We start from the raw sequence: 71,563 nt of genomic DNA on the forward strand, positions 1-71,563 counted from the left end.
CTGCAAACCGAAGGTGGCCGAGATATTCGCTGTTGATATCTACGCAAGCCTCCTGTACTCCTTGATTACTTAATTCCTTTACGACTGCTGGTATTTCTACTGATTCAAATGCCTTTTTGTAATTATGAATGCCATATAGAGAGGCCGATTGTACTCTGCAGATTTCTTGATTACCTGATTGATGACATGGATGTCATCCATGAGAGTCCTTCTTCTTCTTCCTTCTTGAAGCCAGCCTGTTCTCTTGGTTGACTGAAGTGGTGCCCTTATTCTATTGGAAATTATCTCGGTGAATATTTTATACAAGATTGGAAGTAGGCTTGTTCATTTCTTTAACATCTCCCTTTTTGTGGACTATTATAATGTTGAAATTCTTGCATTTCTCTGGGATTTTTGAAGTCGCGAGACATTTCGTATAAAGGGCCACAAGCTTTTCAAGCATGATGTCCCTCCATCTTTGATTAAATCGACTGATATTCCACCTTCTGCTGCTTTTCCCAGTTTCATGTCTTGGAAGGCCCTTCCAACTTCATTGCTAGTTATAAGAGGAGCCTATGTAACCTGTTCATCACTACTTCGAATGGAGGTATCGTGTACAGGTCAGCATAGAATTCTTGTGCTGCTTTTACTATACCTTCGATATTGCTCATGTTATTACCGTGCTTGTCTTTCAATTCATACATCTTGGCTTGTCCTATGCCATGTTTTTTTCTCACTCATTTCATGCTGCGTCCATTTTTTTTACTGCTTCCTCAGTCTTTCTCATGTTAGAACTTCGAATATTCCTTATTTTCTCATTGTTGATCAGTTTTGACAGTTCCACGAATTCTATGTGATTTCTTGAGTTGGACACTTTCATTCTTTGTCGTTTCTTTATTAGGTCCTTTGTTACTTGGGAGAGCTTGACTACTGGTTGCCTTGGTGCCTTACCTCCCACTTTAATTGCTGCCTCTGAAGCCAGCCTAGTTATGGTTTCTTTCATTACCTCTGTGTCATCTTTATCCCTCTGTTCTAAGCCTAAATATTTATTTGTAAGCACCAGCCTAAATTGGTCTGCTTTTACCCTTACTGAGAAGAAACAGGCTAATTTCTTCTTGGCAAAGTTTACTCTTTCTCTCTTTAAATTGAGGTGAATCCTGGACCTCACTAACCTATGATCACTGCACTTTACCCTACCCAACACTTCATCCTTCACAATGCTGGGATTGGCAGAAAGTGTGAAATCAATTTCATTTCTTGTTTCACCATTAGAGCTTTTCCAGGTCCAATTTTCTGATGCTACGCTTCCTAAAGAAGGTGGTCATTATTCGCAGCATATTCCTTTCCACGAATTCTACCAACATCTCTCCTCTAGTGTTTCTAGAATCAATGCCGTAGTTGCCCTTTGCTTGTTCACCAGCCGGGTTTTTTCCTCACTTTTGCATTAAAGCCGCCCATTACTACAGTATACCGATTTGCACTTTTCTCATCGCTAATTCAACATCTTCATAAAGCTGATCTACTTCATCATCATTGTGACTGCATGTTGGAGTGTAGGCTTGTACTACCTTTAATCTATACCTCTTATTAAGTTTGATTACACTACAGCTACCCTCTCATTAATGCTGTAGAATTCGTCAATGTTGTCTGCTATGTCCTTATAGATTAGAAATCCTACCCCATATTGCTTCTTATCTGGAAGTTCTCTATAGCAGAGGGCATGGCCGTTAGTCAGCACTGTACAAGCCTCACCAGTTCTAACCTCATTAAGGCCAATGATATCCCAAACAACGCCCGACAGTTCCTCAAAAAGTCCTGCTAAGCTAGCCTCACTCGAGAGAGTCCGAGTGTTAAAGATTGCCAGGGGCAGTTTCCATCCAAAATGAAATTTGAACAGCGCGTGACGGTGACATTTAGAAGGCAGAGTGTTAAATTGTGGGCCCACCCTATTGCACCGTAGCCTTCGCAGTGCAAGGCATTTAATAAGGAATGGGAGAGCAGAGGAAGCAGCGTTTCATTGCCAATAACTCCACTTCTGTTCAATGCACTGAAGCACTTTTTGCAGCAAAGCATTTCTGAAAAAAAAAAAAAAAAAATTTCATTTCAAATGCCCTTCTCTACTTTGATAACAAAATGGTTCAAGACACCTTTAAGGACACATATTGACGAGCAACGAAGAATAAAGGTAGTTGAAAGTGCTTGTCCGTGTCCCTTACTACGTCCTTGCGTTGAAATTCGCGCAGTACATGTGTTTCCTCGCACAACAGCATTCATTTGGCTATTGTTGCAGACATGGCTACTTTTCGTCCATTGCAATGGTGACAGTGAAATGAAAATAGTCACGTTCAATTAGTTTCAAGCAAAAAAAATTTATTTTTTCACTCGGAATTCAACATTCATGCATACGAAAAATGTCTTCAGGACATGGCGAGAACCTTTTCAAAGAATCCCAAGAGCAATTCGTATCATTTAAAAAAACAAAGTGCCCACTGGAGTGAGAAGGATAAGGGGATCCGAGGGGCTCGATATTAGTTGACACCTAAAAAAAAAAAGAAGAAAGAAAGCCAAAACATACTTGCAAACCATGGATCTCCTCTAAGCTAATCAAAATAAATGAAAAGAATAGGCTGTACCATGTTTTTTTTTAATAGTCATGACCCAGACACGTTGAAGGAGTTTAATAAATACCAAAATAACCTGACTAAATTGCAAAAACAAGCTAAACATTACTATTGCTACTCCATGTTTGGTGGTATTGTTGGTGCAAAAGACGTCGAATAAGCTCAATTTTGTTATATCATTAAGGTGATCCGTCAGTACTATTAAAGAGCTCAAGGTGGGTAATGAGGTTCTTAAATATGAAGCACTAGCCAACAAATTTAACGATTATTTTGTATCTATAGTAGAAAGAGCTTATGATCGGGATGCCTTGATGTATTTGCCGTCCCCTTACACATTCTTTGTATCTTCATGGGATTGATGACATTGAAGTTTTCAATGTGTTCAAAAACTTTAGGCAAACCAAAAGTGAGGATGTGCATGGATTAAAAATACAACCAATTCTTTTTTGTTATTGACCTGCTCACCCTTTGCCTAACTCACATTTACAACACGTCTTTAACCTCTTGGTATTTTTCCTCATCATATGAAAATTGAAAGGGTAACTGTGGTGCACAAAGGTGGAGAAAGAGATAATTTAAGTAACTATAGACCAATCTCAATTCTTCCATTATTTGAAAAGGTTTTGAAAAAAGTATCCTCCTTAGGATGAGTGCTTTCCTTGATAAGTATTGTTTTAACACCATTTCAATATGGTTTCAGGTCGGGCTGCACAACTGAAACTGCTCTTCTTGAACAAAAAGAACTAATCTTGAAAAACAGAGACAAGGAAACTAACATTGAGAGTATTCCTAAATTTCTCAAAAGCTTTCAACAGAGTTAACCATGGAACACTATTAGAAAAATTGAATTGTTATGGTAGACGCAGAATAGTTTGCGACTTAAAAAGAAGTTACATAACCAACAGAAAGCAATGTGTATCAATAAATAGAAGATTATTTTCGTTCAAACTTAGTAAGCAGGGTGTGGCTCAAGGTAGCATAGTGCAACCACTTCTATTTATCATTTATATAAATGACATTGTGACTATTGATGATTCGATTAATTATATTATTTACGCAGATACCAAATTATTATTCTCAGCAATTGAGGAGGATGAAGTCATAAATTTGGCAAATTAAATACTCAGCAAAATATATAACTGGTCGGTAAAAAAACTCTCTCCAGTTAAATTGCTCCAAGAAAAAAACGGCTCAGTGCCTCACACTCAATGACACGAAAGTAGAATTCTCCACTACAGCAAAAACTTTGGGTGTTATCTTTCTGAACTGATGCTATGGGACCGCCAAACCGAATATTTACGAAATAAACTTATTAAAGCGTTAGGTATTGTAGGGGGTTTGCTCGGAATTTCACGGTAACAGAAACATTGCAAACGTGCAACAGAATCCTGCTTTTAGTCTAAATCCATACACTGAACACTGGGCAGTTCCACGCCCACATACTAATTACGGTTTTCAAGCACTCTCCTATTGTCTGCCCTCAACACTTACACAAACTAAGCGATGTAAACGTATGTCATATATCCAAGAACAGATGCTGCAAAATTTTCTGTGAATGATAACTTTTTTGTTTGCAACTTAAAAAGTATTTCTTTACAGTTTCAAAGTTGTGATTTCTGCTCTTGCTATGCACATATACATACATATATATAACTTTTTTTATCTTGCCACAAGTATCTACAACGAATATTTTGCCATGTTGCTGCCTGTTGTTCACGGGGAGGTGGGACCAGTCTTTATTTATTTCAAGTACCTGCAGCACCCGAAGGCATTACTGCAGCGGGGAAAACACAGTGTTACATAAGCTCGATAAAATACAGAACTGATCGAACAAAAGTAACACAATAGAAAGGTTGACATAACTATAAATTCAACAGAAATGCTCTGAACGATGCTTCAGTGCGACAATCAGCAATTTCCTGCGGTAGCTGATTCCACTGTGATATTGTGAGTGGAAAAAACGAGTGCTTGAAGACGTTTGTTCTACAAATAATTTTTTTATTTTTAGAGAGTGGTAACTTCTGTGAGATAAGAAATGAGGGGGTAAAAGGTAAGTTCCTTTATCTATTTTAACCATATTGAAATAAACTTAAAGAAGCATTTATACAATATAATACAATTATATATACAATATATTGCATGCAATTATATTGTTACGTGTGGAAAGACACAGACGAAACAGGCTATTTACTCTGGAGCCAGGCAGCTAGGCCGACACTCGCTTGTGCCAAGGGCACCGACCAACTTCGTCGATCTCGCGGCGGCTCGTCTCTTGAGCATCGCTCAATGATATTTTAGTAACATATACTATAATTTTGAAAGCTGTTACACAGCCTTCATCTTGCCATCCCCACCATTTGTGATAAATAAACCTCAATTCTAGTTAAAACCATTTTACTGGACCCAGACAGGCCGCCACAGGAAATTGACCATGGTGATGTACAATACACCGGCACTCTCGAGTGAAGCTAGCTTAGCAGGACTCTGAGGAAATACTTTCTGCAGATCCCAGCATAATGCAGGAGGTAGTAGCGTTAGGCAAGGTAAAATGCAGTGATCATAGGATAGTGAGGTCTAGGATTCACCTCAATTTGAAGAGAGAACTATTGGTCACGAAGAAACAGGCCAACCTAGACACAATAAGGATAAAAGCAGACCAATGAAGTCTGGCACTTCAGCGGCTGCAATATGATGGGGGCCGAATGCAACAATGGTCATGGCCAGTGACTTAGGTGCACATTCCTTGCTCTTGCTGACCTCTAGGGCCAGAAGGGCCTCCTGGACCAAGCTGGGCGGGTCGCGATGGCCACTGGAGTCTTGGAATAGGAACCCACCCTGCACCACTACCTCCCGCCATTTTTTTTTCCTCATCAATAAATTCCTTGCAAACAATATGCAGCCTTAGAACAGAGAGATGAAGATGACATAGACGTAATGAATGAAACCGTAACTAGGCTGGCTTCAGAAGCAGCAATGGGAGGTAAGGCACCAAGGCAAACAGTAGGCAAGCTCTTCCAAGTAACGAAAGACCTCATAAAGAAACGACAAAGAATGAAAGTGTCCAACTCGAGAGATTAGATAGAAGTCACAGAACTGTCAAAACTGATCAACAAGGAGAAAGCAAGAGATATTCGAAATTATAATGCGAGAAAGACTGAGGAAGCAGTAAGAAATGGACGCAACATGAAATCAGTGAGAAAAAAAAACATGGCATAGGTCAAGCCAAGATGTAATCATGCTTGAATCCCTTTATTCAAATTGTCTCGCGACTTCAAGGGTCCCAGAGAAACAGAAGAATGCCAACATTATACTAATCCACAAAAATGGAGATGTTACAGAAATGAATAATTGCAGACCCATTAGCCTACTTCCAGTGTTGTATAAAATATTCACCAAGATAATTTCCAATAGTATAAGGGCAACACTTCAGTCAACCAAGAGAACAGGCCAGTTTCAAGAAAGCATACTCTACAATGGATCACATCCATGCCATCAATCAGGTAATCAAGAAATCTGCAGAGTACAATCGGCCTTTTTATATGGCTTTCATAATTACGAATATGCATGTCATTCAGTAGAAATACCAGCAGTCATAGAGGCATTACATAATCAAGTACAGGAGGCTTACGTAAACATCTTGGAAAATATCTACAAACATTCCACAGCTACCTTGATTCTCCACAAGTAGGAAGAAAGGGGTTAGGCAAGGAGAAACAATATCTCGAATGCTGAGTCAATCAAAACTGGTACGGCTTAGAAGTGAGGGTCAATGGCAAATATCTCGGCAGCCTTTGGTTTCCAGATGATGATGTCCTGTTCAGCAACACTGGGGGCGAGTTGCAACAAACGATCGCAAATCTTAACAGAGAGAATGTGACAGTAGGGTTGATTAACATGCACAAGACAAAGATAATGATCAACAGCCTGGCAAGGGAACAAGTGTTTAGGATCACCAGACAGCCTCTAGTCTGTGAAAGCATAGGTTTACTAAGTTCAATTACTCACAGGGGACCCTGGTCACGAAAAGTAAATTTCTCCTGTAAAGATGGGCTGGAGTGCATATGGTAGACACTGTCAGATCCTGACAGGAAGCTTACCACTCTTATTGAAAAGTGTACAATCAATGAATTCTAACGCCGCTAACATATGGGGCACCAGCTTGAAGACTGACAAAGGAGCTCGAAAAGAAGTTAAGGACCGTGCGTAGTGATGGAACAAAACAGTAAGAGAATGGTGTGGATCAGAGAGAAAATGGGGATAGCCAATATTCTAATTGACAAAGAGAAAAATGGAGCTGGGCAGGCCATGTAATGCGTAGGTTAGATAACCAGTGGACAATTAGGATCACAGAATGGGTGCCAAGGGAAACACAGTCAAGGAAGGGAGAAGACTAGGTGGGGCAATGAAATATAGAAATTAGATGAAAAATTAGAAAAATGAAATTAGAAAAAGGTTCGAATCGGTTGGCGCAAGACAGATGTAATCGGACATCGCAGGGAGGCGCAGTTGTCCTGTAGTGGACATAGAATATGTTATTGATGATTTGAAGAGACAATGAAGCCAGAGAAAGCATAGGGGAAATTAAAATAAGGAACTGGGAAAGTGGAAGGACAACTTGCTGCTGGTGGGCACTGAACCCACTTTTTAAGGCTCATTCACAGCAGTCAGCAGTAACCGACAGAAGAGCTTTAGCTTTACCAACGAAGCTACCACAGTGGCCATCCTCCAACCTAATCTGTTTGCTGCCGAGGCTTACCTCAAATCACATGAATCGTTTCTAGCATTATCACGTATATGCGGAAGCATTAAATGGGCGATGGAGCTTAAAAGCCGGTAGCAACATAGCAGCACATACCACTATGGTGTCTGAAGCAACTACATCGTCACCAACAGCAACCTCGGCAGTAGCGAAACGTCCGTGGCTTCCGGCATTGGCACCACAGGCTGCTGCTGCTTACTGGCTCGGGCAGCACGTACCACTATGGAGTCTGAAGCATCTACATTGTTGACGGCTGCAACCTCGGCAGTAGCAAAATGTGGCCATCCATACTAGTACCCTGCAGACTAAGGGAGCAGAAGAACACAGCAAAACAAGCGAAATCTACTATAGCCTACATGGCGGACGGAGCGAGCATAATGCAGACATTACTCACACCACTCAATTGGACATTAATGCTTTCTTATTCGTAACTCATGAGTTCTCAGTCTTTTTTTTTTTTATGCGACCGGTAGGTAAGGTAGTTGTCATCAGTGGTCTAGCATGTATGGAATTTTTCAGATGTAGTGCCCCAGCCACATGGAAATATTCTATGATGATCACTAGATTTTCATAAAAGGCTGACATAAATGAATGTAGAGATGAGGCAAGTCAGGACCGAAAGCGTATCTTCCTTACACGAAGGAACAAGTTTATTTTACACAGGAATGTAGGCACCATTAAGCTGTCAGGACTGAATGGACTCCCATGCTGAGGTAAAACAAATCTGATCCCAGCATTGACTAAATTAGACCACTCACGACAAGCCAAACCCTTTATTAAACAATTCAGCCAGCTTATAGGGGGGTTTTTCAATTTATGTTTCCATGGCCACACTCTCCTCTGTGTGCTTTCCCTTTCCCTTGTCCTTGAGTTGGCGGCCTCGTGCACGCCTTTCGAGGATCTTCTTGCGGTCCTTGTCCATCTTCAGCTTGACAATCACCACCTTGGAGGGGTGAATGCCCACGTAGACAGATGCACCGTTGGCCTTCTCTCGTTGAATGCGCTCAATGTAGATCACATACTTCTTGCGGTACACCTGCACCACTTTGCCCACCTGCTGGCTCTTGTGGTGTCCACGTACCACCTGCAACAAGTCATCACAATTATGACATGCGAGAGACCATGCGAGGGAGAGAGAGAGAGAGAGAGAGACAAAAGGGGAGGAAAGACAGGGAGGTTAGCCAGTTTAAGTACCAGCTGCCTACCCTGTGCTGGAGAAAGGGAATAAAAAATAGAAAAAGACGATCTCACAATTTACAACGCCTTAAAATCTTCAGCAAAGCCCTTAAGGCCATGAATGCCGAAACCAGTCTGGTACACCATACAAAATGGCTGCTAAGAGAAAGCACAAAGAGCCATGCCTTCCACAAACATCCTCAAAGCAAGCTGTATTGCAAATGCAATCTCGCTATGCCAGGTGTTGAAATAGCAAACTAAATTGTTGCAGGTAGATTCACTCTTAATGTCTTACGCTTTGCACTGTCACAAAACTGACACATTATCCGAAAATGCAAGAGTGAGTGGTCTATCCTTTCAATATAAGCTTTCTCTTACACAAGTCGCAGCGCAACTTCTCTCCATTATGCCTTCTCGGTGGCAATCCACGGCTGGATTCAGGCCACATGAGCAAAATGGACACCCATTGTTCTCATGCTTCCACATATCCCTGGGTTACAAAAAGAATGCTCAATGGGCCGCTGGCATTACTTGGTCTTGTTAAATAAAGCCTTTCAATAAATTTTAATCACTAAAGTTTGTACTCGATGTATCACCACTTATATTTTCGCATACAGTACTATCGCACCTTACCATCGAATATTGCAAACTATTTAAAAATTAATGAAATTCTGGTGTTTTGTGTGCCAAAACCATGATATTATGAGGCACACCGTAGTGGGGGAGGGGGGTTTTGGGTCAATTTTGACCACCTGGGGTTCTTTAACGTGCACCCAGTGCCCGGCACACTGGCATTTTTCCATTTCTCCCCATAGGAATGCGGCTGGGATTCGATCCCGCGCCCTCAATTTAGGAGTGCAAGACCAAAGCCACTACGGCAGGTACAAACTATTTCAATATAGTATGGAATTTAAAACACAATGAAACAAGGCGGAGGGGGAACATGCTCACAGAACTGACAATTCATGAAGCTGGGAAAAATCTGGTAGCTACTGCTCTGCAATAATTCCAACACCTCCGCGAATCCATGACCATAGGGTGCCATCCCCTCTGCCAGTGCCCTACCCACTGAATCCAATGTCGATAAATAAAAAAGGTAACCTGATTCGCATGCTCCCTGCCTATGAATCACCCTGTGCTCCTACCAAAAATCATACAATACCCAAATAAAATGCTGAAGTGACTAGCGCAAGAGTGGACACGGGGCAAAAGGGACAAGTAAGCCCTTTTGTGCCCCGTGTCCACTCTTGCGTTAGTCACTTCAGCATGAAATACCAACCAGCCCTTGAGTATAGTATAGAAAGCTAAAGCACACACCGTAATTCCCTAGTAACGGCGTCTTACCTCCATTTACTATAAAACTCTGCCCCAGCTGCTGCTGCTGCATATATGTGCACACACCTATGCAGTTCTTAATATAGCCAAAAGAAATAGCACATCCACCAATGCAAAAGTGTAACGCGGAAGCTGTAAACATACTGTTGCACATGTTCACATAATGTACAAATCCCAGCCAAATTAACACCACACAGATGCGAGGTTTCCCCTGCCAACACCAATTTCATGCAGTGCATGCCATCAAGCTATTGGGCCGCATCAAGCTGCCTTCTCTCGACGATTTTATAAGAATTAGAAAGTTGGCAGTGGGTATGGGAATGTCACATTCACTCTGTATTCGCCGTCTGTTAAGGTAACAGGCTGGAACAATTGGCTGCATGAGCTTGAACATAACAATACACTGTGATGTAGTACGGCTACTCCCAACAACACCCGAGCACAGCTTAACTTTTTTTTTTTTGTGCTCTTCCTTCAAGTAACGAGTTTTTGATCACTGGATTTAAATTGAGGAGTTGAGGTCCCGAAACTGCACAGATGATTACAAGGGATGCTATAGCGGAGGGCTCTGGATTAATTTTGACCACCTGGGGTTCCTTAACAAGCACGACAATTGAAACGCATAATTTTGGATTTTGCCTCCCATCAAAATGCAGCGACTGCGAATGGGGACTGAACTTGGAAACAGAGGAGCTACAAGTTGCAAGAAGGAATATGCAGCTACAATCTCATGGTTGATGACAGAACTGTAAGCTGGCCAAGTTGGAATGAACTCATTTTGAAGAAGCTGCAATAAAAATAGCCCATAGCAAGAAAAAGCAAAGGTCACCGCATCATTGATTTCACCTCTCACTACGCTGATGTACCACACATCTTACAAGCTGTTCACTGCTGCAATAGTAATGTAAATCTGTGGGTTGCAACCACCGCTGCCCTACAATATACTATATGCAAAATGTTACTATTTCACCCTCAGCCAGATCGGTAGAAATGAAAGCGCAACATACACGCACAAAAAAGGAAGCAGACAAATTTTATCCACATGTCTCGTGTTCCTGTATATTGTACTGTACTATATATATGCAGAAAAGCTAACGTCCAGTACCTATTATCAGTAATGATGTTGCACAGTTAAGCAGAATTTAATTTATTGTTCTTGTTTTACACTAACACCTTATCTGTAGTGGTAGCCCAAGCACAAAACACGAAAGTGTAGGCACAAAGCTCTGTTAACCCCAAAAAGACAAGCAAAATTACGACTTGTTCACCTTCATTTTTGAGTATGGAAAATACTCATGGGGGGCAAAAAGAAAAAGCAGGAAATGCAATTAAATTTATTTTCAGTAAACAATTAGCATAGCACTTTGTAATTGGTTTGCTGAAGCACCCAGAACTGTAACCACTCCAGGGTTTCACTACAGATATCGAAAACCAATGTGGGCTTTGCTTTCAGTTAATCACATCTAAATATGAATTGAGGCATCAAATGAACCAAATGCAATACATTGCACTTTGTGGGACTAAAGTATGGAACTGTTGCAAACTGCACCATGCGTAAAACTTAACGAGAGCTCCTATCCTAAAGCTGTATTAATAGGGCTGACTCGACATTGTGGGTGTTTAATAATGAGAGCTTGCCGAGTGACTAATTCAGTGTAGGATTAGGACAATGCAGCTTCATATTTCTTGCTACCTGCGATATTGCTTGGCCTTTGTGGACACAGCACATTCATTTTACATTCTTGAACAGCTTTTAATTTGCAGCTGAATCTGAGGTGGCCTCATGGGTATCTGCTATGTTCATGAAATACAGATGCAATGCAGAGTACAAACAATTGGTGAAATTAAAAAGTGGGCTCTGCCATGCATCCAGAATATACTGTGACAAAAGACCCACTAGTGAAAGAACACTGATGATGCTGCACAGTCCAACAGACTGTATGGGGTAAAATAAATGCCTAAGACCATGACTATATCAATACCACAAGTGTCACATGTAGTAGTACACTTTAAGTGTAGAGCTTTGTTGACAATATATATTGGTGTTTAGACATTTGACTGAACCCACAAAAATGGTTTTGCAATGCTCTATGTTGCTAAAGCTAGCCAGGCACTTTATGAGGTGAAGCTTGGCATGCTAACACAATTTGAAACAAAGTTAACTAGCAGTGTTACATGTGCACACTGGCTACATCACTGCCATAAATTAGGATGCTATGCACACTATGGAGTGCGCCCCTGCCAGAAATGGATGGATGGATGATTGAGGCTCAACCCTTTGAATCGGGCGGTGGCGGCGCGCACCACCTAGCCTTGAATAGTACTATATGCATGCATACCTACATATTTACTCTTACTTTTGCATTGATATTATCCACCAATCAGATAGCCTCCGTTTAGTTATTTCTACCTGTTCAAAGTCTATTTTACTTTCACTGTCTTTAAAACCCAAAGTTTTGAATAGTTCCCCGTTACATTCAAATGCAGGATGAAGTTGTTTACAAGCAAGTATCAGGTGTTCAGCCGTTTCCTCCCCCTCTCCACATGCCCCGCACAACAAATCTGTCTCCTGTTATCTGGCTCGGTACGTTTTAGTCCGCAGTACACCTGTCTTGGCTTCAAACAACAATGAGCTTCATTTAGAGTTATCATAAATATTTTCTTTGGCTATTTCTCGCTTAAACGTCCTGCATGTCTATAATGCCAATTTGGTTTGCATCTCCGTTTTCCACATACCCCTCTCTGTCTTAACCTTTTGCTTGACGGATGATTCCTTACCTGTCCCCTCACTGCTGCCCAAGAATTTGCTTGTCAATTTTCTAGTTCGCTTTCTCCACCTTGTGTCAACATTCCTCGTGTATATCGGAAAACCTTCCTAGCCCACCACATTTCCCCAATTTTTCTCAATGCTACCTTGCTACTAGCCTCTCTGCCCTCGAAAGAAGACCATCCCAGATCCCCCTGCACCCAAAGATTTGGCGTCTTGCCATGTGCTCCGAGAGCGAGCCTACCCACACCACGTTGCCTAGTTTCCAACTGTTGCCGGGTCTCTGCTCTCATACATAGCACTGCATTGGCAAAAGTCAGGCCTGGAACCATTACCCCCTCCCCTATCCCTCGCACTACCTCATACCTATTGTAGTTCCACAGTGCCCTACTCTTCATAATCGCTGCACTTCTGTTACCTTTAGTCGTTACATATTTTTCGTACTCTGTCACATACTCAATGCCATTATTTATCCACACCCCAAAGTACTTGTATTTATAGTGCATGACAATTCAGCACCACCTAGGGAATGGCAATTCTTGCGTTGGTAAACATTTTTTTTAGCATGTGTTAGGATGGAGATTAAGGTTGGTGCAAGGTTAGGTTAGGTTAAAACAAGTTAGAGTTAATTTGGTTAAAAAAATATTACCTATGCTCTCAGACTGGATGTGTGAATTATAAAGGTATAAACCAGACTTGGGATTCCCGGGAAGTGTACGTTTCAATTTGCAAATTACCATATGACTGAAATGGCAAACCTTACACAGGATGTGGCAGCATTGCAGTGCAGCACCTGTGCGTCATGCACCCAGCCATTTCTGGCAGGGATGTACTCTGCAGTGCACATATCCTAAATATTATATCACTTCATAATGCACCTAGAGGGTGCTCAAAGCAACATACCTAAGGCATCTTAATGGCTTGTTTCGGTAAATAATTGGTTTTGGGTCTTGGTGAACGTCTTACAGCACAAGAAAACTAGGGACAAGAATTAGACATAACACATCAGCATGTGTGTGTCACCTTGTCCATCTTTTTCATGCTGTGAAATATTCACCATGATGCCTAAAGCAGTACTAATAAAGGTGCAGGAAATGGATCACTAAGGTATGAAAATTGGTAGACCAAGTAGGTAACGTGGCCAGACTACAGACAACCTACTTGGGCCACCAGATTAGTCATACCATGCCTTCACGAACATGCCAACGAACGTGTCACGTGTCATAATACGAATATCGCAATGAGCGTAGTTGGCCGACCGGTGGTAATATTACGCATTTCGTGGAACATTTCGTTACGTTAAAATATTCGCGAAAGCAAATACTAACGATGAAGTTTGGTTCCAGTGTTATACGCAGTTCCGAGTTCGTCCTCTGCATTGCGTACGCACAGATGAAACTCGTTTCGCATCAAATCGCGAGAAAGCGACAGGCACGCCTTCTGGGCTTTAGGTTCGCAGTCTTTGCAACTAAGGATGCTGGCGCTGAAAAGCAAGATAATCTAATGCAAAGGCCATGCTCTCGCCACTACGGTCACACACGTGAAGTCACGGCACGTGGGAGGAAATGGAGGGCAAAAAGCTGAGAACGTATTACCTGAACTTCATCGTCTTTTCTGATGGGCATGCTGCGGACGTTGTATTTCTGCCGAAGATCCTTCGACAGCGGCGAGCTCATGATCTTTCGCCGAATGTGTGATGGGGCATTGAAGTGCCTTTTCCTGTTCTTCCTCCGCGAAGAGGACACCAAACGGTTGAGCTTGGCCATGTGGTTCTTTTAAGGCCTTAAAAAAAAAAGAGCAAGCAACACATCAGTATTTAGCAATGTCGCAAACGCTGCAATACAGTGACAATTCAATCAAATAGCAATGGCGATCAACAGTGGACAGGCATGTGTAACTTCAACGTTAGAAAACATAAATAGATGATGGCAATAAAAAAAACAGTACAGCGTAACTACAGTACACCAAGTAAGTGGAAACAACTGCAAGCTATTAAAACAAATGCCAGAAAGGTCAATTACGTCAGAACACAGCGATGGAAACACACGGCGACACCGTAAGATGCGGCCTGCCTAAAATAACCAATCAATAAGGTTTTCCAGCTAAGAAACGAAAAAATACCACATCAGTGGTTAAAACATGGCACTATTACACAACAACGTTACTAAAACAATTCAATATTGGCGACAGAATTTCGAGATTCGCTAAGATTTTTACAGCAACTAGATTCAGTACTTACATACGCCTTTTAGCAACCAAAGAAGAGAGACCGGCTTACTCTCGCTTCAGGGTCTACACATACAGGTCTACAGCTCGCTCAAAGCTTCCCAAAATTCTGTCACAAAAACAAGATATGTTACAATTAAAGCAAGATTATAAAAAATTAGATAAAATAAATAATAATATTAAGACTAACTATATTATTTTAATAAATATGTCATTGGCAAAGAAGGTTTTGGGTGGTAGGGTATAGGCTCACTTCCGTCTGCTTCCGCCTTCCGCTCCAAAATAGCTCGTCGATTTGTCTCGGGCGATTTTATTCTGTGAGTAGCTGTAGGAAATTCGGCGGATAGTCTTGCGTTATAGGATACGTTATGCTTATGAACGGCCAGACTGGGTTGTTCATTGCTTAATCTTCCTATTAAATAGGTATGCAATCTGGTGACTAGCTGATGCCGTCAGTGGTGGCGATAACATACCAAATGGGAGCATCCCATAGTTGTCTTCACGTCAATTGAATCGGTGTTTCTTGTTTTCCAGACCAACACAAGACCCGGGAAGGGACGTCAGTATGGTCAAGTTATTTCACATAGCCGTGTTGTATAAGCACCCAACGAAAGGCGTCATATTAAAATGCGCGAGCGAAGTATCGTCGTTCAGCTTCTTCCAGCGATCGAGGTGCGTGCGAGCCGGTGGCAAAAAAGTTGATGTGTCAAAAGTTGGCACATACGTTTCCTCGCATTATGTAGACCCTAAGTGAATTGTTTTACATCTGTTGCTCCTGACTGCATGTAGCACTTTGCTTTCACCTATTGCAGCGTTGTGGAATTTCTGAAGTTTTCCAGTCAAATCATAGTGTCTCGAAGCTGTGTGGCGACTCGGTCTTCTGTACGGGAGCGAGGTAGGCGCGACAGTCCACGGGCGAACGGTTGTCTTATCGGCATTCCGTCTCCTACGCAGAATACATGTGCCACGTCTACGTTCGCAGTGACAGCTTAGCCGGCGTCGTCGTTTCTGACCACGAATACCCGAGCCGAGTGGCGCACACGTTACTCAACAAGGTACGTTTAATGTGTGAAACCAGTCTGAGCACCAGCCTTGCGGATTCTTGTTTGTTTACGCACAGCTCATGAGTACGTGACGTCCGTTTCGAAAATGTTACCTGTGAACAAACAGGAACGTAAGCGCTGAAGATAACTGTTTCGATGTTTGTCTTCCCTAGGTACTGGACGACTTTGCCTCGAAAATTCCGGCACATACGTGGTCTTCTCTAGTTGAAAGGTAATATAAAGTGTAAAGGACTTTCTCGCATCTTATGTCTGCCTCTGCTACCCTTGTAGCACATGCCAGTACCAGGGCTTGGAGGCGTACCTGGCAAAGTACCAGGTCAGTTTAATGCCTTTGGAGTGTACCCTTCGTTTGTGTACTTGCAAGCACCGTTTCTCGATTTTTCCAAGGTACCCACTGAAGCTGATGCAATGACCAAGATCCAAGCCGACCTAGATGAAACAAAAATTATCCTGGTACGTTTGCACCTGTGCTGTTTTGTAGCATGAAATGAGCCCACCATGTTTCATCTGTGCAGCACAATACCATTGAAGCTGTCTTGGAGCGTGGCGAGAAACTGGATGACCTTGTGGCAAAATCTGAAGACCTGAGCATGCAGTCAAAAACTTTTTACAAGACAGTGAGTGCTACTGTGGTTTACTTTATGAGTTTGTCAGAAGCAGTTCTTGCATGAAGCATTAGCCCATTATGGTGGAATTCGTACCCCACTACTATTTATAAGTAGTGCTTTCTTATTTGCTAATTTCACCTTTGACCTGCGTTTACCCCTTTGTTGTAGCATCACATTTATATAGGCTACTTTTTAGATTTCATTATTTGTATGTGTGACGCCATGCGAAGCATGCGGAGTATGGTCTTATCAAGTGCACACTTGTAAGCCGTGGCTGGTCTTTAAACTTGCCACTTAAAAGCAGCATATCAAGTTCTTCAGTACTATGCTCATTGGGATAATAAAAGGAGACTTAGAAAAGCTGTCCACTGTGAACTGTAATTTCGTAGCCTCGGGCCATTAAGTAGGCACTGACCAATCCTTGCATAATATGCCAGGCAGGCCCCCTGTTCAAAGTTTATAGCATAAAAAACAGGCATGTGCCTGTGAGTATATTTCATATTAAGTATGTAGCTTGCAGAGCACCCAAACCAGCTATGAAGCTCCTTGAACATACACCCAATGTATGAGAAATGCATCTTCTACACACCTGTGGCATGTTGTGAAGATGACAATGTTATCTATAAAATCTGGGAAGCTTCAAAGCCCAGAGTAGCTGGCTTTGTGACATTGTGACAGCTAAGTGGCAGGCAAGGAACTCCTTGGAGAAATTTTCATTAACTCTATTTTCTGTGGAAATGTGTGCACAGGGGCTTGGCTTTGCAAGCAAGTGAACTATACCACTTTGTTACCGAGTAGTTTAAAAAGAACATACACACACTCTATGAGCGTAAGCACAAATGGAAAAGAAAGGACATTAGAACATTTCGTGCACATGATAGTGACAAGTTAACTGCAAAATCATTGTGCAGACAGTTTCTAAATTACTGTGGACCCAAGGCTTTGGAATCAGGCCGGGAAAATGCAACATGCCATCTACTTGGTTTTTTGTTTTGTTTACAATTAATCCTGATGGTACTTGAAAAAGGAGACAAAGGACATGTACTTTGTACAATCTGCTTACCAAATAGTTCTTCTCCAAGATAGCTCATCACTGTGCATGTGCACAATTTTTCAGCAAAGACATGGATGCCTTAAAGGGCCCCTCACCAGGCCACATAGCAAATTTTAGTTGTACACTGAAGGTTGTTACATGCCATTTAAGGAGTGACCTACCGCAATAATTTTTCAAATTAGTTAATAGCAGAGATAGAAATATTTGAAGTGCCACGAACCCATAATTTAGGAGGCAAGTGTCACTGCCAACATACACTCTATCCACTTGCCCTGTCTAGCCTCTGCAAGCGAAATTCCTTCCCTGCGGTTTCCCATACAAGAGCCAAAGGATCACACAACGAATATGTTACGGGCCCTGCCCTCTCTCTCTCTCTATTTTTGCTGAGCAGCACACTTCCTGTTACTGTCTTGCACGCAAGCTGTTGCATTAGTTTTGTTTCGCACAGCGGATGATTTTGCACACTCTGCACAAGAACACTTGATTAGCAGGATAAGACAGTGCCACAATCACAAGCACTGAGGCAAGCGCAGGGGGATGAAAGAGCATGATCGTGGTGCTGGAACACTGTAGAAAATGAGTTTCATTCTCTGCATGCACGACTGCATGACGTGGGAACAAGCAGACCAAAAGAACATATCTCTCTTATCATGGTATGAAGTAAAACAAGCATGCAGACATTTGGTTTGTATGCTTTATTATTTCTATAAACTTTAATTCATCAATTGGAGCAACAGATTAAAGAAATAACTGAGGTTGCCTTGAATATTTCTCGAAGTCACTGAGTAATGTCACAGCACAGCTATGTACTTAGGCGTACTCGCGTCATTGACGTCAACTGTCCAACTGGGAATGCAGCACCCTCCAGAAGGGCACACGCCGTTTTATTTGAAATCTAAGCTCTTTCCGCCGCACGTAGGGATGTAATACTTCACAAACACAATCGTTAGCGCACATCCTATGCACTGTGCTTGTCAGCTCAAAATGGCCACACCTGGTCAGGGGACCATTAAAGGGACAGACAACTGTTCAGAATATGAATTGACATAGCCCAACTGATGGAAAGATTGTGCCGCGTCTAGACTGAAGCAAGCCCTGTTTTCCTCATTAAACGAGGATTTATATTTTTCATTCTTCACAAGTCTCAAAGAATGACCTTTAGCGCCATCACGCGGCAAAAGCATGACAATAGGATGCCGTATTACATGCGTATTACGTCACCTTCTATTAGTGTATGTGGCTCCTCGTTTTTTTTTTTTTAATTATTGAAATGCTATACATTTTGTTCTATTACAAGTTCTTTTATGGAATTTTCAGTATGCAGCTGAGCCTCCTATTGTTATGAGAAGTTGCCTCCGAGACCGAGTGCGCTGTAGCCCATTCTTGGAGGCCATAGCGAAGCTGTGATAACTAGCACCCATTGCCATATAAGGGCACCACAGAATTTGCAGCAGCCACAGATGTAGCAACTTATTACAGCATCATTTTATCTTTGGAAGGGGTAAAAACATCAAAGTGCGGATGTTTAATGAAAGTTGCTCTCACTCCTACGAAATCCACCCACTGTTCTGCTTTCCCAAATTGCGAGGCAGGCTATAGTTGTCACTTTCCCTTCTCAGTGTTGCTGGTGTCAGAACTGCTATTTTTTTTATTGCTCAGATCTAAAAATTCTTACGAAATTTCTATGCACTTTTGGAAGTAACCGCTGCAGGTATCAACACTACTGAAAATTAGCGTTTCATTGCTTTATAGAGAACTGGGTCCTCAAAAATTGGTTGTCAGTCCCTGTACAACGGTTTCAGAAAACATGACAGGCAGCCAGTTGTAGGCATGAAAAGTGTGTTTAGCTGTTGAGGTACCCGTTGCATTGACTGCAGAGGAGAAACAGCAGATTTGTTAACGTAGAAAAAAAAAAAGTAATCTGCATGCATTATTTTTCAGGCCCGCAAGACCAATCAATGCTGCACCATCCTCTGAAAGCAACTGGAGCTCGTTGATTTGTATGTGTAGATATATATATATATGTGTTCTGTGAAGGCTGTTGTGGGCACCTGCTGGACAGAGGGCGCTACTCATTGTGCAACATGGCTTTGTGTAAAACAGTTGTTGTAACTAAGTGGACAAATAAAACTTGACGTGGGCCAGCCAGTATATTCTAAAAGGTGCTATACAGACAACGTATGCATACTTTATTTGCCTCTGTGAACATATATACAGAGCGATAATTAACAATGCATGGCACCAGACTTGGTGTCCCATGTGCAATGTTCTTGTCTCAAGACTCTCAACACGCGGGACTGCATTTGGCAGTGCTTTAACCATTCTCTTTCCTTCGCCCCACACCTGAGGTCCATTGCACTCACAACACTGGCTGGTGAAAGCACACCTGTCCATTGAGGCAGCCAGAAGCCAGAAGGAAATGGGTTGGTGAGAATTTAGTGCTGACAACGTAGTTGGAGTGGCTCACATTTGTCAGCACGTGGACCAGGGGACGAGGTGGAGATGCAGGTACACAGTCACTGAGTTCCCGAAAGTCAGAGTCAAAGGCAAGGAGGCGCACGCCCCGTTCAAGCGGGGAACACACAAGACGACCGTCGGTGCTGAAGCAGAGTTCTTTGATCCAGCCCCTCCCACGATTGGGCTCCTGGGCATAGTGAAGCAGCCGTGGCTGGGCTGCCTTGCACCGGACATCCTTGGAAAAACCAGGCCTGCCCAATGACTGCAAGCCCACAAGAGGCGGCTGGCCAGACAGCAGTGCCATGGCCTCCTCCATGGTGCCTTCACTCACCACTGGGGAGCCATTTGGAGCACCCAGTGACACATGGAAAACGCGCGACTCTGGAACATCGTCAGACTCCTCCTCGTCAATGAAGACCGGTGGCATCCAAAGGCGTTCCCAGTCGCCGTCCCATAGTGGCTCGATTCCTGGCTGCCGCCGTCCCCAGTCGCCACCAGCCAGGCCCCCAACAAGGAGCTCGTCCTCAATGTCGGAGTCAGTGTCAGGCCAATCCCGTTCCTCACAGGAGCTACTGCCAGCTGCACTGTGGCTGCCACTACTTCCGCTCTCCGGTGGCGGCTGTTCTTGGATGTCGTGCACACAGGTCCACTGCACACACAAAGATGAAAGAATATTTGCCACAACCACCTGCTTCAGCTAGTTAAAATCGCAGGTCTCTTTTGTATGATTGGACTTCTTGCACCTGCTCATGCTTCAGTGAAAGCACGCATAGACTTCCTCTACGAAAGCAACATTAGAGAGTGATTTCGAGATGCATGAAAATAGCAGGCCATGACAGTGCACATGCGCAACCCAAGGCGGCTTTTGCGTTCTCGTCAACTCGGACCCCAAAATCGAGAAATGCCATGGGTTTTCAAGCTGCCTGGGTCACTCTTGCCAGCGATTCAAACTAGCACAGTAGCCAAAGTAGGTCTGGCCCACACTTAATGTACTGCCGTAATGCACCTGATTGATGGTGCAAACTTGGCCTGTTGCAGCTGACTTTCAGAATTATTTAGGCATGCTGGACACAGTGCTTAGCAATGCATTAAAGGGACCCTGAAATAATCGACTATTGCACAAACTTGCAAAGTTGTTAGGGTAGGTCCTTCTGCTCATTATGTGGCGCACTTACATGCATAATTTAAAGCAGGTAATTTATTACAAGGTTTTAAAAGTGTGCATTGCAACGGCGCCACCCCCATGAGATTTCGGCCTTCTGTTACAGTTGTAAGTCGTTAGAGCAATTGATGTCGGTTGGGCAAGCTTTGATTGCCTAGTCAGGTAGCGTCATCAATAATTTTCCAATTTTATGGTGAATAGCTCTTCATAATAGGTGAAATGTTGGTTAACTTGTTTCTATAAAATAAAAATAATACACACTATCACTCTAAATATTATATGGTGCTTAGTGTTGCACTGATGAACACAAGGAACAAGACACGGACGTACGTGGCGCAATACATCCACGTCTTGTTCCTTGTGTTTGTCAGTGTAACACTAAGCGCAATATAATTGTGAACGTCCACCAACTAGCCCCGATGATTGCTTTACTCAAGTACTTCAAAAACAGCAAGTGTCGTCTGCTCGTGTTTGTCTCGAGCTTTCTTTTTTGCGGGGACCATGAAGTGCCCTTGTTGTGTTGTGGGCTAAAACTTAGCCATTGGAGACATGTCAACCTGCGACATCGTGTCCCTCTACAAAGCAACAGGCAAGCTGAGTGGCTGCACTGCATCCGGTTATAGGTATCCGATCAGCGCCATGATAAAAGCGTTTGTGGCTATCGCTACATGCTGGAGGATTACTACCACAATAGAGAGCTTTAGCATATCTGGTAAACATAGGTAGACTGGTCGTTTTGCCAGATGGGTGAAGGCACAAACCTGAGTGGCCTGCAGGGTGCAGCCGCCTGGTGGCACAGAGCTAACATAGCAGTAACCAAATGCATTCTACTTTGCTGTTGGTGTAATCTTTCGGCAGCCATATAATCTCAAACACATCCTTTTTAAAGGTTTGAAATGTTTTACACTTGGTTACAGCAATATTAGCGGGTTAGGCTCTGCCACCATGCAGGCTGCTCACGTTTACTCTAAAGCCCCTTCATCACAGTGGTAGTAGTATGTAATGGCTTCAGGTTATGCCTCCGCCCACCCGTCGAAATGCCCAGCTTACCTGCATTTACCAGACACACTCAGCACTATGACAGAATGCTCTCAATGCTGCTTGGATGGCTCTCACTGGGGATCGACGACCAGGCAGAGAGGTTGGAGAGGCTTCGTTCACTGTTATTCAAAAGACTAGCGCAAAATAGCAGGGACAAAGACAGAGAAGCTATTTTGCGCTAGTCTTTTGAATAATGATGACACACCAACTAGCCCAGCTTTCCGCCTTGTTCGTTCACTGGCTCCGAGACACCGGAAGTAGACAACAAGCCGTTGCATTAGGAGGCAGAGCTTAGACCCGATCGCGTAGCAAACAAGTGGAGGAGAAAAAGCATGGCTAGGGAGGAGGTTAACCTGTAATCGTCCGTATCTCTTTTGATATGAGACGCTTCACCTAAATGGTGGTGCGGATGTTTAACTGTAGCTATATCCAACGCATCTACTAAATTTGTCCAAGTCATTTCAGGGACCCTCTAAAGAAAATATGCCGGTTACATGTGCATATGGTCTGGATTGACATTTATTTGGCTTCAAGTATCAAAATCAAGTACAACAAGCATAGTTAAATGCAAGGTTTCACAGATTCAAAGCATTCACTCACTGTACAACTGGAATGTGTGCCATTTATATTGTTTTTCTGTTGAGGTGCACTGATGCAACACTTGCTTTTGGTGCACAGATGATCTCTGGGCAAGCAAGAAACAGCCAGGCCATTGCTGCTGCAGCACACGAGTGTTAAGCCAGAACAGCAGTATACCGTGGAGGCTGGTGGAACTGCCCTCACCAGCAATCCCGTAAATCTCTCATTGTGGCAGGGCTTAGCTGAAACTTGAATAATATAAGATCGCACCTCTAAAAATAATGTTTCTAGCATTTTCCTCCACGACACATAACAAAAAAAAGAAAGTAGCCAAGACTGCAAAACCCAAGGCGCCATACTGATATCAGTGGCACTGCTACAGTTTGGGTGTGAAATTCACGATCATGTGCCAAGGGTTGTGCAACAGCTTTAAGCAGTAGACATGCAACATGTTGCACCATGACAATTGGCGATGGTGGTCTGTGTATATAAAACCACTGACGTGCGAGGAGAATATCTCCTGTGCCGGCTAATCTGCCATTCCATCCTGCATGAACAAAGGATAAGCTTGCATAAGACAGTCTTCAGCTGTTGCTTCTCTGGGAACATGGAGTATCCCACCTATGCTCCTGTCCTGTTGAGTGGGGCAGAATTGAAGGGCTGCTTTGGCATCGCACATGTCACAATGCACTTGGCTTTAAGTGACACAGTCGTGGTGTGGCCAGACAACTGATATGCACATCCCTGGTCTATGACATCACATGACTGCCACCTCTGATCATAGAAATTTCTCTAGCATGCTACTGATAATAAATCAGGGTTGCTACATGCCAACTTGGACACCCTTTGACTTACCCCATGTGCAGGGCGGTTGACTATTGGCGAAAACATGCTAACGCAGTATGAAGTTTCCGGCCGACACTTTTCACTTGTTCATGTGCTCGAATTGGGCAGTCAATTTCGAGGCTGGGCCACCCAAATTTTAAGAGTGAACCAGGTCAGTTTTGCACGTGGGTCAACTCGGTTTTCAAAGTGGGCAAAATCAATTGTGGAAGTGGGCCAGGTCGGTTTTAAATGTGGGTCAACTCGATTTTCAAATTGGGCAAAGTCAATATTTTCGTTAAAGACCACGGCATCTGTCACGACCGCAAGGCTGTTCACCGTGGCATTTTGCAGTGCAAGCCACAGCAGGTCTAGTGCCGGCAATGTCGTCCCTTGGTCAAGTGGGTTTTGGTACTATCGGATGTTAACGCCAGACAGACGCCAGATTCTCCACTTCATAGGCCTTACAATGCTTTTGCAGTAAAAAAAAAAAGGATGTCATGTTGCCATAGAGCCAAAGAAATTCACTTGTTCACATCAGTGGCTACGTGTCTCTGGCCTGTGACAGCGTGACCTTTCATCCTTGGCAAACTGTGAAGCTCCTTGGTCTGTAGCAGGCAGCACCATTTTTAAGCTCCCATAAGAGAGGCATACGCAACATTCAAAATTTTCACTCGTGCATCTACCTGCCCTTAACAGAAATTTTCAAAGCTCACTCATTGTTCCAACTTTCATTTCAGTCCACAAGTTATTTTCCCTCATGCTGCCTTCTGGTTAGCACACTTGGTAGAACAAATCCTGCGGTGAGGTCAAGCGTTCATTCTGGGTTCGATCCCCAGGCCATAACAAAATTTCCTTCAACTACAAAGTTTGCTTTTCAAGGAAGACTGCACAAACAAACTTTTTAGCATAAAGATGTAGTTGGGAAAATGACATTTTACTTCACCTTGAGAGGCCACAAATAATAAGGCCAAAACAACTGTACTGTTCCCAGTCTCTACATGGCAAGAATGACGAGCCCAAAAGGAAGCGGATTGTATCAAGAAGAGTTCAGCCTGCATAAGGGATGGTTCGATAGTTGCAATTTGCTCTGTGATTCAAGGATAAGCTTCTTTGACAACTGGCTGTCCCAACAGGCACTGATTGCACTGATGCGAATTCATCATTGTATTCTTTGTATGTCAACTGTATGCCAACTGCATTGTGTCCCAAATAAATTCTAGTCTGATGTTACCACCCAAGTCGTTGTCCATGTTCCTTGCTTCTGCATTCACCTCTCTAGTAGCAAAGTGTGTTTTTTAAAGGTACCCACCTCAGATTTTTCATTCCTGCTTGTGTTGCGAGATAGCACACACCACCCATGGGGATGAACCTGGAGGGAGGAGATGATCTCTGCATCATTGTCACTTGGGAAGTCGCAGATGAGCTCAACCCTATTGCGGCGTGCAGTGAAGTGATGCCCACTGCAGTCCCCCGTGTGGAAGGCCGCTTTCTCGGAAGCTCGCCAGCGGTACATCTTTGGAAGCTGCATGCCAGAATACAGTGGATAGTATCACGCTAACTCAATCTAAGCTAGTACAAATACAATAGCTACAGTGAACAGTGAAGTGCAACATTGATTACATTGAGAACAGTGTTTGAAAAACATGCCTTGGCTTTTGAGCTAAAGTGATCAAGCTGTGACAATCTATACATGAGCTTGTCCTTTTGTCTTCCTCTTCAAGGCTCTGCAAAATTTAATCAATGCTATTGGAGCCCTTTTGAGAGTTCATGCTGCTGAGCAGATACATTTGCTTGAACATAAATTTATCAGAACATTGCAGAGCTCAAAAGCCAAGGCATATTTTGAAATGTTCTGGTAAATTTATGCTCAAGCAAATGAACCTGTTCAGCAGCATGAGCTCCCCTTTGTAGGAATAACTCTGAAGTTCAAGATGTACTTGGTGCATTCTTCTGCACAGATTAACAGCAGACCATACTTCCTATTACGCCTATCCAGAAAGTATTTAAGTCTGCTGGGTACCTAAATAGAAGCTCCAACCACAGAGCAACTGACACAGCAGTGAGGTGCCAAGTAGGGGCTTCATGTACTGTGTAAATGTCGTTAGTAGTGCATAACTTGTGTTCCATGTTGTCTCACCAGTCTTTTTCGTTTTGTTTTAATAGAAGAGTGTCACATTGATATATGTGCCTTTTAATCAGCAAAACAAGCCTACACACTTTCAGGACAGAAATTAATGATCCCTCGGAAGCAACATATGAATTACTGTATACAGTCGATTAGGGGCCAGACTTTTTTTCACAATCCTGACAAGGTATGGCCCTTAAAAGGGTGCAGGTCGTTTCAGTTGAATTTTTTTGGCTATGTGTAATCCACACGATCCTTTTGTACCAAACAGCTAACGCTATTGCTGTCATAATGCGTTTGTTCACGCATGCATGGCAAGCAGCTGCTAGCGCCTGTCTAGTCATTACATTTGGCACTGTCGCTGCTCAGACATAGTTCGGTAGCACACTTGTGGATGGAGTCATCCTCCATGGCATTAGATATATGCCCAAGACTTTAAAGCTTTTCAGAGCAAGATCTGAAACTTCACGTCACATGCTCAGAATTTTAAAAAAGAAAGACATATTCTTCAATGTTTGTGAGAAATCAACTAATACACCACTCTCACTTCCACCTCTCTTGACAGTGATTTTTTGGCATGTGGAATTTTTTTAGGCCACTGCGGCGATCGTTGCTGTCCACGGCGAGCAACGCACCCCTGGCTGCTACCTTTTTGTTAGGTGCGAAACTCGCTAGCATAACTGCCGCCTTTGTGGAAGCAAGTTAATCAATTCTTCTCCATCTCCAATATTGCCCCTTCACAGAGTAGAAGGTCGCTTAAATAGGCGGGGCCATCAGTGCGGCAGCAAGGAGGGAGCCTTCCCTTCTTCCTCCTTTACTCAGAGGACATGTTACACGACATGCTACCTGGAGTAACATGTCAGGCGAACAGCCAGGTTAACATCTCCAGCATACCATTAAAGCTTCTCTCTCTCTCTCTCTATCTTACTCGGCACTGCTATGTTAGGAGTCGGTACTGGTACAAGTCACCTTTCGTTATCAACAGTTCTGGAAACCATTCAATATCATTCGAACTCAGGCCTTTCGTTGCACAGTGTGTGCTTTACTCATGCTACAAAAGAAGGCAGTACAAGTCATCTTCAGCAACTGATATAAAACAAATTGGCGGTGACCAACTTGCGTGGTGCATGGCGACCAAGGTGTAAGTTTTTCAAATTTTCGCAATTAATATTTGTTGTATATGGAATGCAGCGCGTAAAATTTATGGCAATGTCCTTTGTGAATCACTTTCACAAAGTTTAAATGCACTAAAACCCAAAATTCGCATTTATCTGTCGTGTTGGAAGCCCTTCCACGTTTAACGACAGAAGTCGTGAATGTAGAGCACTCGGTGCCCCATTTGTGACACAAATTGTAGGCGTGATGATCTGGTGCATCTTTTTCTGTGTTTCGCAGCACATTACCACACGGACTTTGCTTTAACCTCCCCAGATGGGTTAGTGCTTGATTTTTTTTATATACACTGGGAAAGGTACAGTCCTCTCTGATTACATGAAAGCCAGTGGCCTAGGTGGAGCAGCCTTAATACAGCCCGTGGAGACAACTGTGCAGCAGTCACATATTTTCACGACTCAATATTTTACCACACTGAAGATTTTTTTATTGCTTAGCTGAAGAGAAAAAGTTCATGCCTGGAAGAGTAAATCCAAACCGCACTAAGGCCACTGCTGTAAACCATCCCAATGACAGCAAAGTAAGCCATGGAGAATCGACAACCCTCGTGTGTCAGAACAGAAATGTGTGTGGTCAAATGGAAAGATAAAGGCGTAAATTCATTTTCCAGTGCTGTTGGCATAAACCCTATGTTTTCATGCAAGTGCTGATCAAAGGATGAAACGGAAAAAAAAATTTGTACCGCACCTGAGAAGTGTATCGAAACATAACCAATGCACTTGAGAAGAGATTGCTGTTAAGAATGAAAACATGGCAAAAAACGGGACAAGAATGAAAGACCTACAGTATGTTCATTTGTGCATAGCAAAATATATCAAGGACGAGGGTGCTGGGTCAGGGGAGCTAAGAAACTGCCACAACAAACAGGTGGGAGGGCAGGTAGGTGAATGGCTTTGAAGTCCACACAGAAACAAATATAGGAATGTTAGGGGCTGCCGTGCTGTTCAACAATGCAGTGAATGTTGAGTGCGACAGCGACTTAACAGAAAATAATTTTAAGAAGGGGAGCGGGGTGATAGATACAATGAGGGAGGGGGAACGCGCATAAAAGGTGTCAAGAACAAAGTTGGCAGATAATTGTGGACATAAGGAGAGCGTCTCGTCAGAGTGTCTCGTCACAGCCCGATCGCTCAACACCAGATGGCCATGGTCAGTCACCTAGCTGAGGCTCACCTACCCCGTCGTAAAATGCACTCTTTGTTGCGGAGAGCCCATTCTAACTAAACGTCTCGGCAACTTTAAGAATAAACGGGTGTCAGGAGACACGACACTTCCAAATCTCTCGGAGCTAGTGGCGCTTAGTTTACTGCGAACTATGGATGCCGTAATTTTCACAAAGGCTTCTAAACAGGAAGCAGCTCTGCTTTGGACTGTCTGCCTCATCCATTCCCAAGAGTGATCAAACAAGAATATGCTTCGCATGATGACTAGAATACCATGATTGCAAGTTACTTCCAAGCATCTCTCTTAAAACAAGTCAGACAGCGGATCACTGAAAGTGAGTGAAACTTGCATTGCATGATACTATCGAAGTTCCAGTGCAAAGTTTCATTCCTGTATTTTTAAATCTAGAATAATATAGCATGCCCACAACACCGCCTTCTGTCGTACCTAGCCGTGGCAGTACCACTCACTAGAAGATCTGGCTGGAAAACAATGGTTATCTACACTGTTACCTGGGCTGCAAGAAGTCTGGCCTGCAAACAAGAAGACACAGGATAGTGAACTGTCTTGTTTTTGAGTGGCCCCATTTTTAGAGCTGTTCGTTTTCCCAAGTCATGTACCAAGTAGGTCACCGACACACATTATATGAATGCACCAATTTGTAAATGAAATATTAGCTTCTTTTTTAATATCATCACTTATAAAAATAGCATAAGGATGATAGCATAACTTGATGCGAAGTGCCTGCACACCTTAGCAATGAAAAGCTTTTGTCAGAAGTTCAGCGAGGTGTTGCTTCGGCAACGCAAAAACATGCATCCTAGTTGTTAAGGGGGCCCTTACCAGGCCCCATACAAATTTTGGCTATATGCTGGAAATTGTTAGTGTCCTCCAGGGAGCGTTCTGCCACAAAAATTTTTCAAATTGGCTCATTAATAGCCAAGATAGAAATATTTCAGTGCCGCAAACCCATGATTTCAGGAGGCGAGCTCCACTGCCAAGCGAGACACTCTCCCCACTTGCTCCGCCTGGCCTCCGCAAGCGAAATTCCTTCCCTGCGTTCTCCCATACCGGACCTCGAGAATCACGTGACGCATACGTCACGGACCCACCTTCATTTTTTTTTTTTCTCCATGCTTTCTTGCGGTGCAACGCACTTCTGCTGACGGCATCACGCAAGATTTTCGCGTTGTGCACGAAGACACCTGACCAGCGGTATAAGTCAGTGCTACACGAATGCTGAGGCAGACACAAGCGGATCACAGAGTGTGATCCCATGCTGGAACATCGTGGAAAATTACATAGTTTCGGTGTCTGCGCGCACAACTGCACGACATGGGAACAAGCAGACAAACTGGAAGTACATCTCTCTTGCTACGGTGCAAAGTAAAAGAAACACATGTAGACATTCGATTCGTGTGTTTTATTATTTCTCTAAGCTTTAATTCGTCTTTTAAAGCAACCGATTACACAATTAACAGATGTTGCCTTGAATAATTCTCGAAGTCACATGTCACCACGAGCAACATCACAGTGCAAGCAGATGTACGTAGGCGCACTAGCATGTGTACGTCATCCTCCAACTTGGAGCGCGGCGGCAGTGAGGAGAAGGGAAAATGGCATTCAGTTTGAAATTTGAGGTCTTTCCACAGCACATAGCGATGTAATCGTGCAATGTATGCTCTGCGCTTGTCATCTCAAGATGGCCAGACCTGGTAAGGGGCCCTTTAAAGAGACCCTAAAGGCAAATACTTAGTTGACGTGGACTGTTTAAATACGAATTCAAAAACCTCGCAACGCTTGTATCGCGCCAAGAAATACTAAATTTTCTAGAAAATTGTATCTGAAGGGTCCAGATACTTTTTTCGAAATTAAAATCTTGCAAATAAAGTTCACGAGGATTGCAATGTGGGCTTGTTGGTAATGCATCTTCAAGGAGAGTATGGTAGCGCGATTCAAAGACGGGACAAGAGAAGACACAAAGGGACACACAGAGCGCTAACTTCCAACACAACAGAGCAAGTTAGCGCTGTGTGTGTCCCTTTGTGTCTTCTCTTGTCCCGTCTTTGAATCGTGCTACCATACTCCCCTTTAAAATCTTGCGCCACCTAACCGGGGGAGTGGTGACGTTGCATACACCATCACCGCCCTTTGCTACCACCGGTGAGTAAAACAGCACCCGACAGACGGCGGCTCCGAGCCAAGACAGAGCGGTGGATTCGCCACTGCAGCTAATTTTGGTCATGTGGCGTAGACCGTTCAGGCATCCCGCAACATCACATGGAAGTTGAATTCTCTGCTACTTGCAGTTTGTGTGAGTTTCGCGGGCCAGCAAAACCAGCACTGCACTACGCGATCAGGAAAGTACTGAAACGCGAAAGCGTGGACGGCGCAGAGTCGCGCAAAAACAAAACCTTTCAACCGCCTATGTCGTAGTGAACGGTACTTTCAATTAGTTCTTTTCTAAATACAACATGGAACTGGACAAGCAGCATTTTATTTCATCTCATAATACAATACGAGGATGTTTTTTGCAACGACTAGTGAGTATTATAGACAAAATTGTACTGAGGAGTGCTTTTGTCATCGGGCAAGTGCTTGAAAGTCCCGGGGGAGTCTTTAATCATGTCCTGCATTTACCTCGACTTCTCTATTATTAAGGCCCTGTTTGCGATAATATTGACACCTTAGATATTCTCGAGCACTAATCTATCACTTTAGTTTGACTTGGTATTCGCCTTTAGTGTCCCTTTAATGCATTCTTACGCGGAGGGTGCTAGAGTTTGCCTTTCCGTGGTGTACAACCACCACACACACACACACACACACACACACACACACACACACACACACACACACACACACACATATACAGTAAAAGCTCGTTAATTCGAACCGCAAGGAGAAGCCGCTTCAGTTCGAATTAACGAAAGTTCGAACTAACGAAAGTGAAGGAGAGCAACAGTACACTGCGATTTGGAAGCAGTAGGGCGTGTCAGAAATTTGGCGTGTTAGAAAGTGATGGCTCTGGGTCCGAAAGTCGAAGCTCTCGGTCCGACTGTGCCACACCACCGATGTCCACCGAAACGAACGTTAACCGAGGCTTAACACCATCACAATGAATCGCGACGGCCGATACCTCCTAAGCTGATAACAGAGGTGCACAACCGACGAAGTCTGCCGAGACAAACACGCTGAACATGTGAAGGTGGCGAAGGCCCTGATTCGTTGGTTCTTGATTGCAAGCGCAGCTGCGACGTACTTGATTCGCTGTGTTTTGGCGCTTGCCGTGCCATCTCCGCAAAGCACTAGCAGCTGTACAAGATTTGCAAAGCCTCCGAGATTCGCAACGGGCAAGAAGTCTCGGAGGTTACGTAGAACGGAGAGGCGGCAGCTGCCGCTGCCTTCTGGCTGACCCCGCGTCGGTTAGATTTTTTCCGATTTTGCCTTCTCTCGCCATTCTCTCCGTTTCGGAGGCAATACAGCCTTGTGTGTAGGCAGTAGGCGCGTTTCTCTGGTCATGTGCCAGGCGAGCGTAGTTCGAATTATCCGTGAGGGAACCTTCTCGCGTTCGAATTAACGGACTTCTTTATACATAGACTTCTGTGGAGCTTGGCCGGACCAAATCGTACAGTTCGAATTATCCATAAATTCGAATTATTGAAGTTCGAATTAACGAGCTTTCACTGTATATATATATATATATATATATATATATATATATATATATATATATATATATATATATATATATATATATATATATATATATAGAGAGAGAGAGAGAGAGAGAGAGAGAGAGATGGGGGGTGGTTGTCAGTGAAGACCGCCCCCCAAAAAAATATTTCTGGCTATGCCACTGATGACATGCCATTCCCACTTGCTGATCCATATGGTGCACACTGTGAAAGAGTGGGGACTATTGTGGGCATTGTGATATTACAGATATCAGTTTGCAGAGAAGTAATGTCCAGGGGACTTGATATTTCGTGGTAAACAACACAGTCACCTGCACAGAGGTGAACTGAAGATCTAACACAATTGGGTAAGTCATTATTATACATGAGGAAAAGTAAAGGGCCCAATACAGAGCCTTGGAGCATGCCAGAGGTAACAGGAGACAATGGTCAGGTAGAATTTTTGGCAACAAGTTGCCGTGAGCAATTAGTTAAAAGGAACTAAATTCAAGTAAGGATTCTGCTGTCACTGTTTAGGCTCCTAAGCTTGTAGAGTAATAGGTGGTGGTTAATCTTGACAAAAGCCTTGGAAAACTCCAAGAAGATACAATTGACCCAGGAATTACAATCTGGAAAGGCGTGTGAGAAATGGGTAAAGCAGATCAACCGTGTTTCACATGAGAACGATTTCCTAAATCCATGCTTTGACTTGCTAAAACATGAGTTAGATTCTAGGAAGGTGGCCAGATTAGAGAAGATTATATGCTCCAGAATTTTACATGGTATATAAGTGAGAGAAATAGGTCTGTAATTAACGATGGATTGTTTGCTTCCCGATTTATGTAGCGATTTATGTTCCAAAGTAGTGGAATTGAAGCACAAAAGCTGGAACGCCCATGCATTTCATCTCCCACTTCGGGAATGAATATCTCAAAAGTGGCCATCCAGAAAATTTGTTCCAAGTGAATATGCTTAGGGAACTCATCGGCTACAATTTGTAAATTGCAACAGCTGCTGCAAAATAATTAATTAAAAAGCCAGTTAGTGACTTTCTTTATAATAGTCGATTATGCATTTCAATTTCTCGTGCAAGTAATTTCCGCTTCTTTGAGTAATCTAGCTCAATGACTAGAATTACTGTACCTGTCACAGCCAATTAAAAAAAATTGTATGCTTTAAAACAAAAGTACCCTGTATGATCTCACACGAATCATCAATATAAGGTGTCTGTTCCACCTTGACATACTAACCAGCACTTCCCCTCGTTCAATCCTTCAAGAAGTAATGACTCGAACCACCTGCATGCCTCCCTCACTGTGAACATGCTTTAAGATACACTCTGAGATTATATTTTATCCTGAGAGTGTATTTTATCTTAATCTTTCTTTTTTCTATTTGTGTGTTTTTGCAGTTCCACTTCTTTTTGTAATACCCCATGTGCCCCGAAGATGTGTTCGTCCTTTTCTGCATCTCTTTTTCTTTGTGTCTGCTTCGCAAGTATGACTAAAAGAGGACACAACAACAAGCCCAAGTAGCTTGCCTTATGGTACTGAAGGTACTTAAATATTTATTCTCGCTAAAGTGCTGCAACTTCTACTGAGGTTCATAAATATAACTTTAGAGGCATCTTAAACACACTACTCACTGCATATAAAACTAGCATTTAAAAATAGTGCCTAACGCCACATTTGCATTTTTCTCATGCAATTGTGCAATGGTGACAATGACTACACTCTCAGTGCTACATTTATGGTGAATTCACTGGTCAATGTCCTGTGTTTTCACATATTTCACTGGGCATTCGGGATCTTGTTCCACAGAGAATTGCTCTGTCTTGCTGTGCCACCAAGGTATGGGGCCAGCTGGAACTTCTGTGCATTAAGCCCACTTGCATTCACAAAGCAGACAAATGAGTCCATTTTTACCATCCTGTGCAAACAATGGTGCAATACGTGCTTTTCAACATTACAGCTGCACTTGCTGCTGCTGCAGGGTTTTATTCTAGCAGCAATGATCATTTTATTAGCAATTGAAAAGATAGCTGCAGCAATATTCTTGTTCTTTAACAACTTCGTGAGTATAGAATCAGATGACACTACAGAAATTAGAGACGTTATTTCCACAAACAACTGCACGCAACAACTTACTCCGTGAACCAGCACAGAGTATTCTGTTTGCTCCTGGCAGATTTGGATTTGTGAAATCCGAACACTTGTTCCTATTCAAGTAGTGACTCCAGAATAGCCAGTGAAATTCAGATTTCTGTGGACACTTTCATGATCTGCTTTACCAATAACACATTCAATGACAATGAAGCAAAGATGATGCTCTAGTGCATACCTTGAACCCACGTAAGTCGTATGCCAGCGTGTGCAAATTGAGGTCATGAATGACTACCAAGTAGCCCCCTGTTGTACAAATGACCATCTTCTGGTTGTCTGGGGTAAGCCGCATCCTCATAAGCCCATTTGTGTAGAAGATTTTCTGGAACTCCGTCCCATTCTCTGAGAACCTGAATAAAGATGATGAGTTTCTCAATTAATGCACATACAGGGTGTTTCATGTAACCTGAGCCAAACTTTTGTAGCTGCGTGACTATCGCCTCTAAGCAGGCGAAGAAGATGGGCTCACATGCAGGTAGCGCAACAATAGAACATGCTAGTGTGCTCAACCTGAGCGCCGCGGTGTCGGCCGCTTCTGAGAACCCGCTGCACCATGACTGGCTGGCCTAAATAAACTGTGGCCACGGCGGCTACCTCTACATGCCGACTCACACAAATCGGTGACCCGGACGACCAAACCCAGCCTTCCCACAAATTATTTACACCGGACAACCGAGCCCAGTCATGCCAGCGTCAGCACACTGACTCTACCAAGGCAAGTGAAGTGGTCTCATGCGGTCCGGCAGATGCCGTGCAGTTGTAGGGTGTCCCATCTACGGTACAAAGACATGCCGGACATCTGGTTCATCCAGCTGGATAGCACTTCCTTCTGAACAAGGTTCCAGGCTCCGCTGTGTTCCAGGCTCTGGCTGTCATACCCCGGCCATGACTTCTATGCAGACTTGTGGGCAGCTGTCCTCGCTCACCACACTACCTCGAGTGCCGAGTCTCCTCCAACTGGTGCCCCGTCACAACAGCTCTCACCATCTGAACCATCGCGTCATTCCGCGTCTTGCCATCCCACAATGCCTGCGTCCACCCTTGCCTATGATCAGCACGTGCTGGCTCCAGCATCAGACCCTCTACTCGGTTCGTGAGTCTCCTCCAAAGCTCAAAGGCAGCTGCGCGACGACTCTTTTCAAGGAATTCACCAGGCCAAACGTAAGCGCTTTCGCCTATTCTACAGCCCACCGCTCTCCTTTCTTAGGCATTCCCGCAAGCTGTCCGCTTTCTGTTCGGGGCACCTCACTCATCACTGACACAGAGGCTCTCCCACCGGCTCCACTAGGTGCAAATTTCATTCCTGCAGGCACGGAGATGTCGCAAGCACAACCTTCACGATGCATTCAGTCAGTGACCACTGCAACCCTGATGCTATCAGCATTTGAGATTTCACCACAAGCAGCAGCAGGCGAGCCTTCCAATGTTCTGTGCTCACACCTGCAAATGCATGGCCTACAGAAGTTTTACAGGAGCCAGCTCTGCCATCTGGTTTCTTCAGCCTGAGCATCACTTCTACATCTACATCGTGAGTGGCCAACACTTGCACTATCTCCGTGCAAGTCCCGAAGTGCCAGACGGTCTACTTTTGGAGCTCCAAATTCTACAGGCCCAGGCATCTACGAGAACCTGCGGCAAGTCGCGATTTCGCACTTGGCTGCGAAATCGCGACTTGAGATTTGAATCGCATCACTCTGGCTGCGCCTTGCTCACCTACGCTCACAACCTACGCTGCCAGTGCTGCCTGCTATCTCTCCCGGATTTCATGAACCTAACACTATCAACAACGAGACCATCTGCACCCTTTACCTGGACTGTACCATTGAACTTTATTTCAATTGCGCCTCGCACTAGGAAGGGGGCCCTGTAGCTGTGTGATTATCACCTCCAAAGCAGGCGAAGAAGATGGGCTCACATGCAGGTAGCGCCACAATAGAACATGCTAGCACGCTCGACCTGAGTGGCTGCGGTGTCGGCCACTCCCGAGATCTCACTGGCCGGCCTAAATAAACAGTGGCAATGGCGGCTACCTCTTCATGCCGACTCCCAAACATTAAAATTATAGAAATGCTGTGTAGCTGGACTGATCCAAAGTAATGTTCTTTGCCATTGCTTGGAGATATGCAGATTATTTCTTGAATTCTACCTAATTATATAATCAGTCATAATTATTTATTCAACTTCTCAATTATTATAATTAGATAAAAACATCAATGAGGAAATTGTAGAGCACTATGATAAACTCCTGGTAAATCTTTCTGTTGCTCAATACGTGCTACATAAAAGTGCTTTTCTGTGCGTGAAAGCAGCCCACGAAAACACGAAAAATTGCCATGCAACTGGCCGCTTGAAGCACTTTTGAGTGTATTTGCGGGCTTCTTTCATGCTCAGAAAAACGCTTTTATGTAGCACGTATTGAGCAACAGAAAGCTGTATAGGGAGTTTCTCATGTTGCTCTGCAATTTTCTCGTTGGCACTTTTAATCTAGTTATAACTAAGAAGTTGGTTAATTATTTAGGGCTAATTGTCAAATTAGGTGGAATGCAAAAAATATACTGAGTATCTCCAAGCGACAGCAAACAATGTTACCTTGGTGCTGTCCCGCTATGTAGCATTTGCCATCATTTTAAAGTTTGGCTCAAGTTAAGTCAAACACCCTGTGTACGGAAGTACAGCTGTATAACAAATACAAATAGCAAAGCTAGATAAAAATTACTGGTGCTAAGGTTTCAAATACACATAGGAGGACAAATACTCAAGTTAATCACTTGAAAGTGCAGTCAGTACTATGTATTCACAGGCCACATGTCCCCTGCAAATCATATTGACCGCAAAAAAAGACGGGGACATAGGAAGAAAACACCAACGCTACGCAAAAAGATATCTGAGTTAAACAAACACATTGAGGAGCATTGTGCAACCCTCTCTAAACAGCAGTGGGACGAGGTTTGCAATTCGATAGACGGCCAAATGCGCAATGGTAAAACTTGGAACTTGCTTAAGCATCTGCTTAACGAGACCAATACTAAGTCCAATCAGAGGCATGTCATTGCTAGAACCATACATGAGGCTGCACGAATGACCTCTGAGGACGAACTAATCCGCACGCTTGCCAACAAATATCTCCCAGTCGGCTCAGGGCGGTCTCCTGTACATCTCGATTACCAGGGCCAGGCCAATTCCTACCTGGATGCAGAGTTTGGCGTTGAGGAGATTCTGTTCTCTAGTGAGTCGGCTTCCGATTGGTCGAGGGTAGCGCGGTGGGCAAGTTCACGCGCAGCCCCGTGAGCCGACTCATTGAGGTTGGGAGGAGCACCCTTTATCTGACCCTGATGTGCCGGAAACCAATAAATGAAGTGGTGCGTGATTGCCTTGCCCCCAAGAAGTCTGAGGGCCTGTTTGGAAATGGTGCCTTACACCAACGCTACCTGCCACGATTGTGGAGATATAGCCACGTTAGACCATATGCTCTGGCGGTGTGCTCGGTCACGCTCTATAATCGCTAACAGCTCGGCCAGATGGGAGGCGGTTCTCCGCAGCCCTCTTCTGGCTGACCAACTCTGGGCTGTCCAGCAGGCCCACGATGCGGCCGAGAGGCTCGGCCTTCCGGTTCCCACGTGGGAGCGGCCCGCTTCGTGAAGACTCACGATCTGCAGGACTTTAATTAATAAAGTTTTACCATACCATACCATACCATAGGAAGAAAACACATAAACAGCACAGGCGGTACCGCCTGTGCTGTTTATGTGTTTTCTTCCTATGTCCCCGTCTTTTTTGCGGTCAATATGATTTGCAGTAAATACCAACTAGGCCAAACTGAAGTTCTTCTGAAACACATGTCCCCTGTCACTCCTCCAAGCACCAGTGTGAGAGTGCAACATGTGATTGGAGCTTTTGCTAGGTAGCTGCACATATACATTCAAACATTAGTATATGAAATGATATCCAAGGTTTGCATATTTATTTATGATGCAAAGAAGTCACAGTATCTGCCAGCTTCTTCAAAAGTATGCATGCCACCTTATCAGTCCTTTACAATCAAGAAGTGTTATGTTTTTAGCGGTCTACTGCTAGAACTCTAGATGGCATGGCACCTGCGATGTTAATGAACAATTAACAAGCACTTGAACAGACTTACTTATTGATGTCCCATGTGTGTATGCTTCCATCAAAGCCAGAAGTCACAAGTAGTCCCTCTGCTGAAGCATATTCAATATTCTTCACCCAATTGGAGTGGCCAACAAGGGAGCGTATCTTGCGCTTCAAGTTTCGCACATCCCACAATGCCACCGTGGTATCATCAGAACAGGTGGCAAATGTGCGGGAGTCAAGAAACCTGAGGAAACAAAGTTTCAGTTTTGCTTTCCTTTTTTCCCTTTACAAGACTCACCCATATGTAATACATACCTAGCATAGTTGACACAATCACTGTGTGCATGTTCAACTTCCCTAATGAGCTTGTGGTTGAGTGGGTCAAATATAAGGATGCTTTTGCCTTCTGTGGCTGCAACCAATATTGAACTGGAAGCAAAAATGCAATGATTTCAGCCACTGAAGAAGGGCACCTAGAGTAAATGCACAACACATCAGCGACACATCAAGCTACCTTTAACAGAGTGTGCACCGATGTGCATGTGCTGGATGTTCGTAAATAGTGTACGCTTTCGTTGTTTGTTTCCCTTCTTTCACCGCCTTATCCTCCATAAACTAACCTTTACAAACAACTTTGATGCCCTTCCCTCCACTGGCCGATGTTCAGTTGCCAACCCTGAGCTAGGCAGTTATGGGGGGCTACCAGCAGAACCTTTCCTTTTCCTCCCTTTCTCTCCACAAACAACAAAGTAATAACACAAAGTAAGTTCGTAACATCAAAATGAACTAGAAGAATGGTGAACAATGATAGTGCGAGCAACAACATGGTAAATGTATTGTTAAGTGAATGGAGCAAGACTCCACACCATGACTCCACACACCAAGCAACCTTTTTCATCGTGCAATGAAAACAGTTTGCTACCATGCACTGAGGTTGCTACGATGCACTTTTAGGTTAGTGAAGGTAGACCTAGATGAAAACAGCAAAAGCATTCTTAAAATAAAAATGTAATGATTTATCTAACTGCAAGTATCAAACAAAAGATGCCTTAAGAAAGTCTGCATCATTTCTATTTTATCTGTTCACCTGCATATTTGCACTTATGTTTAGCCTGCATCACTGATGGTTGTCAGATTTTTTGAAAAAGGGTGATTCACATGCATATATATCTCTTGAATCATTGAAGAGGTTGTCCAGGCCACTGTTGGAAATGAGGATGGGTCTTCATTAAACAGAAGGGGCCTTACAATTAAATGTGCTTAGGCAAGATCCCGCACATTCACATGTAAATTTTCAAACATATACACATTGCCTGCTTTTTCAGGGTACTATCAGCGTAAGTTGAATTGCGAACAGAAATAAGTAAATAGAGGCATGTGTTGAGCATGACTGCATGAAGGTGGTGTATTACAGCATATCCAGTCACTCAACATGCTGTAGTACCCAACCCCCAAGTAAGGTATTTAAGTCACAAATACTATGCATCAAGGTGAACTGGCAAAGAAGAGGCACATTCTGGTCTGCTCTGTCGTGTTTGCATGTAAATGGGAGTTGTGAGTGAATAAAAATTACTATTGATGCACTGTAGAACGACAGAAAGCTGAGCTAGTTGGTAAGGATTCATTATGCAAACTAGAAGTGAGGCGTGCAGACTGTCTTCTTTCATTTTTCGCCTCAGTGCTCCCTTCAGTTGATAGTCGGCGTTCGTGTTGTCCACTTCTCTACTCTTGTGTCCTGTCTGCACGCCTCACTTCTAGTTTGCATAATGATGCACTGTTATTTCAAAGGTGCAAGTTTGCACACATGCACAGACACCAATTTCAGACACTGTTAGTAAAAGCCACAAGCTTGCAACAATACAGAGAAAATGAATACCCTTCAGGGGCAAATGACAAGTTGAAGATGCCTCCATGGCTAGAATGGATCATTTCAGGTTCTTGTGATGGCACTAGAGCACGGTAAAGAGTCTGGTACATGCGATCATTGGCGCCAATGTATGAGTGCAGGCCTAGGCGTTGATGGTCCACTTTTCTTCCCCAGAAGTCCACCCTTTTTGGTGCCATACCGGATCACTGCTTATCTGCAAAAGTAACACTGATACTCCAGAAGAACTAACTGTTGGGCTAGTTGGTCTGACAATGATGACTGGAAAACTAGGTGAAACTAAATTACACAGACACATGGAACAGATGAGACAAGCACTACTACCAAATGCATTAGTAGTAAAATAGTTTGGTAACAAAAATGTTGGTAGTAGCACTCGTACTCGTCTGTTCTTTATGTCGTTGTGCAATTTATTTGCGCTTAGTTTTCTGGTCAGCATAACATTAATAGATCTGCAAAACAAACCAAATATTTGTCCAAGCATAAACATTACTACACTGCAACCATGCTAATATTGTAAAAACATTTGCACAAAACCTGCATATTATAAGCTTGTTGAAGCTTCTTATAACAATGGCATGTTTTTTCACCATTTGTGTACAATAAAATGCAGTAAAGAAAAAGTTTGGACAGATTGGTTGGGGGTATCCATTCTCGTGTCAATGCTACACAAAAGGGCGACTGTACTGTAGCATCCTTTTGTCTAGCTTTGTACACAAAATGAAAATGAATCACGAAATTCAGTGCAATTTCTTTTGCTTGTGCAGCAACATGCATCTTTATCCCGACAACTTTTTGAATTATTATTTACCACCTGCTCTTCAGTACTCGAACATTCCACAGTGGTTGCGCTTTGTGCGTTAGTTTACATAACAGGACACCTAGGCACTGGTACTTCCTTGGTTATGCTTGAAAAATACAGCACTAGCATTCAAGAACGCAAGTTCAGACAGGCCTGCCCACTTGTCTGCAATGCAACTTAACTATTATTTTTGTAGTACTTGAGTGTCATAAAGAATGCAAAACAAGTAATGTCAAAGTAGCAGACACTGTGCAGGTAGGTGTCAAAGTCAGTCCTCATGGTATGTGCTTCATCATACTAATTTCTTGAGCGCCAGTGTCAAATAATTACAGCTTTTTCATTTCTAATGAAACTAGGAAGGCATTGATGCTGAAGTGCTGTTACACAAATGACGGCAAAATGCGATATCCGAGAGATTTGAGCACATGTAAGACAGCGTCAAACTTCTACAGGGACACTTATCTACGGCAGTTACATAGCCTAAAGTCGTGGAGTCTCAATTAGTGGCTTCCACTTACCCAGAAATACTACTTATGGCGCAAAAAAGGCGGGTACGCAATAACTGACGTTTAGTAACAGCTGTGGCGACTTTGGTACTAGATTATCTGAAAAGTAGCTAGACGCATGTTGACCTCGCAAAGGCGCACGGCTGCATAACACTGTTATTCGAGTTGATTTTAGTTTTTTCACAATCGCAGAAAGAACCTCTCCGTATCTGCGTGCAAGCTAATGGAACGCGCCACAGTACTCCACTAAATGCTATGACCAAAATGTAAGGAAACCAAAATACATTAACGATTCACAGACAGTTTTAGATGCCCAAATGGAAACGCACAAGAAATTGCAAAAAAAAGATCACCCGTGCACTAGTCGCGCGATGCAAGCTTTCGTTGACGAGGCAGCCACTGCCAGCGAAGAACAATCGTCAGTTAACCACGTAGAGAGCTTACGACCGAGACACGCCAGGCACAGCGGAAGCACGGGCTATGAAATTACAGCCTCATCGCAGCTCAGGTATACCGAGCAGAGTCCGACAGCCAACAAGCACGACAATGGTGCATACAAACCACACATACCCGACACGGTAGTAAAGGCTTCGCTTTGAGCAAATCGTAACGTCAGATACGAACTTAAAGCTTTCACGAGGCCTTGGCTGACCTCAACCGAAACTCAGCGTTATAGAAGACGTGTTTTTGTAGCTTGCTGACTATAATGTGTTATTAAGAGCTAGGTGCTCACTGAAATGGCACCTGGCTTCTCGAGAATCATCTGATCGTAACGACAACATCGGACCCTACCACAAGGTGCATAGTACACAAAACACGCAGAAGATCGATCGACAACGGTTACCTCTGTTCCACAACTTCGTAGTTACACTAGAAGCGGATGATTGTTAGTGGTAGAAGCAAGTGTACTTATTCGAAACAACGTGGCTGATAGAATACTTGCACGACACATTGGATAAGGTGTCGAAAACCACACTACACGCGCTACACGTTCCAACTCAAACGCAATACACACCACACAGGCACACATACACACACAAACACCCGACCGAAGGAGCGGTCGGGGAGCCTCCTAGCGTCGGATGCAGGCGCCGTGGCTGTTGAATGTATGAACAGTGGCACGGAGCAACGGGAAGGTGCGGGAAGGCCGCAAGTAGAGAAAGGAGAGAAACAATAAATGAGCCGTGGGCACGTGTGCGTAAAACGTCAACATAGGGGCATTATGATACAGGGACGAGGAGACTTTGCGGTCAGCGTAGTCTAGGACATTTGCGTCCAAAGGGGAACTGAACGCCCTTCGAAACAAGAAAATATTACAATCATGTTGAACGCGACGACAAAACGCCTTCATTGGGCGAATGGCCTTGTTTTCTCTCAGAAGACCGGGTGAAACGCGCCACCGCACCTATGTGTTGAAGAGATACAGTTCTGTCAAACTGACAGCGAATTAGAATGAATGAATAAATTCCACTTAGCGCACACACAGACCCGTTATGCTATGACGATTTGACGCAGTTTCTTGTGTTCACTTGCCACGGGACGAAAACAAACGGATTGATAAACTCGATGGCGTTAGCGCAGCGTAATACCACAGGTAATACATGCACGTGGGTATTCCACAGTCTTTTAGATAGAGCAATTGTCCTTCCTGGTAACAGATGAGTCCTTCTGCCAGTCCGGTATATGTTTCGATCGAACCTAATTCAGTCTGCTACTAAATTTACTTGCTTTTGCGAAGAACATGGTTAAGGAAATCAGCTATTTGCACAGCAATAATTTGTGAATGGATGAACTAGATGTTGATAATTGCGGCGCTAAAAAAGGGAAATGTAAGAAAACCGCCGGCAACTGGCTCGTTTAGCGAAGCGCGCGAAATTCAAACAAAGGGCTTTCTTTGGCGGCGGCTGCTTACGGCGCAGCCGTGCGAGCACCGTATCTCGAAAGCGGTCTGCGACGTGGCCAAAGTGCGCGCCCGCGTGGGCCTCATCTTCAAAGTGATCTACGATGTTTGCGGAGTGCGCGTAGTGCCGGTAGCTTCATATGCGCTGTGCTTTCGAAGTGTCGTTCATGTTGAAGCGAGAGATGCACGAAGGTCGATTCGAACGCTGCTGCCGCCGAGATTCCCCACTCTAGCATTTTGACAGTGAATTTCCGCGCTCATCGAGCGAGATGTGTTCATGCTTACCTGTGCGCGTGACACCGTGCTTGCTAATTTAGTTAAAATACGTTGGCGGGCTAGATGGTTTCAATCCGATTGCGATAGCAAACTAGTAGATAGCTATACGAAGTAAGGATAATAGTTTTATTGGCCGTATAAACTTGCGAACATTCGCTTACTAACTAAATCAACAACATAATGCGTAAACGCGACTAAACGAGGACGTAGAAAGAGACAGACACACAGAGACTGCGTTGTCGGGCCTCAAATAAAGGTAGCTGTCTTTTCGCCCACTGGGTGCCGGCCTGTTACTACATCGCGATGCAACAGCAAGTTCAGGGGGGGGGGGGGGGGGGGTTATAACGCAGGTGAGAGCTTGCGCGGACAAGTAACGCCCGGAAAAATCATTTCGCCAAAGGGACTATACTGTTTTCGCATTCCCACACATAAGCAGTCTTAAAGGGCCCCTCACTGCAGGTCTGGCCGTTTTGAGCTGACAAGCACAGTGCATACATAGCGCGATAACAATCGTGCCTGCAAAGTATTACATCGCCACGCGCCGCGGAAAGGTCTGAAATTTCAATCCGAATGCCGTTTCCCTCTTCACTCGCGGCCACCGTGCTCCAAGCCGGACGGTGACGTAATAGTGGCCCTGCGCCTACGTAATCGTGTCCGCAGTGTGACGTCGCCGTGGTGACACGTGACTTCGAGAATTATTCAAGGCACCATCTGAATTATCTGTGGGATCTGTTGCTTGAATTGACGAATTGAAGTTTAGAGAAATAATAAAACACAAACGGAAGGTCTGCGAGTTTTTGTTTTATTTCGCACCGAAGCCAGAGAGGTGTACAGTCGAGCGCGATTTGAAGGTTATCGCGCGAGCGTCAACCGGCCCAGCACTCCAGGCACCTGGGGCCGAATCTTATAACGGTTCGGTTGGGGAACCGTTCCTTTGGCCTCACCTGATTGGCCAAAATTTTGATTACGTCACAGGTCGTCAGAGGCAGCGGGGCGGTATCGCAATTTTTGAATACGTCACGCATCTGTCAATCATCTTCAAAGCGAACCGGTCGTAGGAACCGGCGAAGGGGTAGTCCGCTTCGGGTTCCGTTGCTGTGGCTTGGCTGTTGGCTTGTGACCCTGGCCGCGCGCGCCGGTCGCGCGCGCGTGCGTTGGTTGCGGAGGCTATTACTTGCCTTCGTCGTCTGCTTGGCGTTGCTCTTTCGGTGTCGACCACGGCTGGAAATACGTACGATACGCTTACGAAGAAGTGACGAATAATGAGTTGTACCACCCTTGCTGGCTTTCTAAGTAGACCTTTTGCAGGCTACGCTATCAAATGGAGGAGACTCGGGTGCAAGCGTACGAGTGGCCATTCCACGCAGAGGGAGGAATATTGCGCGCTGGGGTTCATTGCGACCGGCCTGCAGTTCCCAGAGCTCAGTCGGACGCGAAGCATTCGTCGGAATTGCCTAGATCTCTACTGCCGACATTGTCCACAAAGTTGCTCTCGCAATTACTGTGTTGGCCGGTTGAAGGGCTGGGTCAGCTTTCCCGTGACCTCAGCTTCAAAGTCAGTGCCAAGGAGATATTTGCATAGTGAGATCGAATTCCCAGTGCTATCGCCAGTGTGAATAGCTCGCAGATCGCCGTTCAGCAGTCAGAAGGGTTCAACCTAGGCTGGTTCAGCGCTTCTTTCGTTCGTCTGATAAAACTATACAGACAGGACGGGAAGGTATTGTGGAGCTCTCTTATTTGACTGCCCTTTTTTCTCTAGCTCGGGAGTGCCATACTTTGTTTCTCAATTTCACGGCACAGCGCGCACCGTCAGCACCACACTCTTCGATTTGACTTCGCGCAGGCAATGCAGGGCCCGGGTATCGTAATGTTCGATTTAAGTTCCATTGCTTCTATCACGCGACGCGCCGTGGGGCAGATCGCAGCGATAGCGGCAGCGCGGCGGAGAGCAAGTCATGTCTGAGCCGATGACGAAGGACGAAAAAAGAAGGAAAATTCATATAGTCGGCTAGTAAAGGTGTCCCTAAGAACCAGTTCACGGCTTTGTCGCGCTAGCTACTTGAGAAGTGCTGGCAGTGCGTTCCTGTTGCATGCATCGTGCGAGCTCCTGGTAGCAGACGACATAGCGCTACGCTCTGCCAACTCATTTACGCTTACGATACCACCTGTGGGCTGAGAATGAAAAAGAATGACATTAATAAATTACTTCTGCATTGCGTAAACGCCCGGCACCACAAGTTTATACTTCAAAACTTGGCGTATAATATTTAATTTATATTTTACATTTGTTTAGCAAGCAGAAACATTCTGCAATTTCTCGATAAGCTCGTCATATAGTGACGTACACCTCAGAGGTTGCACCCATAGAAACTCTATGGTTGCACCCTCTCATCTATTGGTCGCGTACTCCCCTTCTTCCACCGCCGGCTTGGGAGTGGCACATCTAGTGACGTAAGCGGCGAAGTGAACGGTTCGTATTCCGAACCGTTATAAGATTCGGCCCCCCTGGTGGCCGGTTTCGGGACAGGAAAAATCATGATTTCGCACTCTTCTCTCCCTCGTTCGCTGTTACATACAACAACCATCACCCCGCGACAAACTCACCGCCCTTTCTCTCTATTCTACGCTTTCCATTTGTTGCGATAAAGTGTGGACTTGGTTACCTCGTATCTTCGCGGGCTTAAGCTAATGTTCTTGGTCACCCATTCTTCCTGGCTCAGCAGCAATGACGTTACATAGGCTAGATACAGCTTTCTAACGTCCAATTTCAGAGAATACCGAAGAATACGTCGTGCGCACTGCGATCACTGCCTGTTCGCAGAACCAAAAAAAAAAAGAAAAAGAAACTGATAGCCCAGCAGGGAGTGACGGCTGCTGAAGGAACAGCAAAAAGAGTGAGAGAAGCAGGCCTGATACCTCCCTCGCCTCGGCAGAGAATTCTGGGCTATGGCGCTGTTCGGGTTCCCGGTCGACGCTCGCGCGCTAACCTTCAAATCGCGCTCGACTGTACTTCTGCTTCGTCTGCTTCTTCCCACAGTCGTGTGGTCACGTGCGCAGGTACCGAAACTATGCCATTTTCTATCGTGTTCCAGCGCGTGATCATGCTCTGCAATCAGCTTGTTCTGCCTCAGTATTCGTGTAGCACTGAATTATACGGCTAGTCATGTTTCCTTGTGCACAGCGCGCAAAATCGTGTGCTGCGCGAACGAGACAACAGCTCGCGCGTGACGCCGTCGGCGGAAGTGCGTAGCGCCGAAATAAAAAGCGAGGAGCAAAAAAAAAAACGAAGGCGGGTCCTGTGACGTGTGCGTTACGCAATCCTCGAAGTCCGGTATGGGAAAACGCATGGAAGGAATTTCGCTAGCGTAGGCTAGACGGGGCGAGTGGAGAGCGCGTGTAGCTTGGCAGTGGAGCCCGCCTGCTGAAATCATGGGTTCGCAGCACTGCGGTATTTCTATCTAGGCTATTAAAGAGCCGACTTGAAAAATTTTTACGGCAGAACGCTCCCTAGAGGACACGCAATAGCTCGCAGCGTATAACCAAAATTTGCTATGGGACCTGGTGAGGGGCCCTTTAAGTGTGTCTGCCGAATTTTACTAGCTGTATAGAGTTTCGGTTAAGTTTCGTTGAAGTTTATTGGCATTTCGTAATTTTACACTACATGCTGTAAACATTCGCTCACTAAATTCACAAAAACCGCGTCACGCGCGCGCAGGCAAGCGTGACATCTAATTCGACGACCGCGGACCCTCGCTGTCAGAACGCTCGCGCGAAGAAGAGCGGCAGCATCGGCGAGTCAATTCCCCTTCGTGTTGCCTCTCGCTTTAACGCGAAGCGGGCGCGCGAAAACACAGCGCACGCGACTCATCAGCTATCTCAGCTCGGCTGGCCTTCGAACCCAGCGTAGATTACCTCCAACGCGCGCACTATGCGCACGGCCGCGCCCAGCCGCGGCATGCGCAGACACGGCCAGAGTGGAAACGGAGACGCGCGCTACCCTGCACCCCATCCCACCACGTTCTCGCGCGAGCACATCTTCCCACTCCCCCAACCCTTGCGCGCCGCGCGAGAAGTCGGCGCGCAGCCTGCCCGGCTTCCTCCCTTGCGCACGCAATAGACGCCGCCTCACCACGACACCGTCCTTCTCGGTTCATCACATAGGCGTATCTACCGCGGAGGCACCTCGGCACTTGCCCCCCCCCCCCTACTACCACTGTGAGAAGGGAAGGGGCAAAGTACGCCATTTGACCTCCGCCCCCCCTTCCTAAAGCGGGCGCTCTTGGCTACACGCTGGAAAATCCAACAAAACAACAGCTAAGGCCAGATATTCTTTCCGAATGCATTCGTAATCGCATAATTATGCGCTTTTCTTTATTACGTATCCGCTCTCTGGGCAGCGAGGATTGTCTTTCCTGTAGGGTTGGTAATATCGATAAATTAACGATAGATTAAATGTAACCCGCAATACGATTAATCTTCATCGATGCTCACGTTTCACTTAATCGACTTAATCGATTAGACCTGTTCGATTAATCGTTTTCGAGAGCTTGACAGGAGTGTTGTGAAAATTTTGAAATCGCGTTGCAATGGCGGCGCAGGAGCACTGACTGTTGCACGAGCGTGGTAGAGAGTTTGTCGACTGTTCTTCCGAGTTCCTAGCGATGCCGAGCCGAGCGCTTCCCCTCTCTTCCCCCACATGCCGCCGCGTCGCCCGAAGCCGGAGACGTGAAATGTCCTCGCAATTCAAGGCATACTATTGCAACACTGTCGTTGATCGTCGTGCTACCCGCCGTGGTTGCTCAGTGGCTATAGTGTCGGGCTGCTGAGCGCGAGGTCGCGGGATCAAATCCCGGCCAAGGCGGCCGCATTTCGATGGGGGCGAAATGCGAAAACACCCGTGTACTTAGATTTAGGTGCACGTTAAAGAACCCCGGTGGTCGAAATTGCCGGAGTCATAATCAGAAAGTGGTTTTGGCACGTAAAACCCCATATTTTCTTTTGATCGTCGTGCCACTCCCAGTCCACTATTTCTTTTAGTAAAGACGTGGCACAGCATGCGCGCCGGTTCGAAGCATGTCTGTTGACATAGCGATGGAGTTCATGTCGATTCCAGCAAATCTATAGCATCCGAGGATCTTATCTTGCGTGCTGTTTGTGTGGCCATTCAAAGAAGGTGTCTGTTTCACCCAAACATCCCAGCCAATTGACATCCTTCGCTCTGTGGAAAAGAGCATGTTGGTTTAAAACCCTATACCAGTAAATGACTTTTTCCCTGTGCATATCGCAATTTCTTGCACATTTCAGTTTGACTTCACCTTCCACTTTTGCCATTTTTTTATCTCTTCTTTAAGTGTACTGTATAGAGGGATTGACTATAGTGCCGTGTATCTTATCTAATTCTGCACTAAGTGCCAATTTTATAACATATATTGCTTATCTTTTCTAAAGCCACTAGTGCAAACTACATTTATTCTTTAATAAGTCAAAGATTATACTTTATCAAACGTTTATATTGACACGTGGACTTGTTTATCTTTTCAGGTGAGTGCTTTTCACCGCCTAACAAATGTTATCGCTCAACGCGTGACGCACCTGCATGTATCGGAAGTTTCTGGAATGTTATCGATGGTTCTATCCACTGTATGTTGTCACCGAACCTCATGTAATCTGATTACATGTATGCGCGACGCGAGTGGTGTAGAACTTTCTGGAAGACACACGGGCACCAGCGATTACTCTGGAACGTTCGATGGCTCGTGTATAAAAACCGAAGCACTTGACCGGCAAGTCAGATTTTTGACGATCGCCGACGGTGTTCGCCGCTCTTCGTGCACTTTGAGTGTAACGTGCTTTCGTGGGCGAAAGTTCGCCCAACAAAAAGTCAGTTTCGTCATTCTTCACAGTTTTGCAGCTGCATTATTTACCGTCACAACCCCGTGACAATATACTTGTGTGTCTAACTTGATTCTGCCACTCAAACTTTAAAACAGGGTCCTACAAAAGTAAATAGCTATGTTTCAGCCTGTTTAAAGGTGCCCTGAAAATTTTCGATTAATCAATTAATCGATACACGCTGCTTTTGCGCAGAAAGCTGGCACCATGAAGGTTCCCGCCATGACAAATTTCACGTTGCACTTCTGTCATCATGCACAGGTTTTTGAGACCGCCTAATCACATTTGAAAACACAAAATTAGCTTGCTGTATTTAACCTCATGACGAGGGGAGGAGGGGGTGGGGCGGATGAATTATATCAGCCACGACCAACGATGACGTGCCTTACGGCATAAAATTGTTGGATTATCAAATACTGGAACCATTGAATACGTTCCCGTTACGTACGTTTTCCCGACGCCAACTTTCGCAATCGAAAACACACAAAAATGGCCCAAAGAGAGGTACGCTCATTTTTCACCGGTTCATACGTTACAGGAAAACATGATTTTTCGGCACCAACGTTCAGTACATCAGCAAACTGCGATCGTATGATACGTTTTGTGGCCGCTAGATCCCACGTAACCAAGGACATGCGAACAAATATTTAGCCTTAGAACAGAGGGATAAAGATGACACAGAGGTAATGAACGAAACGATAACTAGGCTGGCTTCAGAGGCAGCAATTCAAGTGGGAGGTAAGGCACCAAGGCAACAAGTAGTCAAGCTCTCCCAAATAACAAAGGACCTAATAAAGAAAGACAAAGAATGAAAGTGTCCAACTCAAGAGATCAAATAGAATTCGTAGAACTGTCAAAACTAATCAACAACGAGAAAGTAAGGGGTATTCGAAATTATAACGTGAGAAAGACTGAGGAAGCAGTGAAAAATGGACGCAGCATGAAATCAGTGAGAAAAAAACATGGCATAGGACAAACCAAAATGTACGCATTGAAAGACAAGCACGTTAATATCATGAGCAAGATGGAAGATATAGTAAAAGCAGTAGAAGAATTCTAAACTCACCTGTACGGTACCCAGAGCAGCCACGATATCTCGATTAGAAGTAGTGATGAACAGATTACAGAGGCTCCTCGTATAACTAGTGATGAAGTTGGAAGGGCCTTCCAAGACATGAAACTGGGAAAAGCGGCAGGAGAAGATGGAATATAACAGTCGATTTAATCAAAGATGGAGGGACATCATGCTTGAAAAGCTTGTGGCCCTTTATACGAAATGTCTCGCGACTTCAAGGATCCCAGAGAAATTCAAGAATTTCAACATTATGTTAATCCACAAAAAGGGAGATGTTAAAGAAATGAAAAATAAAGACCCATTCGCCTACTCCCAGTCTTGTATAAAATATTCACCAAGATAATTTCCGATAGAATAAGGGCGCCACTTCAGTCAACCAAGAGAACAGGCTGGCTTCAAGAAGGGATACTCTCATGGATGACATCCATGTCATCAATCAGGAAATCGAGAAATCTGCAGAGTACAATCGGCCTCTCTGTATGGCTTTCATAATTACAAAAAGGCATTTGAATCAGTAGAAATACCAGCAGTCATAAAGGAATTATGTAATCAAGGAGTACAGGAGGCTTGCGTAGATATCAACAGCGAATATCTCGGCCACCTTCGGTTTGCAGATGACATTGTCCTGTTCAGCAACACAGGGTACGAAGCACAACAAATGATTGGGGACCATAGCAGAGAGAGTATAAGAGTGTGGTTGAAGATTAATATGCAGAAAACGAAGATAATGATCAATAGCCTGGCAAGGGACAAGAGTTCAGGATGACCTGTCAGCCTCTAGAGTTGGTGAAGGAATACGTTTACCTAGGTCAATTATTCACAGGAGACCTTGATCATGAGAAGGTGATGATGATGATGATGATGATGATGACATTTGTCGGTGTCTGGACACTTGAAACCAGGGACTCGGTCACTTCATCATTCCAAAAAAGGTCCTTACCCTCTTAGACAGAGGTACACCCTTCGGGGTGTATATCTGCCACACAACGATAATCGTCATCTGCCTTGCTTGCGTTTCCTTTCTTGAAAATGCCGCGCCTGCTATTTTCCTGTCGGGAATGCTATGTCATGCTGATAACGCGCGCGCCGTTCTTTACTCGAAAGAACAGGGCTCGCAGCGTTAAAGAAAGGAAATGCGGACAAGGCAAGTGACGATTATTGTTGTGTGGCAACTTGCAAGATACGACCTAAAGGGTGTAACCTTGTTTTGGAGTGTAGCTTCTTCATGTCGGGTCTTGACAGTATAAACAAGAATTCGACATAACATATAACCAGCGCTTCCACTGTGAAGTCCTCCCCAGCCAAATATACATTGACTTTCGTCCAGGTATGCACTGTTCCAGATGATCCATCATATGTCATCTGTCTTCACCATTGTTTGATTAATCAGACTCACTGAAGCTCCTGTGTGAACTAGAGCGCTTAGTTCTTTTCCGTTAATACGCAGTGCAGTTTGCAAAATGTTTGATCGAATCAAGTAGACAGCCTCGTTCTGGTTACACGGGTGGGGCTGTGCAGCCACGTTTATTCGTTTTTTGTCTCCTTGACGTCTCTGCTGCTAAGGGAATAGTCAGAAGCTGGGCTTCTGGTGGATGCCGTCATCGCTGTAGCTGTATTATCCGGATGAACTCTGGCAGAATGAGACCAATTATGCTGTGCAGCGGGCCCGGGGCTCCATGGCACACTTCCTTAAGACACCCCAGTAGGTCTTCAATTGTCTTGGATGACCTTATTTGCACTTGCCTTTGAGATTCCTTTGTCATACCGTGAATTACTAACGGCACACTGGACGACTCGGGTAAAGTAGGATCTGCTAATAGTAACAGCCGTCTCTTCTCGTAGAAATAGTCAATTAATGAACTTGAGCGTTGTTGGAAAATATAGCTTTGTACCATTGGTCGACCGGGTTTTGGTCAAAAGTTGAGATAAAACTTGCTCTCCATTGATCCCAAGCGTCATCCTGATGGTCTGTAATGCGAAACTCATACCATTTCTTGGCATTGTGTACAAGGAACCTCATATTTTGCACTTTGTGTGTTTTATGTGCTTACAGAATCATGGGCTCAGTCAGACCAGGGTATCGAACCGGAAATGAACCGAAAAGAGAAAACTAAAGAAAAAAAAAAGAAAACGTTGCTTTGCGCGAACTGAAACGGAAACTTAACGTTATCATTTTTTACAGCGAAACTTTAAGGGCTACTTTCCCCAGGATCGTGTCCGTCTGTTAACACAAAACCATCACCACGATTGGCTCCAGCGTCTTCTTCCACAGCTGGCTTGTTGGCGCACCTCGGTGCTACCGCGTGAACGCGCTCGTGCCAGTGCTCCTGCGTTCGTCGTCGAAATCAATCAATCAATCAACTAAGTGACTAATTAGTCAATCATCTAAGTAACCAATTAACTAATTACATGATGAACTAATTAGCAAATAACTGCTTAGCAAATACTTAACAAAAGAATAACTAATGACCGAATAAATAATTATTCAACAGACTAACTAATTATCCCGGAGGAAGTAGTTGATCAATGAATTGATTAATTGATTAAGCAAACAATCAAATACCTAGCAACCGATAAATCAATAGGTGATACATTATGTATTAATTAATTAATTAATTAATTAATTAATTAATACCGAGTAATTGTTTAGCAATTAAGTAATACCTGCTCATTTACTTAATTACGAATTGTTGAATTGATTAAATAATTAGTCACAAGCTTACCTAAATGATGCATTAATTAATGTCTTGGTTAGAGGGTTGCCTTACTAGCTAACCAATTAACTAAAAAATTAATTAAATTTTTAATTAGTGGACTGATCGATCAATTACATAACAATATAATTATTTAACTAATTTATTAGGTGCGACATTGACTAATTCATTGTTGATTAATTAACAATTAGTTAACTATTAACTAGCTAGGTAATTACCTATTACTTAACGACCTATTTATTAATTAATAAGTTAGTTAATTACTTCATTAAGAGGCACAAGGACGTAACCAATTTTACAGCGATGCTGTTGGGCTAGTTCCCCCAGGATCGTGGTCGTGTGTAGACACAAAATTCGCCATACGTGGGCCGATCCTTAAGATAGTGCAATGCCGGGACGACCCGCGGCGGAGGTGCAGTAAGAGGGCTCTTGAGTTTTTTCACTCTGGAAAGAAACAGAAAACAAATGATAATTTTCGGTTCAGGTTGTCCACCATCTCTTAATATTTTTATCCATGCATTGCCTACCCTTGTGGCTGAACCGTGCTGTCTGATTTATAACTGCACACGGCTTTGCTTTCACTTTAGAAGTGGCAGTACCGCTATTGCGGTTTTCGACATGTCGCGCCAGTAGAGGGCATGTTAGTAACACATTTAAAATAAAAGGGAAGCTGTGGAATGCAGCAATGTTGCCATGTCATGTTGCCAGCGCTAACATTTGCAAATGCCATTCTGTGCCTAAAATTGGATATATTGTAGGGGGAGGAAGTTAACTAAAGATCGGTGGGTCGGTTTGCTTTGGGAGCCCACGGCAAAACCACAGATGAGGCAGTGAAAGGGGACGTGGGTTTGGCCTCGTTTGAAGTCAAAGAGGAGCAGCGCAAGATTACTTTTGAAGAAAGACTCAAAAACATATCAAAATAAATGGGCGGCTAAAGTGCCGTGTGTGTCCCCATTCTCGTTCTTTGCCCTGTGTCGGTAGCGCTGTTCTTAAGTAATATGGAAAGTGCACAAGTACCTGTGCCTAAAAAGCGTGGACACAGAGTGGAGGAATAGGTCAAGAAAGTTGGCTACTAAGTACACGATAATTAAAAGTAGACAGACAACCAGGAGTAATCAGAAAGAGAGTGAGAGAAAAAGATACAGCGAATTGGATGCAAAGAATGGAAACGAAAAAGAGCATGGAGGTTTACAAGAATGGGAAAAAAGGAATTAGAAGGAAAATCTGTAGGGTAACACGAAGGGAAGTGCCTTGCTATTTGAGGTTCGAGCTGGTTGCTTAAGGGCTAAGACATACCGGAGCAAATATTCCGAAATAGATGAGGCATGTGTAGGCTGCAGCGAAAATCGGGAGACCACTCAGCATATCCTAATGGAATGCGAAGGGATACTAGTACGTAACGTACAACTTCCAGACGCACTTGGATTCAAAGTAGACGGAAGCATCAATTGGTCCGCAGTCGAGATAAGCAAGAGACGTTTAGAATACTGGTGGGGAAAAAAAGAAGGGAGAAGATTGATACGACCGGATCGGTTACAGGCATACGTATAGCGGTACAAGGTAAACAGAAAAGTTTTGAGGAAGAGAAAAACGATTAAGGAGATGTATACAAAAATGCTAGGATAAAAAGCAAGTATAGCACACCTGGTTAACTCAAGCAGGCCAGAGGACTATTTGTCACGGCCCCGTTTCAAAGGGGATGCCAATAAATCATCATCATTATCATCGTGAGCATTTGAATTTGGTGACCATTAAATAGTTTTCTGGTAGTGGGACACATGTATAAATCGCTGAAATGAAGAAATAAGTGCTTCCTTGGCCGGGCGGTCGCTTCTGGTTACACTTGTATTTAAGCTGAAGTAGGTGTAGTAGAAATAACGTATTGTTTCTGGTGGAGCGGTTCAAAAGAAACACCTACGCTGCTAATTAGTCTGATTCTGTGAGGTCGCAAAAGTATACTGACTCTTTTGTAAATGTAGTACTTGCGGCACTTGCGGCTTGATGGGAAAACAGCACGCTTACTTTTTTTTAAATCTTTCCTTGCACCGTCCTTGTAGAAAATAAACTTTGTCGCTTTTTCTTTCATTGTTCCTAGGTTATGCAAACGGACTTGAACCAGTTCAAACCAGTTTGAACCGTTATATTTTTCCTCCGGAGTTGTACAGGAACTGAATCGTCTTTGCGGAACCGGGACGAAAAAAGTTTCGGTTCGACACTGTGGCGGAAGCGCACCCAGACTTGCCGGCTCAACTCAGAGTTAGAGGCTCATAACTGACTCGGAGGCGGAATTATCAGCTCAGAGTATAGTCGCCCGATCCAGAATCTTATCTATACGTAATGGCGTCACAAACGCGGCGTGTTGGCGCGATCGTCCGCTGCAGGCGCACTTTTGACAGATTTCTTGAGTCTGGGTGGGGAAGGCGAGCGGGAAGATAGGCGCACGCTGTTCAGCACTGTAAAAAATTACGCAGATGCAACGCGCATGTTGGAATGAAGGGAAGCTTTCACGAAGCGGGTGCTACAAAACTTCCGCTCCGCGTTTTGCAGCATATAGCGATTTCGTACCTGCCCTCGCGACCCCTCGATCCACCCACGAGACCACGGTTCGCCCGCCCCACTGTGTCGGTCGATTTCCAGCATTTACACTTTCCGCGTAACGTCAGTCGATGCCTTCCTCGTCGATGTGAGGTGACATCGACCACCTTCCGTCCCGTCCACATATTTCTACCGGTATCTTGACATCTAACCTGTGCTTCTTTTGAGTTAAAAACAATTGGCCATTGCCTTCTTCCTTGGCGCCGTTTCGCATCCTTACGGAAAATTTCCATTATGGCATGCTGCAATCTATATTTGATATGCGTAGTATTAGGTGGTCCTCCTGACAGTTACATAACTATGGGACCACCGAATGTAATAACATCACCAATGCTGTTATCATGTACGCAAGAAAATGTGAATAAGCTTGAACTTGAACTTTGATCCTCTCTTCGACACCTCTATAGTCGGATACAACTTTAGAAAAAAGGGGGCGTTTACTCCTACGAGGCGGGTGCACACGAGCATCCACCAACGGGCGCGCACTCTGGACCGACGTCATGCGCCGGGCGGCCGGTGACTTCGCCGCTTCGGTCACCTGGGCGGGGCCTCCCCTTTTTTCTAAAGTTGTATCCGACTATAGCTTAATTTCGATGACTGCTCCGACTTTATTACAGTTAGGAGCTGTGCAGGTTGACAGTAGCCAATGGGCCATTTGCACTGCACTTCAGGAGTTATTGAAGCATCCAATACAGTTACGTCGCTAGGGTCTTTACGGGCTAGTTACGGGCTAGGGTCTAACGCTGCGATTTTATTTTGTCACGGGTCCTATTATTACTACTTCTCAATTATCTTTTTCTTTGTTCTTTATTCTCAAATCTTGACATTTGTTGAAATGTTTGCTAGTTATTTCATTTCTCGATGTGTGTACAATGTGGCATGTGTTGAAGGTGCATCATCATCATCAACATCATCATCATCATCTCATCATCATCATCATCTTTTCCCGCACTCAGTAAAACTACTCGCATACTTCACAATCGTTCGACCCAAACTAGAATACGCATGCTCAGGGTGGGACCCACACCAATCTAACCTGGCAACAGCACTAGAATCCATACAGAATCGTGCAGCAAGGTTCATTCATTCTGACTACTCTTACCACACTAGCGTTACTAAACTTAAATCATCTCTGAAACTTCCAACCCTCGAGCAGCGCCGCAAAACAGCAAGACTGTGCCTCTTTTACAAATTTTATCACTCACTACTTCATCACACCGACATCACGCCTGCGCATCGCACTTCATCCAGTCATGGCCATTCAAAGGCTGTTTATCCCCCTCCAGCTCGCACCTCCGCTCATCTTAACTCTTTCTTCATTCAAACAGCGAAAGACTGGAATCATCTACCTGCTGAAGCGGTGCACCACTCCAGTCATTCATCGTTCAAGGCATTTATTGAAAATATTATGTAAATATGCCCACCCCTCATGTAAAACCCCAAATGGGGTATTTGAGGTACCAATAAATAAATAAATAAATAAATAAATAAATAAATAAATAAATAAATAAATAAATCATCATCAGCAGCAGCATCATACCACTTTGCAGCTCGGCCTCCTTTTTATAGAAATAGTCGCGGGATCAAATACATTAAACAATAATAATAACTGTGTAATCATTGCCAAAGATGCTGCAAATGCATTCAAGACAAGTTAAATATGTATTTTTTCAAAAAAGAATATGCTCGTTTGTCTCAAAATTGTGCTCGAAATAACTGAGATCAATGCTTCCATCTTTTCTGTATAATTAATAAGTGAAGCAAATGTCACAGGAACTTTAGAACTGTATCAGTGTGAAACCAGTGCATGCCGCTGATATGAAAAATCTAAAGGCCATGAAATGTACAAGTTGAGGACAAATATTTTAATGAAAATTTGTTAGCATCCCGGTCTTTTTCTCATTTGCATATATATATATATATATATATATATATATATATATATATATATATATATATATATATATATATATATATATATATATATATATATATATATATTTATATCTGTTACTCAAGAACCTTGTTTACATTGTTGTACATATGCAATGACCAGGGAAAATCTCAATGACGCTGTCCTTTGCTAGAATTTATTGCGCAGGAGCAGCTGTGACCGGTCGTGTATTGCGAGTAATTGCCCCGAAATTATAGTCGCAACAGAGAGCGCATATAAAATGCAGGAGTTCTGCAAACTATACGAGGGCGAGTCAAATGAAAGTGAGCCAATGCGAATATGTGACAAACGGGGTACTTTATTTAAGAATAGTCTCCATGAGCATTTAGACATTTGTCCCACTGACTAACACAAGTCGCGTGATTCCCGTCTCATAAAACTCCTTGGCTTGCTGCTTCAAAAATCTGTAAATGACTTTACGTCATCGTCCTACACGAATCTGGTTCCTTGAGAAGTTTTTTTCATATGCTCCCAAGTGTGGAAGTCGCAAGGCGATAGGTCTGGGCTGTATGGCGGATGTTGCAGCGTTTCCCACTTGAAATTAAATTGCCAGTTTTGTATTACCACATCAGCGACGTGGGGACGGGCAATGTCGTGGATGAAGATGATCCCATTGCTCAATTTTCCACGTCGTTGGTTCTTGATTGCGACACGCAGCCGATCCGACATCTCGCAATATCGGGAACGATTGATAGTGTCTCCAGGTTTAGCAAATTCGATCAATAATTGCCCCTGATGATCGAAAAAAAATTCAACAACATCTTCCCGGCAGAAATGGCGGCCTTTGCTTTCCTTGGGGGTGGTGAATTCAAATTTTTGCACTGTAAGCTTTGCCGTAGTGTTTCAGGCTAGCAATAGCGGCACCATGATTCGTCCTCGGTCACAATTGCAGAAAAAAGGCGTCACCCTCATCGTGAGACCGGATTAGATGAGTCAAGGCAGCGCCGAACTTCTCCGTCTTCTGGCGATGGTTCAAAATCTTGGGCATCCATTGCGCACACAAGAGCCGATAACCGAGATGTTCATGAATTACGGTGTGACCCGAACCGTGACTGATGTTCGCGAACTCATCGATGCTTATCCTCCGTTCTTGTCTAATCAGCCTTTGCAATGGTGTTGGGGGTGATTTCACGGTGGCTTTGTCCCGGCCGTGGATCGTCTTTGCAACTTTCACGTCCTTCTTTGAATCGTTTGCTCCAACGCTTCACAGTGGCCAATTAAATGCAATGTTCAACGCACATGGCAGCCATACGGCGACTAATTTCTTTTTGGGAAACATCACACCACGCTGTTCAATTTTTGGAGTGTCCATTATGTCACGCAACCATGTTCAACCCAGTGTATGAGAGCATTAAAGAACATTTATCATCACCCCTGCATGTCACTTTTGTAAATGAGATGCCTCTGTGCCACATGCATGCCTCGCAGATAATGAACCGAACCATTATTGCGCAGGGTGGGTTGGCTCACTTTCATTTGACTCGCCGTCGTACATTAGAAATGCGAAGTTACAATGGAATATACAAATATGAAGATACAGCTTGATAAAGGGCAAAAAAGTGTCACGGGAAACAAAGTTCACTGCGCATATACACAAAACCTCGCAACAAAATGTTTAAATATACGTATAAGTATCCAATAAATCTACGTATCTAAATCAAAGTCGCTATATATGATGCGTCAAACAAGGCAAATAAACATGTTGCGCAACCACGGATTCACAGATCACAGCAGCCCCCCCCCCCCCCATCTCCCTCCGCTCCCCCAATGTATCGCGCGCGACGGAAGGCGGCGCGCTTCCTCCCCGCTTTTCGCCCTTGCGCACACAAGACTAAGCCACCATCATCGGCTCACCCATGCCGTCCCCAACCCTTACGCTTTCACTCGCACATACAGCATGCGGCGCGCGGTCGCGATGTGATCGCCCTTGGACCTTATTTATACGGAACAAGAGGGCGACGGTGACGGCAGGAATGCGCCTGGAGTCTCCATATAGCTGCTATCGCAATAATATAATAAGAGTATCCGGCAACTGAAGCGTCCCGTGGCCCATTACGTTCCACAAAAGAAGTAACAAAATCGAACTTTCACCATGCGACAATTCGCTACGCCGCAACAATGTCTTTTTTTTTTCTTTTGTGGGGCGGGGGGCGCCGAAGTGAAATAACGCAAAGGAAAGCATGTTGGCTACAATCGAATGCCTACTTTGGGCACCTAGTGACGCTACCGAAGGAATATCGAAGAAAACGTGAGACGCTTGGTCCACAGAGAACCATACGTATACTGATCGGTATCCTACACCGGCGAGACAAGACTTTCCGGTCAGGTTGCGCTCGAGCGAACGTGTTGGAATCCGTCGAGTACCCGCAGTGCTGGCGGCGAGCGACTATGCATTGTTTCGTTTTCTCGTCTGCTAGCCAGAAAGCCTCCAAAAATCTGCCAGGCGAATATCCAGTCGGTCAGAGAAAAACGAACGCGCATCGAAGTGCGCCGCGCGGTGGTCGATGAAGCACGAGAAAAACGCATTGCGCTCTGCCTGGATCCGCCGCGGGTAGCGAGAACACTCTGCCGCGGGTAGCGAGAAAAAAAAACAAGAAAAAAGAAAAAGAGGCTCAATGTGTCCTTGCGAATAAAAGTCCAAGTAGAAAAATAAATAAGAACTTAGTTACCTTTGCTGGCTTCTGTGTCTTGACATGGATGCTTTGGCGCAGGTGGAAAAAAATGATATTCTTTTCTGTTGAACGACGGCACAAATGAACCACCACAGCGCTTCGTCTAATCGGACCTCGCTGCGTGCTTTGTCAACTTGTCTGATAGTGTGTTGATTTGGCTTGTATCTCCGGTGTACGACTTTAGAAAAGTCAGTGCACTTTTGGCGTCAAATGTTTATAACAGCATTAAACCCACAAAGTTTCGAAATTGGATATCTAAGCTAGGCACGACTTTGGATATGTCAATGTACCTTTCGCATCAAAAGGTTATGACAACTTGATACCCATAAAGTTTCAGAATTGAAATCCAAGCGCTCCGTAGATTTCGCGGCCTCCGCGAGATGCCGATAGACGAGCCCGCTCGCCATCAAAACGCCCATGAAACTTTGTGCTCGGTGGGGCGCCTTGCGTTACGATATGTGACTCCCGATGCATGGACGTTGCCGCGAAATCCAGCCCGATTTCGCTATGTTCGCGCTTAAATGTCATTTCGAGCGTGAAAAGTACAGTCTAGACAAAATCGAGCATGATTTCCGGCGCTGGGAGTTGTTTTGGTCGGCGGCGCATGACAGCACGAAAAAATTTCAGGGGGGGGGGGGACCAAAGCCCTCCCCCTCCTGGTTATACGCCCCTGGCTGAGTCATAATATTCTTCCGAATTGCTTGAAATCTGACAAAAGCTTCGTAGCCAGATATCTCTTTCTCGGCCTGGGGGAAGCGGCGAGGGAGGTTTGGCGGACAACTTCACTTCCACTTAAATTTTCGCGAGAGTATGAAATTTCAAACTTTCATGAATCGCTCAAAATTCACGAAAAAGTAGGCACGCGAAGAATTCCTGCTTATGTCTCAATGCACATGTAGCCCTTCCGTTGCGCCAAATTTAGTGCGAATTTTAAACGGACACTAAATGAGGCACTATAAATCTATTTATACTGATAAAGTATTATTTGAAAAGTCTATTTTCGTTAATTTCACGGTAGGACGTATTTTGCTAGAAGAAAAAATGAAGGGCAGTCTTCAAGAATGCCACTATATCGTCAGGAATTTCAATATATTTTCTCGTATTTTGGCCGTTGTGGTGCAGAAAATGCTCTCGACACTTGTTGAGTTCAGTCTTCGGCCCCTTTAGAATATGTGACGTAGTCCATATTTGCTGATACAAAAATAACAACAGCACGAGCGGACGCCGTCAAAACCAACGACCTCACGGCGAGCTTTTACGTGAACTTCGAGGCTGCGTCGCCACCAATCCATTTCGTTTGTTCCTCTTTTCTTGCTTATTGAACCTCTTTTCGCGGTAAAAGTGACTTTTTCAATATTATGTATAAGGGCAGTTCATAATAATACAACGGTATACTTATTTTTCTATGCATTGTCCCTTTAAAAGGTTCCTGAACCACCCCTCGGTCTCGGTGAAAAAAACACAATCAGGGGATTGAATATACGCGCATGCTGTGAACATCTCGGCGAAATTTTTCAGTCGTGTGCGGCGCGTGGAGTTCACAAGCGGAGTGCGAAGCTACCGCTTTCTCAAACACCCTCTTTTAAATGCGTAAGCACTTCTGTGCCTACCCAACGAGGAAACCCGTCCATCCATCCGTCCGTCCGTCACGTAAGACGATCGCTTTCAAGATGGGACCCGCAGCAGCGAGCGAATTGATCTTTGTGCTGCATCTCGCTTCAACGCGAACTAAACGGCGAGAACACAGCGCACACGAAGCTATCAGCATTGGGCGCACTCTCTCCCCATCGTAGATCGCTTTCAAGATCACGGTTGATAATGGTTCGTTGCGGATGGATAAGGCTCTAAAAAGCGATAACGGCTTATAATGATCGGAACGTCATCAGCGCGCTTGGCGCCGCCACCTGCAGTAATTTACCCGCCGTGGCTGCTTAGTGGTTATGGTGTTTGGTTGCTAAGCACGGTGGTCGCGAGACCGAATTCCGGCCACGGCGGCCGTATTTCGGTGGGGGCGAAAATACTCGTGTACTTAGCATATAGGTGCACGTTAAAGAACCCCTGCTGGTCGAAATTAATTCGGAGTCCCCCACTACGGCGTGCTTCATAATCAGGAAGTGGTTTTGGCACGTAAAACCCCATAATTTTTTACCTGCAGTAGTTTGCCTGCGTCATCAATTCACCTTGCGTCGCCGCAGCGCTGTCGTTTGTACTGGTCGAATGAAGTTTCATAACGTTGATAATGAGACTGGGCCGCGTGGAGACGAGCAAGTGGCACAATACTTAGGCACACTTATAAACGACTCTCAGAGGAGTTTCTGCGCGAATGTTTATTTAAACAGAGGCCTGCTCCTTGGTAGAAAAAAAAATTGAGAAGCGCTTGACCTGGGGGCTTGTGCCCTCGGACCCTATCTCTGGACTAAAAAGTTCTTGCAATGCAATGCAAGCGCTTGATAGGACCGGATCCGTTACAGGCATAGGTAGCGGCACAAGGTAGGTACGCAGAAGTTTTAAGGAAGAGAAAAAGATTTTCGAAATGCTGCGGAGTGAAAAACACGTACAGCATACCCGATTAACTCAAGCAGGCAAGGTGACTATTTGTCACCGCGCCCAGTTTCGAAGGGGATGCCAATAAATCATCGTCATTGTTACGCTATAGTAATCCCTTAACGCGAGTCCGGAATGCGGCATCCGTCGCCAAGCCGACGTGCACGCTGCCGACGCACTCGCAAAGCACGCCTTTTCTGCGCCAGACTCGGCGTCAAGCACACGCGGTTCAGCCGCCGAGGTGCAAGTGCAGGGTGCACACGCGCGCCCCAACAAGCGCTCCGAGGCGCCCGCCGGCCGAACGGCGCGCGCAGCGTGCTGGAAGGTGTGGGACGAAGCGCCGCCCGCTCGCGCACGTATATAAGGAGACGCGCGGTCGGCCGCGGAAGGCAGACGGAAGGAGTGGCGGTCATGGCGCAGCGGCGCGCACTTTCTCCTCCCGCGCTGCGGTTCGCGCTCCTGCTGCTGGCGCTCGGGCCGCCGTGCCACGAAGCGTGCCGTGGCCTGGCCCAGTACCGCGTCACTCTGGCCACCGCCTGGACGGCCAGCCGCTTCCCCAAGCACTACCCGCAGTGGAGGCCCGCCGCGCAGTGGTCGCAGCTCTTCGGTGCGTACTGTGTACACACGCCACTGCATGAATTTGACGCGCAATGCCCGCAGAAGCCGTTCCCATCGGTAGACGAGCGGACGTTCACCGGCGCTGGCCATGCACTGGCTTCGCACGAAACGAACTGCTTCATAGCTGCAGAAAACATGTGTTGGTTTTTCAAGGCCGGTGCGATGCGCTTCCGTCAAGCGAATACCGACGGTGCTATCACGCTGCTATTACGCTTTACTAGTTAGCAAAAAGCTATATTTTTCATAGAAGGTGCATAAAAGGTGTATAACTAAACTCGATCGGTTCTGTGTTCTAAATGCATAAACAGTTCGGACACTCCATCGAGCAATGTGCTCACGGTTAATACCTTTACCCCTTTTCTCTTCAATTACGATCATGTGCTGAAATGCCTACGAGGTAATTAGGAAGTCGGCATAACAAACGGCGACTTTGTGCCGCATGGACAATTACAGCCAAGAAAGAGGATTTGTTTTAAGATGGTTTAGCAAGTGTTCTGTGCGTGGAGTTATAGGGTCGCAGAACATGCAGATGCCCGAATGGGACATGGCCTGTGCAACGCGCCATGAACTCCCGTGCTGAGATACTTTGTGTGTATACATATATGCACGCGTATGTATTAGAGCAAATTTTTGCGTTCCAGCCTTTCCAAACGTGGAGGGCAGCAACGCAAAATCACCATATAGAGTTCGCCTCAACCTGATCTTGTGAGCATAGCACTTTTATAGAACGCTTGAGATCGCTCATATATATACATATATCTAGGTTTTCTTTATTGGCCAGACTGTTGCTATCGGGAAGCAAAACATCACATGAAATTTTCAGATTAACCATGACATACAGCTACACATTTTGTATGATTTTTTATTGCCTCAGTGGAGCTCTGTGGCTTATGGGAAGTTTCGCCCTGATAAAAAGCAGAAATCAAATATAGACGATAGTACTCTTGGAGAGAACAATACGTATGAAAATTCGCCATATAAAGGTAACGCAATGTAGCAAAAGCTTCGTATATGTGAACTTGTGAGACTATCACGTATGTAACGAAATTATTGCTACACAATTGAGCTCTGTATGCATTAGCTGTATGGATATGTGCTAACAAACCGTATATAGCGAAGAAATCGCAGCTGAATTTTGTTGAACGAGATTGTGCTACGACATCGGCGTCAGCACAGATCGACAAATCTGCGCATGCACGTACAACTTGCCATGGCGTCTTCGTCTGGAGATTAAACGTTGCACTTGCCCGCGTCACGTTTTGATCCCCAGTGCAAATGATACACCGTGTCGTTTTGTTCGCACCCGGCATCCGTGATCTTGAACAGCAGGGTAACTAAATACTACATAAACAGTACGTGCACACAATGCATCTATGGAAGAAATATTATTCCAGGGCTTGCGTTTCTATCGTAACGGGTCCGCTAACTATTGTGCGCACTGTTTTGTTCAGAGTGCTTCGTTCAAGTGCTGTTTCGTTCAAAGCGCTAAGCAGTAGCCGCGCGATAGCTATCACAATATTAAGGCAATACTTACGCGGTTTCGCGCACTATCAAGGCCGGGAAAATTGGCAGTGGGCCACAAACAAGAAAAATATGCCTCGGTTGGTTGGTCGTCATAGTAACGGCGCAACCCACTTGCGGTAACCGGCCAAGGATCGCGAGCGCCGAAAAAACGTAAAAAGGATGTTGAGAAATATCGTATTGAACCAAATAAATAGGCGAAAAGTTTGAAATGAGGAGTTACCCGATACGAATATGCATTGAATAATGATAACTAAATATGTTAATGTAAAGCAAATCGAGAACAGGTGGACATAGAAAATTTAGCATGCAGCTCTCCTCGTCTCGCTCAGGAAACCTAAAATGGCTGCACAAAGCATTCTTGCGGTTAAAACGCAGAGCGGCAGCGCCGAACGAAAGGACCGTGGACTTCAAGAGTCGAGTTCCGGGCAAGCTTTCCGAATGGGATCCTACAAAAGTATTTCCATTCGAAATAAAGAGAAGGGTGTGCAGAAGGGCGCATATAATGAACAAGGTTATAGTTAGAGGAAGCGAAAGGTGTCAGTGGGGTATACGCTGTGTCCTCCAGCCACTATAGGGCCTGCAATGCAGCGCGCTTAAGTAGTTTTCTTTAATCTCTGTTTTCCTCTCTGTCTGTCTTGCATGCGATTTGCTTGCACTTCATGCATGCCTTCGTGGTGCAGTTGCGTGAAGCTTCATTTTCGCAAGTGTTCGATGCCGGCCGATATACATACATTCTTTGGAAAAAAACGGGCGATCAATCCCTGATGCTTTAAAATTTGTTTTCCACTGTGAACTGCCGTCGAGTTGCGGCATGGGGGAAGAGTAGTGCTTGCGTGAAGGAAAATGTATAGTTACGGCCAGGTGGGCTCATCAATTGGGTTGTCTGGTATAGGTGATCGCTTTTTTTTTTCTGCGTCAAGTAACGCTAACGCGTGGTTTATACATATATAACGGCTGTAAACGCGCTGCACGTAAAGTTACCTTTCCGACGAAGATCTTGAACTGTAGAAGAACTGAAGACAAAGCTTAAAATGCAACAGATTATCCAGTCTTACAAGAACGGGCAGCTTCCTGTTGCCAGCCAAAATTCATAGAGCGACACCGCTTCCGATACACTTGCAGCAGAGCAGAATGGGCGAAGTTAATGTTGGGGTTGTAGGATTCGGGAGTCGTGGCCTCAGAGTGTGGCGTCACACAGAGGGTCGCTTCCCCCGCTGGCCGATCGTAATAGCTCCTCCACAGCCCGGAAAATCTCGACTGGCCAGCTCTGGCAACCGCTGGTCAGGATGAGAATGGCTGTTGACAAAGAAGATGGTTTGTCTCTCTGCAACAACTCCAAACTCGGAATACCTCCAACCATCTCAATCATTTTCCAACGTTGCCATTAACTGTCTCGTTACTTCCCTCTACTACGGCCTATCACTTTCCAGCATAGTTCTTTTCAGTTTCTGCCTAGTTTCTTCCTGTCCCTGCCTAACTGCGTCCTGTCCCTGCCTAATTACGTCCTGTTCCTGCCTTCTTCTTAGAATTCTGTTACCAAGATGTTAGATGACTTTCAAATCATTGTCACTTTGAAGAAATGTTTTACGAATCTCGGCTTCCGTTATGTCTTCCTCTACTACTACCTCGAGCTCGTCACACAACCACAACAGGCTAGCTCTCGTCAAACTCAATAGGACCATGGCCCCTCACTAGGTCTGGCCATGTTGAGCTGACAAGTGCAGATCATACAATGCGCGATAACGATCTTGTCTGCAATGTATTATATCGCTACGCGCCGCGGAAAGATCTGAAATTTCAAACCGAACACGGTTTTCCCTCCTCCTCATGGCCGCTGCGCTCCAAGCCGGAGGATGACGTATACGTGCTAGTGCGCCTATGTACACGTGTTCGCGCTGTGACGGCGCTCGTGGTGACATGTGACTTCGAGAATTATTCAAAGCAACATCTATTATTTGTGTAATATGTTGCTACAATAGACGAATTAAAGCTTAGAGAAATGATTAAACACACAAACCGAATGTCTGCATGTTTTTGTTTTACTTCGTACCGCAGCAAGATAGATGCACTTTCGTTTCGTCCGCTTTTTCCCACGTCGTGCAGTCGCGCGCGCAGACACCGAAACTATGTCATTTTCTGCCGTGTTCCAGCGCGGGATCATGCTCTGTGATCCGCTTGTGTCTGCCTCAGTGTTCGTGTAGCACATAATTATACCGCTAGAAGAAAAAAACGCGAGGAGAAAAAAAAAATGAAGGCGGGGCCCGTGACGTATGCGTCACGCGATCGTCGAGGTCCAGTGTGGGAGAACGCAGGGAAGGAATTCCGCTTGCGGAGGCTAGAGGGTGCAAGTGAAGAGAGTGTCTCGCTTGGTAGTGGAGCTCGCCTCCTGAAATCATGGGTTCGCGGCACTGAAATATTTCTATCTCGTTTATTAAGGAGCCCATTCGAAAAAAATTTTAACGCTCCCTAGAAGACACGTAACAACTTCCAGCGTATAACCGAAGTTTGGTATGTGGCCTGGTAATGGGCCGTTTAGGCTTTGGCTCTGCCGTCACACAATACTTGCTGCGATACCCACGCAAATCAGAATTCAAGTAAAAGATCCCCAGTGATTCAAATCCACTAACCCAGAGAAATTGAAGTCTGGTAAACATTATAGCCAAAGCCAAACGCTTACCCACAGAAGCAGCACCACGTCACTATATGGTCCTTCTCCGCCGTATCCGGTCAGTCGCAAGATGCGGTCATTCTCTAGTCGCCTTGACCTTGATCGGCATACCGGTCGGTCACCACGTCCCAAGGTCCGTGAGGTCAATCTCACCGCTACCTACCAGTTGTAGGATTTGGGAGTCTTGGCCTCGGATTCTGGCGTCACACAGACGGTCGCTTCCCCCGCTGGCCGATCGTAACAGGGTGCGGTATGAGGGAGGACGTTTGCATGATGATATTATCAATTCCGCTGCGTTTAAAGCGATTTGCTGTAAACGAACCGCTTTTGCAAATAAGGACGCGATATATTAAAAAGAAAACGTCTGCGCTTGTTAGTAGATCTTCATGACGGAAGAAACAGCACGAGAAATGGTACTGCAAAGAGCAGGCAGAACAAAGCACATGTCTTGTCGGCTCTCTCATGTCCCGTTTTTCCGTCATGAATTAAGGGCGCCGTTCTTACTCCGAAGCTCCAATACGCTGCAATGCGTCCATATGTAAACGTGATTGTCTATATGTGTGCTCAATGCATGGAGGACCAACAAATTGAGGGTACTATGTCGTGGGTACCGGCAGCGGCGGCTGCGTTTCGATATAGGTGAAATAGATTTAAGTGCACGTCAGAAAACCGCAGGTGGTCAGCATTAATGCGGAACCCCCCGCTATATCCGGCGTGCCTCATAATTATGGTGTGGTTTCGATATGAAAAAGCCCCAGAATTTCATTTTATAAATTAAATTGAGGGTGCTGACGTCGGCTATCATACACGGTACTGAATAAATCTTTTCTTTTTTTCTTTTTCTTTTTTTTCGTAATTTCCGAGATCAGTTCTCGCGAGGCTGAAATAGTCGGCAATCTCGTGGACTTGGTGAGGGCTTATGTAGCTCCTATGTTATTTCCCGCAAGATGGATGACCGACCAAGTCAATCGCTCGAATTTCTGTCTCCACGCAAGTGAATATAGCCTGGCGTCACAGATTTCGGCGTGTCCATTTCCGTTCCTTTTTCGCCACCCTACATCGCCTAATGTCCAACCGTGCTACTCGTCGCCGTCCGCTTGGTGGCCGGCGTGAATTCGTGCCACCAGTGACGCGAGTTGGTCAAAGGTAAATATGCAAATTGTTTAGAAATAAATCCACCACATTTTCCATCGCTCTCCTGTGACTTTGAACAGATGTATGTTACGTTGGACGGAGAGTATGTGACGTGTTTCGTGTTGGGGAAACCCATAGATACCCTTCAGGTTTCCCAGTGGTCAACGGCTGGAGATAGCTGCTGGAACGTTCGCATAAACTGCAGAGTAAACTGAGTAGATAACGTACAGTGCGAGATCGTTTCGGGAGTTTTCAAACAACCATGTAAGGCAGTACCGCTATAAACAAATCAAGTTACTGCGATAATTACAGGTACCTGGTCGTATAACTAGTGACCTGTAATTTTCACAGTAATTTTATTTGTGCGCGCTTCTTTTTTTTTTCTTCAGAAAAGCACTGCGCAAGGCAGTTAATTCCAGAACGGCACTTCCCCCACATTTGACGCGATACATCAAATATAAGTTCGACGGCCGGATCTTAAGTCGCATGTAGCATGTCTCCACATAAAAAAAAAAAGAAAGAAGAAGAAGAAAATTTAATACTAGTGTTCTCCGTGCCAAATGTCTCCTCATCGACTCGACGTGTCGATGAGGAGACATTTGGTCGAATTTGGTGCGTCACATTTGGTGCGCCGTCATCGCTAATCCGCTTTCTCCGGCACCTTAGGTTCGCAACGTTAGATGGTCAGAGAGAGAGAAAATAAAAAAAAAGAAAACAGAAAAAAAGAAAACATAAAAGAAGAAGGAACGGGTCGTAACGACGGGACTTGCTCCCGGCACCGTGCGTCATCGCCCGCGGCGCCCTTAGCATTACGTCGGCGGCGATGACATGCGGCGGTCGTTCGTAGGCCGCCCACGACCACACCGCGGCTGGGCACAAAGCCCCTGATGGCCTGCACGTGGCGACACTGCGCCGGGCTGTCGCGGCCAAAGCAGATGTGGTGATCATGGTAACGCTATCTATAACGGCCGACATTAATTTAGTCTCATTAATTGTACTCTTTAAAGTAAGTTGTGGAGTTTAACATCCCGAAACTGCACTGCGGGTTATCATGAACGCCATGGTGAAAGGCCACCTGTTTTTTTTTTTTTTTCCTATACCGTGCACCCACCCAATGCACGATACTGCAGGGGCATTTTCGCATTCCGCCCCCATCGTATGTACGGCCGCCCCGGCTAGGATCGCACCTTCGACCTCTGCTAAGCATTCTTTCAAAACCCCATTTTCGCTCGACTGGCGGAAAAATCCTGATTGTTACTGAAGGAAAGTGAGGTCAAACCACATTTTAATTGACTTTCGCGTCCTAACATGCGTCGATACGGCAGCGTAACGTCGCGGACGTAAAAATAAATTATCTTGTTGCGCCCGTTTTAACTTCGGAAAAGTTCTGAAAACCTGCTAGGCTGAATCGTTGGTTCCTTTATGATGCTACGTCATCCTTATCCTTCGCTAACTAGTTGACTAGACCCGATTAAACGTTCTTTAAGTTCATGACGTCACGGAAAGCTGGTGCGCGGCAACTTCAGGTCGCGTCTTTTGTTAATATTTACTTTTTTCTGACTTGCCAAGCCTCCTATATTGCGTCGAGAGCTGCCGTTTTTCTATTGCAGAAGCGCACTTCTTTAATGCCGCGTAACTTATTGTTCCTCGTTAACGCCGCAAGAATTGAGTACGTTGTTAATGATTATCTTTCCCGCGTGATCCTAGCGCAATAATGATTCATCAGGTTTCCCTTAAGAGAGAGAGAGAGAGAGAGAGAAGGAATAAAGGGACACACAGGGAGGTTAACCAGATAGGATTATCTGTTTTGATACCCTGCACTGGGGAAGAGAGAAAAGGGGGAGGGTAAAAAGGTAAAGGAAGAGAGAAAGCACACCTTAGCGCGAGCGCAGCACAGTGCGAAAAAAAAAAAAAACGCTGAAACGTGTACTCGTTCGCACATGCAGGCCAGCTGTCGTCAGGACACCAAACGAAGCGGCAATGGATTCCTGCAAATTTCGGTATCGCAATAAACACAGAAGCCGACAAACTGGCTAGATAAAGTCGATACGTGCATAATTCCGCTGCTGTCGCACTAAGGGCTGATGCTAAAATGAGAACAAAGTAATCATGTGAGTCTATGAAGCCAATTATATGAAGTCTACATTTGATCCCCATCGGCAGTTTTATATTTCCGTTGGTGCTGGCCGCCACATAAACTCATTCATCGTCTCTGGTCGAAAGTGGCGTGTTCAGGAAGCTTTTTTGTGTCGTGTACCTCGTTCAGCTTTATATGCCTTGTTGCGCGAGTGGCCACTCATGGGAGCATGTGCACCTCGTTTTCACACACGTTCCCAAGTTTGAGCAGCGAAAACGTAAGCAGTGAATCGGCTTGACCATCGCGCTTTCACTGTACATAAAGTTGCTTGCGTCAGGAGTAACGTTCGCGTCGTTACAATGATCTGCTCTGAAATCTCTAATAACCTTATGTAATGAATATGATGTTGTACATATGTACTAACACTTAGCATGTCCTTGTGTGTGTGTTTTTTTTAGTTATTTATTTTGTATTACTTGAATGAATTGATTGATTGATTGGTTTGTGTTTAATTGCAGAATGTGCTGCTTTGTTTATTTATTTATATTTATTGATTGTTTAAGCACGTTTATTGCCAGAACGTCTTTTCACAGCACCTCATGTTATCTTTGATCATTGGACAAACAATTTATAGTTCCCAGCATTTACAATTACCTCCCCCCAATCTAACTAAATCATTCG

At 44.7% G+C, this 71,563-nt stretch overlaps 4 protein-coding genes across 12 annotated transcripts in view; 2 read left to right on the top strand and 2 right to left on the bottom strand.

Annotated features, from left to right (window-relative positions):
* Window positions 1–8,118: 8,118 nt before the first annotated feature.
* Window positions 8,119–14,972, bottom strand: RpL26 (ribosomal protein L26). Of its 2 annotated transcripts, none has more exons than XM_065439754.1 (3): window positions 14,877–14,972; window positions 14,233–14,419; window positions 8,119–8,443 (listed from the first exon to the last, which is right to left on the bottom strand). In XM_065439754.1, the coding sequence occupies exons 2-3, from the start codon at window positions 14,401–14,403 to the stop codon at window positions 8,174–8,176; spliced, it is 441 nt and encodes a 146-aa protein (XP_065295826.1). In that variant the 5' UTR covers window positions 14,404–14,419; window positions 14,877–14,972; the 3' UTR covers window positions 8,119–8,173. The 2 variants fall into 2 exon arrangements, with proteins under 2 accessions (XP_065295826.1, XP_065295828.1); XM_065439756.1 differs by lacking the exon at window positions 14,877–14,972 and adding an exon at window positions 14,659–14,827.
* A 114-nt stretch (window positions 14,973–15,086) lies between these two features.
* On the top strand, window positions 15,087–19,766 carry Ykt6 (YKT6 v-SNARE). Of its 2 annotated transcripts, none has more exons than XM_065439753.1 (9): window positions 15,087–15,180; window positions 15,398–15,535; window positions 15,676–15,758; window positions 15,818–15,918; window positions 16,080–16,138; window positions 16,198–16,243; window positions 16,315–16,380; window positions 16,443–16,544; window positions 19,531–19,766. In XM_065439753.1, exons 2-9 carry the CDS (start codon window positions 15,429–15,431, stop codon window positions 19,564–19,566), a joined length of 600 nt encoding a protein of 199 aa, XP_065295825.1. In that variant the 5' UTR covers window positions 15,087–15,180; window positions 15,398–15,428; the 3' UTR covers window positions 19,567–19,766. The 2 variants fall into 2 exon arrangements, with proteins under 2 accessions (XP_065295825.1, XP_065295824.1); XM_065439752.1 differs by having other exon boundaries at window positions 15,121–15,286.
* LOC135907942 (DDB1- and CUL4-associated factor 10) lies at window positions 19,739–42,893 on the bottom strand. 6 transcript variants are annotated; one of them, XM_065439751.2, is made up of 7 exons: window positions 42,720–42,893; window positions 39,923–40,127; window positions 38,362–38,475; window positions 38,093–38,290; window positions 34,133–34,304; window positions 24,963–25,175; window positions 19,739–20,695 (listed from the first exon to the last, which is right to left on the bottom strand). In XM_065439751.2, exons 2-7 carry the CDS (start codon window positions 40,108–40,110, stop codon window positions 19,949–19,951), a joined length of 1,632 nt encoding a protein of 543 aa, XP_065295823.1. In that variant the 5' UTR covers window positions 40,111–40,127; window positions 42,720–42,893; the 3' UTR covers window positions 19,739–19,948. The 6 variants fall into 6 exon arrangements, with proteins under 6 accessions (XP_065295823.1, XP_065295819.1, XP_065295820.1 ...); XM_065439747.1 differs by having other exon boundaries at window positions 42,728–42,892; XM_065439748.2 differs by lacking the exon at window positions 42,720–42,893 and adding an exon at window positions 42,272–42,292.
* Window positions 42,894–63,131: 20,238 nt separating this feature from the next.
* mspo (M-spondin) overlaps window positions 63,132–71,563 on the top strand; it is a 27,568-nt gene continuing 19,136 nt past the window's right edge. The window contains exon 1 of one of the 2 annotated variants that reach the window (XM_065439757.1): window positions 63,132–63,468. In XM_065439757.1, coding sequence (XP_065295829.1) covers window positions 63,273–63,468 — 196 coding nt within the window. In that variant the 5' untranslated portion in view covers window positions 63,132–63,272. The remainder of the gene's footprint in view (window positions 63,469–71,563) is intronic. The other variant, XM_065439758.1, reaches the window with a different exon arrangement.

The sequence above is a fragment of the Dermacentor albipictus genome, chromosome 1 (genome assembly GCF_038994185.2).
Source record: "Dermacentor albipictus isolate Rhodes 1998 colony chromosome 1, USDA_Dalb.pri_finalv2, whole genome shotgun sequence".
Taxonomy (NCBI): domain Eukaryota; kingdom Metazoa; phylum Arthropoda; class Arachnida; order Ixodida; family Ixodidae; genus Dermacentor; species Dermacentor albipictus.

Coding starts and splice junctions, on each gene's coding strand:
- RpL26 (XM_065439754.1), bottom strand. CDS start 14,403: ATGGCCAAGCTCAACCGTTTGGTGTCCTCTTCGCGGAGGAAGAACAGG. Junction 8,444..14,232: donor GAAAAGACGATGAAGTTCAG/GTAATACGTTCT, acceptor GACTTGTTGCAG/GTGGTACGTGGACACCACAA.
- LOC135907942 (XM_065439751.2), bottom strand. CDS start 40,110: ATGGCACCAAAAAGGGTGGACTTCTGGGGAAGAAAAGTGGACCATCAA. Junction 34,305..38,092: donor CACACATGGGACATCAATAA/GTAAGTCTGTTC, acceptor ATCTTTATTCAG/GTTCTCAGAGAATGGGACGG. Junction 25,176..34,132: donor ACGACTTACGTGGGTTCAAG/GTATGCACTAGA, acceptor TCTGGCATGCAG/CTTCCAAAGATGTACCGCTG.
- Ykt6 (XM_065439753.1), top strand. CDS start 15,429: ATGGTCAAGTTATTTCACATAGCCGTGTTGTATAAGCACCCAACGAAA. Junction 15,536..15,675: donor AGCTTCTTCCAGCGATCGAG/GTGCGTGCGAGC, acceptor CACCTATTGCAG/CGTTGTGGAATTTCTGAAGT. Junction 16,244..16,314: donor CGTACCTGGCAAAGTACCAG/GTCAGTTTAATG, acceptor GATTTTTCCAAG/GTACCCACTGAAGCTGATGC.